General features: G+C 38.9%; 1 protein-coding gene and 2 long non-coding RNA genes across 3 annotated transcripts; 1 reads left to right on the top strand and 2 right to left on the bottom strand.

Annotated features, from left to right (window-relative positions):
* Positions 1–20,454: 20,454 nt before the first annotated feature.
* DMAC1 (distal membrane arm assembly component 1) lies at positions 20,455–21,873 on the bottom strand. Its single transcript, XM_081500652.1, has 2 exons — positions 21,576–21,873; positions 20,455–20,741 (listed from the first exon to the last, which is right to left on the bottom strand). Exons 1-2 carry the CDS (start codon positions 21,847–21,849, stop codon positions 20,677–20,679), a joined length of 339 nt encoding a protein of 112 aa, XP_081356778.1. The 5' UTR covers positions 21,850–21,873; the 3' UTR covers positions 20,455–20,676.
* A 52-nt stretch (positions 21,874–21,925) lies between these two features.
* On the top strand, positions 21,926–68,884 carry LOC145510166 (uncharacterized). Its single transcript, XR_014056845.1, has 3 exons — positions 21,926–22,053; positions 39,974–40,084; positions 64,772–68,884. It is a non-coding gene; the product is annotated as an uncharacterized LOC145510166 (long non-coding RNA).
* Positions 41,060–54,415, bottom strand: LOC145510175 (uncharacterized). Its single transcript, XR_014056855.1, has 3 exons — positions 54,251–54,415; positions 52,695–52,780; positions 41,060–41,622 (listed from the first exon to the last, which is right to left on the bottom strand). It is a non-coding gene; the product is annotated as an uncharacterized LOC145510175 (long non-coding RNA).
* Positions 68,885–72,089: the final 3,205 nt, after the last annotated feature.

Raw genomic sequence — 72,089 nt, 5'->3', positions numbered from 1 at the left:
TTTCCCAGCATCAGGGTCTTTTCCAATGAGTCAGTTCTTTGCATCAAATGGCCAAAGTATTGGAGCTTCAGTTTCAGCATCAGTCCTTACAGTGAATATTCAGGACTGATTTCCTTTAAGATTGATTGGTTTGAACTCCTTGCAGTCCAAGGGACTCTCAAGAGCCTTCTCCAACACCAGACTTCTTTATGGTCCAACTCTCACATCCATTCATGACTACTGGAAAAACCATAGTAGCTTTGACTACATGGACCTTTCTCAGCAAGATAATATCTCTGCTTTTTAATATGCTGTCTAGGTTTGTCACAGCCTTTCTTTCAAGTAGTAAGCGTCTTTTAATTACATGGCTGCAGTCACCATCTGCAGTGATTTTGGAGCCCAAGAAAATAAAGTCTGTCACTCTATCCATTGTTTCCCCATCTATTTGCCATGAAATGATGGGACCAGATGCCATGACCTGGCATAGTTTTTTGAATGTTGAGTATTAAGCCAACTTTTTCACTTTCCTCTTTCACTTTCATCAAGAGATTCTTTAGTTCGTCTTCACTTTCTGCCATAAGGGTGGAGTCATCTGCATATCTGAGGTTATTGATAATTCTCCTTGCAGTCTTGATTTCAGCTTGTGCTTCATCCAGCCCGGCATTTCGCATGATGTACTCTGCATATACGTTAAATAAGCAGGGTAACAATATACAGCCTTGATGTACTCCTTTCCCAATTTGGAACCGGTTCATTGTTTCATTACTGGCTCTAACTGTCGCCTCTTGACCTGCATACAGATTTCTCAGGAGGCAGATCACGTGGTCTGATATTCCCATCTCTTTAAGAATTTTCCATAGTTTTTTATTGTGATCCATACAGTCAAAGGTTTTAGTGTGATCAATGAAGCGGAAGTAGATATTTTTCTGGAATTTTCTTTTTCGATGATCCAATGGATGTTGGCAATTTGGTCTCTTGTTCCTCTGCCTGTTCTAAATCCTACTTGAACATCTGGAAATTCTCAGTTCATGTACTGTTGAAGCCTGGCTTAGGGAATTTTGGGCATTACTTTGCTAGCATGTGAAATGAGTGCAGTTGTGTGATAGCTTCAACATTCTTTGGCATTGCCTTTCTTTGGGATTGGAATGAAAACTGACCATTTTCAGTTCTGTGGCCACTGCTGAGTTTTCCAAATTTGCTGGCATATTGAATACAGCACTTGTACAGCATCATCTTTTAGGATTTGAAATAGCTCAGCGGGATTTCCATCACTTCGACTAGTTTTGTTCATAGTGATGCTTCCTAAGGCCCACTTGACTTTACATTTCAAGATGCCTGGCTCTAGGTGAGTGATCACAGCATTGTGATTATCTGGGTCATTAAGATCTTTTTTGTATAGTTCTTCTGTGTATTCTTGCCACCTCTTCTTAATATCTTCTGCTTCTGTTAGGTGCATACCATTTCTGTGCCCATCTTTGCATGAAGTTTTCCCTTGGTATCTCTAATTTTATTGAAGATATCTCTAATATTTGCCATTCTATTGCTTTCCTCTATTTCTTTGCATTGTTCATTTAGGAAGGCTTTCTTATGTCTCCTTGCTATTCTTGGAACTCTGCATTCAGATGGGTATGTCTTTCCTTTTGTCTTACTTTTCACAAACACCCAATCACTTCAATGGTAGGAGTAACATGAGTCACTGACCACAGTCTCACTTCAAATGAAAACTGCCAAAGGGACGCACTTTGCTTCAATCCTAAAGCGGAGATGTGTTCAAAAAGTTAACAGAGGGAGGTAGAGAGGGAAGAAGGAAGGCAGGAATGAAATTAGAAGGTAGAGAAGAAATCCTCCAAATCTCTCAAAGAACAATTGCAACTAGCCATTAAAGTTAATTGGAACAAAGTGTCAGAAACAGAACTTTGAAAATTTCATTGATGTTTACTCTAAAACCTACTTTCCCCAAAGCTTCTGTGTGTTGCATTATTTGGTTTTACTTCTAGGACTTGTGCTCAAAGCAGCAGATGTGGGAGCAAAAATGAAATAAGTAGGACTTCTGTATTCTGGAGTAAATTGCTTTCCACTGCATTAGTGAGAGAGAACAGATTGTAACTAGGATAAGAGCCGTGTAAATAATTTTAAGTGTGCAACAGCACACAGCATCGATTTAAATGACCTGGTAACTCGGCACCATCCCAGGCAATTATTCCCTAAGCAGGATTTATGTCATGTGTTGTCAAAAAGCAGTCCAAACCTTGGACCCAGATACACATCTAGATATATGTTTAGAAGTTGCTCTTCTTAACTGGAAAAGACTTTTGGATTGCTTTGTTATTAAATGCAGGAAGACCATTTTCTCTTTCTTGTTCCTTAAATTTAATATGGAAATAGTCTGCCTTTCCCCTGTCTTATAAATATTTTGAAGATACACATGCAGGTTTGATTTGAAAAATATCTGAAAGGATGACAGCATTTGTCACTATGAATGAAGGTTTTAAAGTCTTACACTTTTATTTCTAATGATATACTTCATATACATCTAAAACTATTCCTGGGCTTTTAGGGAAACTGCAGAAGAAATTAAAATATTTTAGTACCCCCACCCCAGTTGCATTTCTTTCTGGGAGGCAGCAGCAAGTCTTGGAATCACATAAAGCACCACATGTTAATGTCATAGCCTCAGATTGTCTGGGTAAATGCCAAGAAGCACATCACAGTTAGTAATGAACCTTCCATTGACAACTCAGTCAGCCTTTGACTTCACATTTTATGGCTCCCCACTCTGCCTGACATTATATTTCAGGCCTACAGTTGGAATGTTGAGCACAGCGGTTTGTACATTCTAATCTCAGGTGCTCAGAGGCGTTGGTGGATTTTTCTTTTCAGTTTGCAGCAAAATGCCTCATGAACCTGAAGTTTAAACTTGGCTATAATTTTGGCAACAGAGCTGCCAATCAAGAGCTGAAGTAACCCTTTCATTTGCTATCCTTTCCTCTCACTTATAACTTGCCAAAGCTGAGCCGGATCGCTAGGACTCAGGTGGTATTCTGAGTTAATGTACAGAACCTGTACGTGTAGAAGATATCATGTATAGGATATAGAATGCTGGGTTCTAAAGCTGGTCTCTGTAGCCTTTCCAACTGTTGTTGCTGCTGCTTGCCGTTACTTAACACCCCCACCTTTGTTTATCCATCTCATAAGCAAGGCTCCTTCAAACTCTCTCCATCTTAGTTTGTTTATTGTGATGAGATAAATTTATTTCTCTCTCTCATTCTTCCTCCTTCGTGGGAATCAAACACATTAAAATTAGGAAAGTAAAAGGAGGAGTTAGTAGTGCAGATTAAATGAGGAAAGAAACAGAAACTCGAGCTGTGCAAAGATAAGATTTATTTTGGCAGTATAAAACTATTTACTGTCTAACAGATCCTCCACTTGAAGCTTCCCAAGTACTGCTCCCTATGTACACCCTTGTGCACAAATGGTTGTTAACTTGGTCCAGAGACTTGAGAAGAAGAGGAAGGCCCTCAGACAGAAATGCAGAGGGATCCAATAGACCTTCCTTGGCCTTGCCGAAGAGGTCTGCTTTCCTAGTGATTCTGAGGGTAAAAGTTGGAGGCAATGTACAAGGAACAATTAGAACATCTATATTCTCTGTGAGTACTTGACTGCAAGTAAGGGTTTTAAAAATGAACTGTACTGTCCCTCTTATCCATCCAAAGAGCAATACTGGGGTTACTCTAAATTAACTCCAAGCTTCCTCATGTTGAATGGAAGCCCAAAAAGGTTTGCCACCATGAACGTTATGAAAGAGCTCTGTCTTTCTCTGTACCTTAAACATGCAGACTGATTTCTGCATGAAATTATTTCATTATTTCAGTCAATGCATTCAGTAAATGAAGCTCAGATAATGTATGATTTGTCAGCACCCATAGGACGTGTTGGAACAGGTCATCAAAATCAGATTGTTCATCTGACTATAATACACTGCATAGCACCTACAAATGAGGACCTCAAACAATAATTTGGGGATGTTCTTGCCTATATGGCTGCTTGTGTAAAGCTCTTTGGAGATAAGAAGATTTGCCCTAGGTCTCTGGATCTCACCAGGCTCTTGATTTGCTTAATTTAGCAAAATCAGATACTTTACACCCATTGCATTAGCCATACGCATTTGTTTTCCATAGACATGTAAATTCTAGGGAATGAGAAGTTTAATCAGAAGGAAATTTGAGAGCAAATCCAAAACAGTAGAGATGCTGTTTGGTCCAGCTCATTGCTTCCTACGCTACAGTTTTCTATCACAGTTGTTTTTCTGTGCATAACAAATCAAGATCATAAACCAAAAAATAAAGCAAGGAATCATGGGTTTTCAAAGCTAGCGGAGATTTTATAGATCATCCTATTGAAAGCTAAAGAAACAGGCCCAGAGACTGCATACTTCCACTCACTGACAATTTTTCATTTACCTTTTACTAAGTACGTGGCACTGATCTAGTTACTGGAAATACCAAGTTGTAAAGAAAACACTCTTAAGTTTCTGTCCTCATGGCATTTACATTCAATTGAGGAGTGAAGAAGTGTGGGTGTGGGTTTGAGCAGAAAGAATGTCAGAGGGTAATGGGTGCTAGGAACAGAAACAGATTTCAGGAAAGAAACTGAGCAGTAAGATTAGAAGTGGAAGCTCTTTTGGATCTGATGGAAAACACTGAGGCAGTTTGAACAAACACCTGATTGATGCAAGGGACAAGCTCCTTGACTGTTTTAGGGGAGGAGTTCCAGGCAGAGAGAACAGTAAGTGCAGAAAGGCTGTAATGTGTGTTTGAGAGAGAGTGAGAATGTGTCTGGAACTCTGTGAGCGAGAAGGATGTGTGAGATGAGATCACACGCTTCCAGGGTTCAGTCGTGTAAATAAAGCCTTGAACGCCAAGATAAGAAACTTAGCATCTATTCTAAGTGTGATAGGACAAGATCAGTGATGGTTGGGTTTCAGGAAAGAGAGTGACATGATCCCATTTACTTTTGAACTGAGCATACTGTCTGCTATGTGGAATAAAACAGTAGTGTGTACAAGGCAGGAAGCAATAAAACCAGTTAGAGGATTGTAACAGTCCAGGCAACAGCTGGGCATGATTGAAATCAAGTGACAGGTGGTCTGATTTTAGGAATATTCTGAAGACAGAACTAATAGGATTTCCTGAGGGGTTGGGTATGTTGAAAAAATAAACAGGCATATGAAAAATTTACAAGTTTGCTTGAACAAAAATAAATTTGAATTGGGCAACGCCAAACAGAAAGTGGTTAGGAGCACTCCTGGACAGAAGCCAGGGGGAAGATGTCCGTGAAGAAAGCAGGGAGCAAAGAACACAAGTTACCTGATTGGCTATAGCATAAAGACTAGTGGGCTGTTTATGGTCGGCTGTTTGTGTCTTTAGTGTTTTGATTTCATAACCTCGAGGCATTTACTGGTTTAGATTTTGATTTGCTAACTAGGTTGCCAAGATCATAGAGCCACCTCAGTCTAATTAATGGCCTCTTTGTTTAATTAATGTAATAGGTTTGGAGTGTAAAAGAAAGGGAAGTGTCAAAGATGATTCCTAGGCTTTTGATGAGAACACCTGGGAGGATGGAGATGCCACTTTTTAAATGGGACAAAGAGAAGAAGTAGATTTGGAATGGGGACAGAGAAATTAAGAGTCTCTTGATTATGATTTTGGATGGGTTAAATTCAAGACAAGTATTAGTCACACAAACAGCAATGTCAGGAGGCAGTGGAATAGATGAGTCTGCAGGTCAGGGAGATTTGGGGTCTAGAGATATAAATTGTGACTGAGCATGGTGAAAATTTGAGAATCATTATCATTGGCTTATTTAAGATCCCCCTTGGCAGATCTGAGACCTGAAGCCTAAACTTCTGCCTTCTTCTTTGTTCCATATCTGACTGTATCTAGATGGCTTATTAAAACAGACTTGGCAGAAGTCAGCATGTTATTTGAGTATTGTTTTAATTTAATATATATATATATATATATACACACACCTTACATGTAATATATTGTGTATATATAAATGTATTATACACATATAAAATGCATTCAAGGAAATAAAGGCTAAATTCAGTAAGAGAAAATCCTGGCTATATTAATAAAAGAGACCTTATAGTAATCTTTAAAACTCAGCAGTGTTTTCTGAACTGTAAAAGTGTGCATGTGTGCTCAGTTGCTCAGTAGTGTCCAACTCTCTGCAATCCCAGGGAATGCAACTCGCCAGGCTCCTCTGTCCATGGGATTGTCCCCAGGCAAGAATACTGGTTGCCATGTCCTCCTCCAGGATCAAACCAGAGTCTCTTGCATTGGCAGGTAGACATTTTACCACTGAGCCACCTGAAAAGCCCTGAACTATAAAAGAAAAGCCCTTAACTAGGCACGGTGTTGAATCTGCAGTTCAAACAGCGTATCAGCCAGAGTGCCTTAGCTAACTTGAACCCTGGGGGATAGTTGAGTTTTCGAGAACTCAATATTAACTGTTCTCAATTTCACATGTGGCTTTATAGAGTAAGCAAAATGTCACTAAAGTACACCTGGAATATATAGTAACTCATGAGCCCAGGTGGGATGTTCCATTTGACTCCAGTTGTTAGAGGAGGAGTGGCTATGTGCCAAATAGCTGGGATGCTGAATAGGATCCTCCTGTATTTCAAGTGGCAGGTCAGAGGAAAAGGGAGAGGGATCATAGAACAGCATGCAAACTACTGTGGAGAAGGAAGGACTACACCTGATGGTATATCTTCTGATTCAAAGAATTCAGAGCTAAAAGTCTTATTTAACAAGATTGTCTACAGGCTCACCTAGTTTTACTGTACTTCAGATACTCCATTATTTTATAAACTGAGTTTTTGTGGCATCCCTGCAGCAAGCAAATCTATAGGCATTATTTTTCCAACAGTATTTGCTCACTTTTATCTCTCTGTCACATTTTGGTAATTCTGCAATATTTCAAACTTTTTCATGATTATATTTGTTATGCTGATCTGTGACTAGTGATCCTTGAAGTTACTATTGCAAAAAGATGACTATTTGCTGAAGGCTCAGATAATGGTTAGTAATTTTTAGCAATAAAGTATTATTTAATTATGGTATGTACATTTTTTGACATAATGCTATTGTACATTTAATGGACTACAGTGTAGTATAAACATAACTTTTATGTACAGTGGCAAACCAAAAAATTCATATACTCTACTGCAGTGATCTGGAACCAAACTCACAATATCTCTGAGGTATGCCTGTATTAGAAACCAAGTTTCAAGAAATCATGATAATTATTTGAGGATCACTATTACAATGGCATTTTTGAAGAGTTAAATTGTTGGCAAAGGAGAATGTCTAATGTTGCGCAGAAATGGGATAACTTGGGAGATCCTGTTTTTAGGATGCATAATAGCACTACTAGACGGACAAATTCCTTTCCTGAGTTGCATTGCCTATTTTTTAAAATATTTATTTATTTATTTATTTATTTTCAGCTGCATTGGGTCTTCCAGGCTTTACTCTAGTTGTGGCAAGCAGGGGCTACTTCTCTAGTTGTGCTGTATGGGCTTCTCATTGCAGTGGCTTCTCTTGTTGAAGTACAGGCTCTAGGGTGTGCAGGCTTCAATAGCTGTGGCATGTAGGCTCAGTAGTTGTGGTGTGCAGGCTTAGTTGCTCCATGGCATGTTCGATCTTCCAGGAATAGGGATCAAACCCATGTCTCCTGCATTGGCAGGTGGTTTCTGAGTCACTAGGGAAGCCCCATGCACTATTTTTGAAAAATTACAACTGGAGGAAAGACTGAGGTAATACTGAGAGGGTAGTATATCTAGTTTCAAACACTTATACATAGTCATTTATTTTATTTGATCTACATGAGAAAGCTGTGAGATGAGCAAGACAGATAAGAACGTCCCTATTTTCCAGATGAGACAGCGACACAGTCACTAAGTGATGGAGAAAGCACTCAATGCAGGGGAATCATTTACCGCTCATAGCAAGCAAAAGCATGTCAGTCCCCCAACCAACTTGGTGAAATAAGCATCAAGCGTCCCAGGAAGCCGAAGGTGCTGTCAATTGCCCTCCTCCCCCTCAGCCATGGATATATTTAACCAGAGTGATAATAAAACAAACCGGCAGTTGGCACCCTCGTAGAGCCAGCTCTGGGGCCCCCTCAGAAGAAAACTTTTTTTCTGGATAGATCTCATCATTTCTTTTTTATTTTTCATTTGCTGTTTATTTTAAAGTTTAGTTTAAAGGAAACATTTTAAAATTTTAAAAAATTGGGGTGAACTGAACCAGATTGCAGGCACAAACCTGCCTTGAGAAACAGGCAAGTTTAAAAAAGAAAATTTTTTAATTTTGCCTTTTTGATATCTGCACGATGTGATCCCAAACACCCGTTCCCTCAGACACTCTGTAGCAGGCTCTTCCCCACATCCAGACCCTGAGTCCTCAGTCACCTGGCAAGAGGAGTGGGAACTCGTTATTTATACTGTTAAATATTTATACGCTTATACTATTAAAAACAGAATATGCTAATAAAAATAATATTGTTGTTGTTCATTCGTTAGGTCATATCTGATTCTTTCCAAATCCATGGACTGCAGCACCCCCGACTTCCCTGTCCTTCAATATCTCCCAGTTCCTCAAATTCCTGTCCTTTGGGTCGATGATGCCATGCAGTCATCTTGTACTCTGTCACCCCCTTCTCCTCCTGTCCTCAATTTTACCAACATCAGGGTCTTTTCCAATGAGTTGGCTCTATGCATCAGGTGGCCAGAGTATTGGAGCTTCAGCTTCAGCATCAGTCCTTCTAATGAAAAGTCAGGGTTGATTTCCTTGAGGATTGACTGGTTTGATCTCTTTGCTGTCCAGGGGACTCTCAAGAGTCTTCTCTAGCACCACAGTTCAAAAGCATCAATTCTTCAGTGCTTAGCTTTCTTTATGGTCCAACTCTCACATCCATGCATGACTACTGGAAAAACCATCTAGCTTTGACTAGATGGACCTCTGTCGGCACAGTGATGTCTCTGCTTATTGGCAATCATTTATTGACATCCTAGTACATCACAGTCACTAATACACAGTCCCCACAGAAGCTGGGGGATATGACTATTCACATTTTAAAATCAGGAAGTGGCTTATCTAGGGACAGACAGGTTTCAACTGGCTGGTTCTAAAACAAACCTTTCATCTGCATTGCCCTCGTGCCCCTGAACCTCAGGCTTCCAAAGACAGGGTCGCTGCACTTACATCTGAGGGAGACAGATTGAATTTCCATTGCTTTAAAGGCAGAAGCTAAATTGGTTCCTACCAGAATGACAGCTGGATAAGAACAGACACATCTCCTTGAATTCTTAGAGAGTCAGCAGGGAGGTGGATCCTGCAAAAGTTCCAAAGACCTGAACTCACATGATCCATCTGCTTCTTACTGGTGGCTGCACTGTCCCTCAACTCCCAAAACTGCCTCCTTTACTTCATCTGTAGAATAGGAACTCTGGGAGATGCACTGCCCATTCTCTTGCCTTGCTGTAGACCCAAGTGTGTAAGTGAATGAAGGAAAGTGCTTGTCCATTGAAAATCTCCCTGCATGTGGGATTACATGTGGGAAACAATGGGAAAAAATGGAAACAGCGAGAGACTTTATTTTGCGGGGCTCCAAAATCACTGCAGATGGTGACTGTAGCCATGAAATTAAAAGACGCTTGCTCCTTGAAAGAAAAGCTATGACCAACCTAGACAGCATATTAAAAAGCAGTGACGTTATTTTGCCAACAAAGGTCTGTCTAGTCAAAGCTATGGTTTTTTCCAGTAGTCATGAATGGATGTGAGAGTTGAACTATAAAGAAATCTGAGCTCCGAAGAGTTGATGCTTTTGAACTGTGGTGCCGAAGAAGACTCTTGAGAGTCCCTTGGACTGTAAGGAGATCCAACCAGTCAATCCTAAAGGAAATCAGTCCTGAATATTCATTGGAAGGACTGATGGTGAAGCTGAAACTCCAATACTTTGGTCGGCTGATGTGAAGAACCAACTCATTGGAAAAGACCCTGATGCTGGGAAAGATTGAAGGTGGTAGGAGAAGGGGATGACAGAGGATGAGATGGTTGGATGGCATCACCGATGCTCTGGACATGAGTTTGAGTAGGCTCCAGGAGTTGGTGATGGACAGGGAAGCCTGGTGTGCTGCAATCCACGGGTTTGCAAAGAGTCAAACACGACTGAGCAACTGAACTGAGCTGAACTGATGTGGGATTACTGTGATTTTTTTATTTTTCTCATTTAAAAAGGAATGTTTTGAGAATTTTTGGTATCTCTATAGTCAGCTACGGTAAAACCTGCTCAACGTGTTTACTTACCACTCCCTCCTAGTAACTATGCAGCAAAGGAAACTAATCAATTTGTGAGGCAGAAGCCGCAGACAAAGGATCACATTTTCACTAAATCATGGGGCGGGGCTGATTCTGCTGGTGCTGCCAACATGTGCCAAATGTGTCTCTCAGCTTGCTCTCTTGGTAACAGGTGTTCACACGGTGGCAAGGATGGAGAGCAGGCCTCCCCGCACTTTGCCTGTCTTTCACTTGTCAAGAGTTTTGACAGGCTTTTTGCAGTTCTCTGTCACAGAGCTCCAAGCATCACTGCACAGCACGCAGCTTAAAGCAGCCCTGAGTCAGGAACTCGGAGAATCCCCCCTTAGAGGTTCTGTTTAATGTGGGCAGCCCTTCTTCTTGGCATGTGTCTGCTTCATTCATTCTCCTGGTGGGCAGCACACAGGTCCAAATTTGTTCCACTGGTGACGGGGCTTTGCTCTGGGAAGCATATCAGACTAGATTTCTGTGCCAGTTTAAGGAGATCTAAAATATCCCTTTTCCTTGCTCTCATGTATCCAATCTATAACATTTCCTTATATCACAGTCACTTGTTAAAGTGTCTGTCTCTCCTAGTCGACTCTCAGCTTTCTTTGATCAGGGACCCTGCAGTATTCCTGGCATACCTAGCAGTGCCTGACATGTAACAAAGACTAATAAGTATGTATCAGACTGAATCTTAATACGGTGCATCCAAGGAACCTGAAAATGGTAATTCCCCTGAGGGAAATGAGCCAGATTTCTTCTAATTATCAAAACTGTTTTGGCGATAACTGCCAAAATCTTCGGCTTTCACCAATACTGGCTCCTAGTCCCAGGCTTAATGGCTATTTCTATAGTTGGTCATTATAATGTTGAAATCACCAATTAGGTTTTATTGTGTCCATTCAGCTTCATATATAGGGTAGCCATTATTAAAAAATACATATTTGTGTGTGTGTGTGTGAGTCACTCAGTCATGTGTGACTGTTTCCAACCCCATGGACTGTAGCCTGCCAGGCTCCTCTGTCTATGGAATGCTCCAGGCAAGAATATTGGAGTGGGTTGCCATTTCATTTTCTAGGGACTCTTTAAGATCCAGGGATCGAACCTGGTTATCCTGCAATGCAGACGGATTCTTTACTGTCTGAGCCACCAGAGAAGTCCATATATATATATATATATATATATATATATATATATAGTTTTGTACCTCTAGGTACAGGACAGAATGTGCATTTTTTATTGGTCTCCTTTGCCTACTCACTGATGGCATGTTTTCTTTTGCTAAAATTTGTTGTTATTCTAGACACAGTCTGCATAATATAACATGTTTAATTTAATTCACATCACTAAATTAGTATTATGCAGGGTGAAACTGAAGGAGGGATTTTCCTATTTGGGTTCTTGGGAAATAGAAAGGAACTACACATACACAGACATCACCATCACTGACAACCTCCATCGTTCCTTGACTTCCCATATTTCTATTGAACCCCTGGGTAGTTATACAGGCTAGGAGAGGGTAATCACATTTCATGCTTGGGTGTGAGCTGATCACAAGGGGGTCAGGAAGGACCTCTCCCCTCCCCGGTGGAACTGTTTGGTTGGCCAGGTGCACTAATTGGGGTGAAGAGTTAATAAATTCCTGTGAAGCATCAGGCATTTGCAGCTTCAAAAATCTACGCAGTGAACTTGCAGGAGCAATGGTTTGGTCTTTCTGCAGCAGATTCACAGGATCACTGAACAGAGTGCTGCTGCAATTTTCTCTTGGTTTTGCACTCCTTTATCTTTGTCCTTTGGAATCAAAGAATACATCTCTTTCTTTATGCAAAGAGAGAACTTTAATGCTGAAAGGGAGTTTATAAATTATCTAGTCTAATCTGAATTTACGGAGAGTAACGTTTATGGTCTAAAAGGTTAAGTCAATTTTTCAAGAGCATAGTAGGAGCTGATGACAGAACTGAGCTTAGAACCTGACTGTTCAGATGTTCCTTCCACTACTTTACAGCTGAGATCTGTTCTACACACATCAGTCAGGTTCAGCTACACTGGTGGTGGTTTATTCGCTAAGTTGTGTCCAACTCTTGGCGACTCCATGGACTATAGCCCATCAGGCTCCTCTGTCCATGGGGTTTTCCAGGCAAGAATACTGAAGTTGGTTGCCATTTCCTTCTCAAGGGGATCTTCCCCACTCAGGGATTGAACCTGGGTCTTCTGCATTGCAGGCGGATTCTATACCAGCTGAGCTACCAAGGAAGCCCTGTCAACTACACTGGTGATTCTTAAATGTAAACGTTCATTTGAATCACCCAGAGAGCATATTAAATTACAGATTGGTGGGCTCCAACTCCAGAGTTCTTGAGTCAGTAGTAGGTCTGGCTTGGGGATAAGAATCTGCATTTCTAATGAGTTCTCAGGGAATGCTGATGCTGCTGGGCCAGGGATCATACTTGAGGTAAGAAGCACTGAAATACACTAAAGCTGTCAAATACAACAGATGTTTTTCTTTCCTTACTGATTTGTTCAGCCCTTTATTCACTTATTCATCAGATATTTATTGAACACCAACTGAGTGTCTGGCATGTTTGCTGCTGTGGTTGGGAATTAGAAACATGAAGGTTAAAAAAAAGGCATAATCCTCTTCTTGAAGAGTTCACAATTGGTAGAAAGGGACAAATGCATAAATAATTACTGAGCAGTATTTTAAGTACAGTGATAGAAGTCTGCCCAAAGTGTAACAGTTGCACAACCCTAAAAGTAATGACAGCATAGGGACTTTTCATGGAAGGCTTTACCAGAGAGGTGACATTTGGGCTGGGCTTTGAAAGACAAGCAGGATTTCTTCACAAAAGGAATATTATAGGCTGAAGGGATAGAACATGCAAAGGCACGGAGAATGGCATTTTTAGGAGGAGCTGGCTAAAGTGACAGGAACATGGAAGGGAGGGGCTGTGGTACAAAATTCAGAGAGTGGAAATAAAATAAAAATGGCAAGTTATGGCGGGTGAAATAACGAAAGGCATTCCATACAATGCCATTCATTTTGTGTGTAGCAGAAATGCTGAAGGGTTTTAAGGGGAAACATTGTATGACTACACTAGCTATAGTGTGGAGGGCAGATGAGAAGGGTTTCCAGAAAGCAAGGAGAAATTAAAAATCTACTATGGTAATCTACATGAGAAATGATAATAGCTGATCCAAAACAATAGCAATGGAAGTGGATAGGAAAGAGCTGTAAGGAGTTAAAATAATCAGGACTTATGAAAAGAAGAGAAAAATGACAAAGATACTCATAAATAATTCCACAATCTCTAGCTTCGCTGATAGTTGGAAATGCTATTGATGGAGACAGAAAAAAGAAGAGCACAAATAGGCGAGAGATAAGTTCATTTGGGCAAGTTGGGACTCGCGTCTGTAGAAAGACAGGATGCTCTACTGTTCCTTGGAAATAGAGTCTGAGGTTCAGGAGAATGGTCCAAGATCAGGAGAGAGATTGAAGTAAAGTTGGGGAAGAGATAAGAAGAATTTCTTGTCCTGGATTATCATAGAAATTGCTGTCAGAATGACAAGTAATATAACCTCAATTTTAAAGAAGAGGAAAAACAAGAGATTAATGATACATGTTAAACTAAAGGATAACAAGGAAAAAAATGGAAAATCAGAATTTAAAATTTCTAATTCCACTAACTGAACATTTTTAGAATGTATGCTAAGAAAAAGACTGTAGCAACATGCATTCTCTATTGGGAGACCTGGGTTCAATCCCTAGGTTTGGAAGATCCCCTGGAGAAGGGAACGTCTACCCACTCCAGTATTCTGGCCCAGAGAATTCCATGGACTGTATAGTCCATGGGGTTACAAAGAGTCGGACACAACTGAATGACTTTCACTTTCTCTTAGCCAAGCTACTACTGGTACATCACTTGAGGTGTTGGGGAAATTCTTACCTGCTTTGGGCCTCAACCATCTCATCTGTAAAACAGGACTGCTGAGAGAGGAGTAAATGATCCCTGTAAAGTATTTAGCTTGCATAATGCTTGGCACATAAAAAGGGTGCTGTAATTTTTTTTTTGATAGATTTAACAGTGGAACAGTTTTACTAGAAAACAAAATATAGATTATCAAAGGAAACCACCAATAAAAGAACAAGTGAAGACTGTAACTATAAAGACAAATGCTATTCAGATGGTCCCTTCTTGCTCTTCCTAAGTGCCCAGAATGGGGATGTCTGTTTGGTCCAGTGTGCCACCTACTTTTGTTACTAAACTCAGGCTTTGTTGCTCGCTTCTCAGAAACCAGTAACTGAGGGGAAAGTGTCAGTAGAAAGGAAAGGTGCTTTATTCATAAAAGCTGGCAATTTGGGGAGAAGGCAGACTCATGTCTGGAGACCAACTCTGAAGATTCTGTTCAGCCATGGTAATTTTCAAAGGGAAAAAGGAGAAACAACCTCATTTAATTGTTAAGGTAGGAGGTCAGATTCTTCATCATTTCTCCATTGTGTGCAGGCTTGCTGATTGCTCTTGACCTTCTTGGATGCTCTCTTGCCTGCTTGGTCAGCCTGCAAATTTGCTAAGGGGGAAAGCTGGGGATAGAGAGTTAGTCATTTTTTAACTACTTAATTTTTCATTCTTACTCCTTTTAATCCAGGAAAGGATTCAACAGGTTAGGCAGGACATTTTGTATATTCAGTAGAGCAGAAGACAGGAGTTAGATTAAATGTTATCAACTGACATCATTTTTATAATTAACGTTTTGGAGAAGCAGAAATAGGCTAACAGGAAAGGGGCAAAAGAGCTGCTTACAGATCCCCACTTGTCAGACATCATTCTGAGACTAGAGGTGAAGGTCCATCTTCTGTAACTTCTTTATTTGTTGTTGTTGACATTGTTGTTCATTTGTTCAGTTGCTAAGTTGTATTCTACTTTTTGTAACCCCATGGACTGCAACTTTATGCTGACATAGGGTGCTATATGTCACCCTATGTCAGAGTAGAAGATACTGACATGGTTTTGTAGCATCTGTTTGGTGACAGTTTTAGTTGCCTACTTACATTTGTGGGCAGAGCAAGCTACAATTATTCTAATTCTCACAAAGATATAGATTATTATGAGCAAGAGTGTTAATACCATTTTTCATCAGACACTGAGTCTATGACTCTCTTGTCATTAACTGCTTGAGCCTGCTCTTTTGTGACTCTGGGAGGCTTCAACTTTTCTACAAATAAGAAGCAGGGGACATAGAGGGCCTTTGTTCTTGGGGGGAGGGGGCCATGGGGTTCTGCTCAGTTCCACTATGACTATGATACCACAAACACTTCTGATTCCTTGTATTCAAACTTCTGATTCCTTGTATTCATTGCCTATGCTGTGTAACAGATTATCACAAACTTGACAACTTAAATTTATTATCTCATTTCACAGCATAACTAGATACTCTGCTTAGGGTCTCACTGGGCTGAAACCAAGGTTTGGCTGGGGTTGGAGTTCTTCGTTCTCACAGGGCCCTCTTCTAAGCTCATAGGTGGTCGGCAGGATTCATTTCTTTCCAGTTGCAGAAGTGAGAGAGGGCTTCATTTCCCTTTGAGTTGTTAGTCATTCCTAGTCACGTGACCTCCACAGGAAATTCTCACTATGGATGTTTGTTTTCTTCCAGCCTCCAACTCACTCCTCATGCCTGGACTCCCCCTCATGCTTTTAATCTGTTTTCTCAGGTCTCTGACCTCTGGACCAAGATATAATGGGCTCATGTGATTTAGCGAATCTGGATAATCTCCTTATCTTCAGATCAAATTGATCTAGAACCTTAATTACATCTGCAAATTTCCTTCACAGCCATACCTAGAACGATGTTTGAATAACTAGAAGGTCTATGTATACCCAGGGGTTGGGAGCCTTGGGGGGGTCCATCTGAAGAATTCTGTCAACCACACTCCTGAAGTCTCTGCAAATTCAGGACTGAGCAGTGCTTTTAGTGGCCTTGTTGCATTTAACATTCACCCTTCTGGCCAGTTCTCTACATTTACATTTGAATGACAAGTTGTTGAATAGCTCAAAGGCCAAGAGACAGGCATTTAGAAGAGTGACAAATTTTTTTCCCCATGCTCTTAGGATACCTCTGAATGATGTGTAATTATAGGTCTCTCACCTCTCTTTGCCCCTGATACCTAAATAATCACTGGGTCAAGGCAAGGATTTATCTGTCATTTAAAAGAAAGAAAAAAAAAAAAAGGAGCTTTCAACTCAAAACTGCTTACTATTCCTCACTTCAAGATTTGAGAAGTGTTGGTTTCATCAACGTCCTGGCAATAAATCAGCTGAGGCCAAGCCTGGTTTGAGGGGGTTCTTGAACATAAGCTTGCCCTGAACATATATTTAATTTTGGAGCAATATATTTCATGTTGTCAAATCAAGTGGCATCATACAAGAGGCCCCTAATTCAGACACAGTCAGGCTGAGAAATGAGTAATAAAAAAGGAGCAAGGGGCAAATGCTAGTTGAGGGTGGGAGTGATGCACAAATCACAGCTGAAAGGTTTAACCTCTAAGGCTGACAGCAACAGCTGTCTCTGCAATGGCTTCTGTCAGGTGAAACTCCAGAACTTCTTAGGTTGATCTGCATTTGGCATACAGCAGTGCTGCAAGCAACAGCTGTCCATTAATTGACCTAGGAAGAAAAGAGACCCCTATTTCTCTCCCAATACACAAGATCCTAAGGATCAGTCTATATTCAGGTCCTTTAATATGTTCAGACATGTTGTTAGCTGTTCACTGGTTTCTAGACTAGTCAGTGCAATACACGAAATAAGAGAAAGTATAGTCATTTCTTGATCATCTGGAGACATCAAAGTTTACACCATGTAAAGTTTGTCCAAATAGGTATTTTAGACACCATGAAAAATATCAGTGTTGACACGTTTTGATCTATGTTCCAAGGAAAACTCTAAGTGCATTTTTAAATTGCCTGTTTTTGTACTTTCTTCCTTTCTTTGTGAAAGGTAATTATAAACTCTCATTTCCATGCTGCAAAGATTCTAAAGCCCGTCATAATTAATCTGGTATTCTTAAATTGTTGTTATTGTTTACTTGCTAAGTTATATCCACTCTTCACAACCCAATGGACTGTAGCCTGCCAGGCCCCTCTGTCCATAGGATTTCCCAGGCAAGAATACTGGATTGGGTTGCCATTTCCTTCTCCAAGGAAACTTCCCGATCCAGGGATTGAACCCATGTCTCCTGCATTGGTAGGCAGATTCCTCACTGTTAAGTCAATCAGGGATCCTTTGATTCTTGAGCCTCTTTGTCCTGCTCACTCAAGGAAAGAGAAGATAATATAGGGGCACTAAATGCACTTCATCCCCGAGGAAAGAGAAGGTAATACAGGGACACTAAATGCACTTCCTACTTTGCGGAACTAAGGCAACGTCTCTTTCTCTCGGAAGATTCATCCCTAAAACAAACCATGGCCTCTAATTTAGTACTGACAGAAATGAAAGCAAATTTCAGAATACACTTCAAAAGAAAAACAAAATGAAACAATTTTAACTACAAATTCTAACTAACCTATTTTAGGGAGGGCATGGAGGGAGATTATCCCTAACTGCCTTTAGACATGCAGAACAGTACTTTGCTCACACCTAGTTAAGTGAGTCCCAGTTCAGTTCAGTTGCTCAGTCGTGTCCAACTTTGCAACCCCATGGACTGCAGCACTCCAGGCTTCCCTGTCCATCACCAACACCCAGAGCTTGTTCAAACTCATGTCCATCAAGTCGGTGATGCCATCAAACCATCTCATCCTCTGTCTTCCCCTTCTCCTCCTGCCTTCAATCTTTCCCAGCATCAGAGTCTTTTCCAATGAGTTGGTTCTTCGCATCAGCCAGCCATATTGGAGTTTCAGCTTCAACATCAGTCCTTCCAATGAATATTCAGGACTGATTTCCTTTAGGATTGACTGGTTGGATCTCCTTACAGTCCAAGGGACTCGCAAGAGTCTTCTCCAACACCACAGTTCAAAAGCATCAATTCTTCAGTGCTCAGCTTTCTTTACAGTCCAACTCTCACATCCATACATGACTACTGGAAAAACCATAGCTTTGACTAGACAGACGTTTGTTGGCAAAGTAATGTCTCTGCTTTTTCATATGCTGTCTAGGTTGGTCACAGCTTTTCTTCCAAGGAGCATCTTTTAATTTCATGGCAGTACTCACCGTCTGCAGTGATATTTGAGGCCCTAAAAATAAAGTCTGTCACTGTTTTCCATTGTTTCCCCATTTATTTGCCATAAAGTGATGGGACCGGATGCCATGATCTTAATTTTCTGAATGTTGAGTTTTAAGTCAACTTTTTCACTCTCCTCTTTCACTTTCATCAAGAGGCTCTTTAGTTCTTCTTCACTTTCTGCCCTAAGGGTGATGTCATCTGCGTATCTGAGGTTGATATTTCTCCCGGCAATCTTGATTCCAGCTTATGCTTCATCCAGCCCAGTGTTTCTCATGATGTACTCTGCATATAAGTTAAATAAGCAGGGTGACAACATAGAGCCTTGACATACTCCTTTCTCGATTTGGAATCAGTCTGCCAAACATAATTTGGCAGTATACTTTGAGCAAGTTTATTTGGAAAAAGCTTTCATTTGGTTAAAGATTCATACTGCTATGAATTCTGAGGAACATGCTAAAATTATAATATATACATTTAAGAGTTATGTTATGTATCCAGGAAATCAAGCCAAGATGAGCAAATTGTAATTTGGTTTTAAAACTAAGAAAATGTTAGGACTGAAGCTTTCCTTCAACAGAATGGCTTACCTTTTAAAGCAGGTAGTAACTTGTCTTCATAGGTATTTTAGTGGATGATCATGTGTCATGGGGGGCTTCCCTGGTGACTCAGTGGTAAAGAATCCGCCTGCCAGTGCAGAAGAATGTGGGTTCAATCCCTGGTTTGGGAAGATCCCCTGGAGAAGGAAAAAGCAAACTGCTCCAGTATTGTTGCCTGGGAAATCCCATGGACAAAGAAGCCTGGTGGGCTACAGTCAGAGTCAGACATGGCTTAGCGAATGAGCATGCACATGTGTCATGGGTCCTCAAGGAAGTCCCCTCTTTGGGTCCTCTCTGGTCTCTTCTAACTTAAAACTTCCGTATTTACTAACATCACATAACTGAATTTAATATTTCACTTAAATATTTTATGTTGAAAAACCTTCTCAGTTGGATAGATATATATAATCACTCGTGCCATGAACTCTAGTGTAGACAATGCAAGAGACGTACTGTCATTTGTGAGGCTTAATAGACTTGTACACTTATATACAATATCAAAAAAATAGCCCTAAAGGTATCTACTTTTTCAACCCACCATCCAAAATGTAGACATTGCAATTGGCAGTTGAGTTGAAGAGTATTTGTCTGCTCTGAAAAAATAGCTACACACAACTTTAGAAACCATAGTATTGTAGAAAAAAATTTAAAAACCTAGTAGGAAGCAGACTTCTCTCAGGCATAAAGTGTCTAATTTTCAGTCTTTATCTCAAAAGCAACTCAGTTTCATCACAGAAGCTTTTCCAGTGCTTGTGAGAAAAGAACAAAATACACACACACACACACAAAAAAAAACTGCAAAAGATTTTGAATTTCTCACAAGTATTTTGGTACTTAAGCTTTTTCTTTTATGCTGATGTTTATGCTTATCCAGTTGTTTCATAAAGGTAATTCTTGCTTCCTGGGAACAATCGTAGTTCTGAAAGACAAGAACAAGTCCAAACACTATTGCTGAATGACTCTGGGCATATCACTAGAACTCTGTTTTTTAATGTTCACTTACTACCAATGACATAACCTCCTCAGAGTAGCTGGTAAACTCTCAAAGGTTCATGGATCTGACAATGCTTTGGGAAGTATGAGCAGTATGCAAATACATGTTTTATGTACTTCTGTGTATTATATGATACCTATCTAGGATAGTAGGTGCTGACCCAATTACAGGAGAAGTGTGATAAAAAGAACTATTGAGAATAACTTTAGCTAACTTTCCCATTTGGTTTATTACTTCCTCTCTCTCTATATATATTTACAATTATACCCTCCTTCCTCAAATAAGGCACAGAACCTCTTCTCTTCTCTCAGGGATTTATTGGCCACTGTGGAACCAGCGAAAGAAGGCCTTAAACAGTCATGGCCCATGAATGACAATCCATGTTTGTCTTTTCAGTCATGTAGTATCTGCAGGACTGAAGTCTGTCAATGTCCATATTTCTGTCCAGAACATCTATAAGTGCCATGCTTGTTCTGTGCGTCATGGGGATGTGGAGAGACGACAAATTCACTGGTGGTACTTTCATCCAGTGCGGAAGGCCTTCCCTTTGGGGTCTGACAGGATGACCACACCCCAGCAAGCAATGCCTAGGGGGAAAATAAACAAAACAGTACTTTATGTGCTATGAAAGTACCAAGTGCTTTGATATATGTCAGTCCTAATCCTTGAAGATTTTTTATAGAAGAGTAAAGCTCAGGAAAGAAAAGTTGGGAGAAAAAAATTCTGTTACTTTCCCTATGCAAAAAAGTAATTGATCTAAGCAATCTAGTTAAGAAGATAAGAGATATGAAAAATTAAAATTCTATTCACTCAATCGGTCTAAAGAGCTAAAAGAATCACTACATTTTACCAGAAGACATCTTGACCATCACTTAGTATCCTTACAAATAATAACTGTGGGGTCATAATATGCAGAAGACCTCATATGTGGGCTTTGAACCCATGTCTAGAGTTTACCTTCAAAGCCAAAGGTCAAGTGCCCTCACTCAAGCTTTCTCCACAACCTAGAAAAGGTGACACATAAACCCGGGATCAAAGACTGGCTGTGTGTCACATCCTGGATGTCTGACCACAAACATATTTACTTCTGTATGTCTGGGTTTGTTCAACAGGAAAATGGGACTACTATGCTCATACTTATTTCTAATAGCTCTCAATAGGATTAAAAAGATTGAGGCTAGAGTTCTCAAAAAAAAAAAAAAAAAAAATATATATATATATATATAGTGTTATTTAAGAAAAAAACAAAGCAAAAAAAATATCCCAACAACTACTTCCTCCTGCCCCTCGCGTATTACTGGAAGGGATGCCTGCCGCCAGGTAACCAACCCCGGTGCCTCGCCCCCCCTACTCCTGCCCCACCCCACGTGTGATCTCCTCCTCCCTCTCCCTCAGCCCAAGGGTGGTGCCCAGACTCTCACTGATGCCGAAGATCATCTGCGCAATAGTCCCAGGACCCGGGGGATATCCCAGCTTCATGGGCTTCCGCGCCATCCAGTACACATATCCGCCTGCCCCTATCAGCCCCGACCCGGAGAGCACGCGACAGCTCCAGCAGTTATTAAATAGAGGGGCTTGCGCTGGAGAGGCTGGCGCTCTGGGTGCAGTGACCTGTGCGGGCTTAGCGGTGGACGTGGCCTCAGGAGGCGCAACGAACTTGACCGGCTCAAGGGGCTGTGAAACGAAAGAACCCATGTTAAGGAAATCAGCCTCAGCCCCAAGTCGGGTCCCACGAACTGACGTAAAAGATGTGCCCGGAAGTAGCGCCGGCGCACTGCACCGGAAGCTGCCTGAGGGCTACTGGTAACTGTAGTTTCTTTTGGCCCTGGGAGGGAAAGGAATGAGGAGGGGCCTGCTGTCCTGGTGTGGTATGTGGCTAAAACCTTGGCCATTCCAGAGGCATGTTTTTGTTGTTGTTTTTTAATCCCTCCCAGTCCTTTTAAGAATTTAGCCAACTCCCTAAATGCCTTAAAGTCTAAGTCTCCATAGAGGAGAAGTCTGCGTTTCTCAGTATCCTGTCTAATAGGAAAGATGAGGCCTCGGGTGTGTCACTTCAGGTGACTGCAAGTGTTTGACTTAAAAAGAATTAGGTAGTGTATGCCTAACTTTATGCTGGACACTTTGCTAAGCGATTATCTGCAGTATGACATTCAGTATTCTCAACCCAACACTGTTATTAGTTTCCCAATATGTGACAAAACTGTTTGGTAACATAGCCGTGATTGACCCAGTGTCTGTGAGGAGATAGAATCAGATTTCTTAAATGCTACAAAATGTGAAGGGACAACATAGATATAAGACAGTTATTCAAAACGGGTTTGAATAACCTCCATAAATAATTTAAATTTCTCTTCAGCATTTTTCATCTCATCTTTCCTTCAGGGAGGGTTGGGCACATATTTCTTGTGCTGGATTGTTTGCAGAGGATTACTATTAAGAAAAAAAGACATTTAGAGTTCAGAGGCTGTTTTTGATAGAAGAGATTGCCAAAAGCAGGATTAACTTCAGGTTTGAATTTTTCTGATATACAGTGGCTTAAAAAATTAACATGATAAAAAAGAAAATTCACTATTCCTTTTTCTAAAACAGGATGTGATTTTGGGAAGGCTAGAAAAAAAGGCAAAAATAAAAATATGGTTAAATAGAAGAAAATAAAGTAGTGAGAATGCTACTTTGTGTGTGTGTGTGTGTGTGTGTTAGTTGCTCAGTCATGTGCAACTCTTTGTGACCCCATGGACTGTAGGCAGCCAGGCTTCTCTGTCCATGCAATTCTCCAGGTAAGAGTACTAGAGTGGATTGCCATTTCCTTCTTCAGAGGATCTTCCTGATCAAGGAAATGAACTCAGATCTCCTGCCTTGCAGGCAGATTCTTTACCCTCTGAGCCACCATGGACATAGAAAGACATAAAAACAGATAGATATTTAACAAAAGGGAAGGGTCTTTGAAATTAAGTAGCAGATAACCTAGTATTCTCTTTCTCTCCCTGGGGTCACAAAGAGAATACTAGGTTATCTGCTACTTAATTTCAAAGACCCTCCCCTTTTGTTAAATATTTGTAGGTCTTTCTGTCTATCTATGTGTATGTGTTGAATAGTTGAAAAACAAAGGTTTCAGAAATTTTGGATCTGTACCTGGTTCTGTCACTATGAGTCAGGCATATGGCATGGAAAACATTACTCTCTCCACCTTGTAGTTACCTCATGTTTGAGACTTGAAATAGGTGATATATAATTTCTTTCCTAACTTCAAAATTCTCTTATTTATTAGTAATCTCTCTTTAGTTAGCATAGTATTAAGTGCTGTACCAAATGAATTAACAGTAGTTTATTTACTCTTGCCTGGAAAATCCTATGGACAGAGGAGCCTGGTAGGCTGCAGTCCATGGGTTCGCTAAGGGTCGGACACAACTGAGCGACTTCACTTTCACTTTTCACTTTCATGCATTGGAGAAGGAAATGGCAACCCACTCCAGTGTTCTTGCCTGGAGACTCCCAGGGACGGGGGAGCCTGGTGGGCTGCCGTCTGTGGGGTCACACAGAGTCGGACACGACTGAAGTGACTTAGCAGTAGCATTTAGAAATCCATAGTTTATGGCTGCTGCTTCTTGCTATGCTCCAATAAAACATTCTATAGTACACTTAAATTCTCCTTATATATGTGGAAAATCATTATTTAGCAATGGTTACCAAACATTTTGATTACAATCCTCTGGATTAAAAAAGACAGAGCCCACAATAGAATTTATGTATGCCTGTTTATGATTTATAAGATATATATTAATGTGTTACTTTATGGGCTTTACTGGTGGCTCAGTGGTAAAGAATCTGCCTGCAAAGCAGGAGCTGGAAGAGCTGTGGGTTCGCTCCCTGGGGTGGGAAGATACCCTGGAGGAGGACATGGCAGTCCAATCCAGTGTTCTTGCCTGGAGAATCCCCATGGACAGAGGAGCCTGAAGGCTGCAGTTCACAGGGTCTCACAAAGTCAGACATGACTGAAATGACTTAGCACAGCACAGCACATGCTACTTTGTAGACTGTGCATGCATGCTAAGTCGCTTCAGTTGTGTCTGACTCTTTGCCACCCTGTGGACTGTAGCTTGCCAGGCTCCTCTGCCCATGGGATTCTCCTGGTAAGAATACTGGAGTGGGTTGCCGTGTCTTTCTCCAGGGGATGTGCCCAACCCAGGGTTCGAACCTGTGTTCCTGTAGTTCCTGCATTGCAGACAGATTCTTTATACCTGAGCTACCAGCCAGAGAAGCTCTTATATACTATCAGTTCAGTTCAGTCGCTCAGTCGTGTCCGACTCTTTGCGACCCCATGAATTGCAGCACGCCAGGCCTCTCTGTCCATCACCAACTCCTGGAGTCTACCCAAACCCATGTTCATCGAGTTGGTGATGCCATCCAACCATCTCATCCTCTGTCGTCCCCTTCTCCTCCCGCCCCCAATCCTACCTAGCATTAGGGTCTTTTCCAATGAGTCAACCCTTCTCATGAGGTGGCCAAAGTATTGGATTTCAGCTTCAACATCAGACCTTCCAATGAACACCCAGGATTGATCTCTTTTAGGACGGATTGATTGGATCTCCTTGCAGTCCAAGGGACTCTCAAGAGTCCTCTCCAACACCACAATTCAAAAGCATCAATTCTGCGGCGCTCAGCTTTCTTCACCGTCCAACTCTCACATCCATACATGACCACTGGAAAAACCATAGCCTTGACTAGACAGACTTTTGTTGGCAAAGTAATGTCTCTGCTTTTTAATATGCTATCTAGGTTGGCCATAACCTTCCTTCCAAGGAGTAAGCGTCTTTTAATTTCATGGCTGCAATCATCATCAGCAGTGATTCTGGAGCCCCCAAAATAAAGTCTGACACTGTTTCCACTGTTTCCCTATCTATTTCCCATGGAGTGATGGGACCAGATGCCATGATCTTAGTTTTCTGAACATTGAGCTTTAAGCCAACTTTTTCACTCTCCTCTTTCACCTTCATCAAGAGGCTCTTTAGTTCTTCTTCACTCTCTGCCATAAGGGTGGTGTCATCCGCATATCTGAGGTTATTGATATTTCTCCCGGCAATGTTGATTCCGGCTTGTGTTTCTTCCAGCCCAGCGTTTCTCATGATGTACTCTGCATATAAGTTAAATAAGCAGGGTGACAATATACAGCCTTGACGTACTCCTTTTCCTATTTGGAACCAGTCTATTGTTACATGCCCAGTTCTAACTGTTGCTTCCTGACCTGCATACAGGTTTCTCAAGAGACAGGTCAGATGGTCTGGTATTCCCATCTCTTTCAGAATTTTCCACAGTTTATTGCGATCCACACAGTCAAAGGCTTTGGCATAGTCAATAAAGCAGAAATAGATGTTTTTCTGGAACTCTCTTGCTTTTTCGATGATCCAGCGAATATTGGCAATTTGATCTCTGGTTCCTCTGCCTTCTCTAAAACCAGCTTGAACATCTGGAAGTTCACAGTTCACGTATTGCTGAAGCCTGGTGTGGAGAATTTTGAGCATTACTTTACTAGCATGTGAGATGAGTGCAATTGTGCGGTAGTTTGAGCATTCTTTGGCATTGCCTTTCTTTGGGATTGAAATGAAAACTGATGTTTTCCAGTCCTGTGGCCACTGCTGAGATTTCCAAATTTGCTGGCATATCGAGTGCAGCACTTTCACAGCATCACCTTTGAGGATTTGAAATAGCTCCACTGGAATTCCATCACCTCCACTGGCTTTGTTCGTAGTGATGCTTTCTAAGGCCCACTTGACTGCACATTCCAGGATGTCTGGCTCTAGGTGAGTGATCACACCATCGTGATTATCTGTGTCGTGAAGATCTTTTTTGTACAGTTCTTCTGTGTATTCCTGCCACCTCTTCTTAATATCTTCTGCCTCTGTTAGGTCCATACCATTTCTGTCCTTTATCGAGCCTATCTTTGCATGAAATGTTCCTTTGGTATCTCTAATTTTCTTGAAGTGATCTCTAGTCTTTCCCAATCTGTTGTTTTCCTCTATTTCTTTGCACTGATCGCTTATATACTATAAAGTAGTATATTAATATATAATTTATAAATCATAAATAGGTATACATAAATTCTGAGAAAAGAAGCCAGGTGAAAGGCAAGGAAGAAAGAGAAAATACACCAAAATGAATGGAGAGTTTCAGAGAACAGCAAGGAGAGATAAGAAAGCCTTCTTAAGTGAACAACGCAAAGAAATAGAGGAAAACAATAGAATGGGAATGACTAGAAATCCCTTCAAGAAAATTGGAGATATGAAGGGAACATTACATGGAAGGATGGGCACAATAAAGGACAGAACGGCAAGGGCCTAACAGAATCAGAAGAGATTAAGAAGTGCTAAGAATACCCAGAAGTGCTGTACAAAAAATTTCTTAATGACCCAGGTAATCACAGTGGTGTGGTCACTTACCTAGAGCCAGACATCCTGGAGTGTGAAGTCAAGTGGAGAAGCATGACTGTAAACAAAGCTAATGGAGGTGATGAAATTTCAACTGAGCTATTTAAAATCCTAGAAGATGATGCTGTTAAAGTGCTGCATGCAATAAGTCAGCATATTTGGAAAATTCAGCAATGGCTACAAGATTGGAAATTGTTAGTTTTCATTCTAATACCAAAGAAGGGCAATGCTAAAGAATGTTCAAACTACTTTGCAGTTGCACTCAGTTCACATGCTAGTACGCTTATGCTCATTATCCTTCAAGGTAGGCTTCAACAGTTCATGAACTGAAAACATCATTATGTCCAAGCTGGACTTATAAAAAGCAATGGAACCAGAGAGCAAATTGCCAACATTTGTTTGATCTTAGAGAAAGCTTAGGAATTCCATAAAAACATCAACTTCTGCTTCACTGACTATGTTAAAGCTTTTGACTGTGTGGATCACAACACACTGTGGAAAATTCTCAAAGAGGTAGGAATACCAGACTGCCTTACCTGCCTCCAGAGAAATCTATATGCAGGTCAAGAAGCAACAGTTAGAACCAGACATGGAACAACCAACTGGTTCCAAATTGGGAAAGGAGTACGCCAAGGCTGTATATTGTCACCATGCTTTTTTAACTTATATGCAGAGTATATCATGCAAAATGCCAGGCTGGATGAGTCATTAGCTGGAATCAAGATTTCCAGGAGTAATATCAACAACCTGAAATATGCAGATAACACCACCCTAATGGGAGAAAGCAGAGAGGAACTAGAGAGCCTTTTGATGAAGGTGAAAGAGCAGAGTGAAAAAGCTGGCTTAAAACTCAACGTGCAAAAAATGAAGATCATAGCATCTGGTTCTATCACTTAATGGCAAATGGAAGGGGAAAAAGTGGAAGCCATGACAGAGTGTATTTTCTTGGGCTCCAAAATTATGGTGACTGTAACCATGAAATTAAAAGATGATTGCTCCTTGGAAGGAAAGCTATGACAAACATAGACAGCTTATTAAAAAGAAGAGACATCACTTTGCTGACAGAGGTCCATACAGTCAAAATTATGATTTTTTCAGTAGTCATGTATGGATATGAGAGTTGGACAATAAGACTGAGTGCTTAAGAATTGATGCTTTCAAATTGTGATGCTGGAGGAGACTCTTGAGAGTCCATTGGACTGCAGGGAGATCAAACCAGTCAATCCTAAAGGATATCAACCCTGAATATTCATTGGAAGGACTGACACGGAAGCACGAATGCTTTGGCCACTTGGTGCAAAGGAGCCAACTCATTGGGAAAGACCCTGGTGCTGGGAAAGATTGAAGGCAAAAGAAGTGGACGACTGAGGATGAGATGATTAGATAGCCTCTCCAGCTCAGTGAACATGGATTTGGGCAAACTCTGGGAGGTAGTAAAGGACAGGGAAGTGAGGCATGGTGCAGTCCATGGGGTCACATAGAGTCAGACAAAACTTAGCGACATACTTAACAGAAATCAAAATTTTAATATTTTATCTTATCCCAATAGATGGCATTGTGCAGCTCTGTGGATATCATGGTTATTCAACGTTTGACGCTACTAATTATATTTTATCTAAAAGCTTACCTCTTTAGTGTGCTTATCAGAATAAGAATGTTGGAGAGGACATCTTTAATTCTCCAAACAATATTATTAGAATGGCCTATTACAGATTTTGCAAATAACAAGCAAGTTTTTATTTTAACCAGTGTTTTTTTTTTTTTTTTTTTAAAGAACCTTCCAAAAGATGTGTTTGCTCTCTTCTGGTAGCCTATGTCCTCTCCTACAGATTTCAAACATGCAGAAGGCATTAAAAAGTACTTACTATTAATAAAAAGTATCCTTCACACTTCACTTCACTCTCATCAACAAAGTCAGTCGCATCAGTTTTTGTGTGTCTTTTCAAAGATGTCTGTGTGTTCTTCTCCTCCAGTTGTTTTGAAGATCATTCTCTTAACAGTCAGTGAGTAAAGGGCTTCTTCATTCTTTTGTTTGGCTTCATAGGATTCGATTGTATGAATGGAATGAATACTTATATATTGACATTAATAGACATTTAGGCTGCTTCTATTCTTTCACTATTACATATCAGTTCAGTTCAGTTCAGTCGCTAAGTGGTGTCCGACTCTTTGTGACCCCATGAACTGCAGCACGCCAGGCCTCCCTGTCCATCACCAACTCCTGGAGTTTACCCAAACTCATGTCCATTGAGTGGGTCATGCCATCCAACCATCTCATCCTCTGTCACCCCCTTCTCCTCCTGCCCTCAATCTTTCCCAGCATAGGGTCTTTTCCACTGAGTCAGCTCTTCGCATCAGGTGGCCACAGTATTGGAGTTTCAGGTTCAACATCAGTTTTTCCAATGAACACCCAGGACTGATCTCCTTTAGGATGGACTGGTTGGCTCTCTTTGCAGTCCAAGGGACTCTCAAGAGTCTTCTCCAACACCACAGTTCAAAAGCATCAATTATTTGGCACTCAGCTTTCTTTATAGTCCAACTCTCACATTCATACATGACTACTGGAAAAACCATAGTCTTGAATAGATGGACCTTTGTTGGCAAAGTAATGTCTCTGCTTTTTAATATGCTATCTAGGTTGGTCATAGCTTTCCTTCCAAGGAGCAAGTGTCTTTTAATTTCATGGCTGCAATCACCATCTGCAGTGATTTTGGAGCCCAGAAAATAAAGTCAGCCACTGTTTCCACTGTTTCCCCATCTATTTCCCATGAAGTGATGGGACTGGATGCCATGATCTTAGTTTTCTAAATGTTGAGTTTTAAGCCATCTTTTTCACTCTCCTCTTTCACTTTCATCAAGAGGCTCTTTAGTTCTTCTTCACTTTCTGCCATAAGGGTGGTGTCATCTGCATATCTGAGTTTATTGATATTTCTCCCAGCAATCTTGATTCCAGCTCGTGCTTCCTCCAGCCCAGGGTTTCTCATGTTGTACTCTGCATAGAAGTTAAATAAGCAGGGTGACAATATACAGCCTTGACGTACTCCTTTTCCTATTTGGAACCAGTCTGTTGTTCCATGTCCAGTTCTAACTGTTGCTTCCTGACCTGCATACAGGTTTCTCAAGAGGCAGGTCAGGTGGTCTGGTATTCCCATCTCTTTCAGAATTTTCCACAGTTTATTGTGATGCACACAGTCAAAGGCTTTGGCATAGTCAATAAAGCAGAGATAGATGTTTTTCTCGAACTCTCTTGCTTTTTCGATAATCCATCGGATTTTGGCAATTTGATCTCTGGTTCCTCTGCCTTTTCTAAAACCAGTTTAAACATCTGGAAGTTCATGGTTCATGTATTTCTGAAGCCTGGCTTGGAGAATTTTGAGCATTACTCTACTAGCGTGTGAGTTTAGTGCAATTGTGCGGTAGTTTGAGCATTCTTTGGCATTGCCTTTCTTTGGTTTTGGAATGAAAACTGACCTTTTCCATTCCTGTGGCCACTGCTGAGTTTTCCAAATTTGCTGGCATATTGAGTGCAGCACTTTAAAAGCATCATCTTTCAGGATTTGAAATAGCTCAACTGAAATTCCATCACCTCCATTAGCTTTGTTCGTAATGATGCTTCCTAAGACCCACTTGACTTCACATTCCAGGATGTCTGGCTCTAGGTGAGTGATCACACCATCATGATTATCTGGGTTGTGAAGATCTTTTTTGTGCAGTTCTTCTGTGTATTCTTGCCTCCTCTTCTTAATATCTTCTGCTTCTGTTAGGTCCATACAATTTCTGTCCTTTATTGAGCCCATCTTTGCATGAAATATTCCCTTGGTATCTCTAATTTTCTTGAAAGTATCTCTAGTCTTTCCCATTCTATTGTTTTCCTCTATTTCTTTGCATTGATCGCTGAGGAAGGCTTTCTTATCTCTCCTTGCTGGCCATCGCCAATGGAGTTTCATTACAGACATCTCACATTAGACATAACGATAAATAGCCTCGTGCATACATCATATCACAAATATATACATCTTAGAATATACTTTAAAAGGGTACAGTATTTATATGCTTGATGAACATTAAGAAGTTATACTAGTTTACACTCTCACCAACAAGTAAGAGAAAACCTGTTTCCCTACCCAGTTTCCCCAAAGTATTGAATTATTGAACTTCAATCTCCATCAATCTGATAGGTTAAAATTGTTTAATTTTCTTTTTATGAGTGAACCTCTTTATGTATATTGAAGGACCATGCATATATCCTTTTTTGTGAACTGTCAATAGTTTTTGTCCATTTTTCTCATTGGATTGTATTTTTCTCATTGATTTCTAGAAACTCTTTTAATTAATGACGTTAACCTTTTGTCTGTGATTTAAATTCACATATTTTTTCTCCCAGTTTGATATTTGCCTTTTCAATTTGCTTGTTTACTTTTTACCATGTACATTTTTTAAACCTGTAATTGAGTTTATCATTTTTACTTTTATAGCTTCTGAATTCCTGTCAAATAGAAAGGCCTTCCATTTTCTATGGTTTCCCCTGGTATTTTGTTCTTTTTTAAAAAAGTAATTAAAAATTTAAGACATTTGGAATTTATCCTATTTACTAGTTGTCAGGAATGAAACCAGATTTTCTTTTTTGTTTTCCTTTTCTTTTTTCAGACCCATTTTTCTCAACACTGTTCATTAATAATCTACCTTTCCCCCACCTATTTGAAATGCCGCCTTTTGTAAAATGCCATATGTGAACTTCATAATCCATTCTATGATTTCTCTGTTTATCCATGTGCTAGTGTCACACTGTTGTAATTACTGAAGCTCTGTAATGGATTAATGCTTGGAGACTGGTCCCTCTCTATTACTCTTCTATTGCAGACTACTCTTGGCTAGTTTTACTTGTTTATTTTCTCACATGAACTTTTGACTCAGCTTGATTATTCTGACAAAGTGATGCTGACATCTTTATTAGACTAGTGTGAAAATTGTAGCTTACTTTAGAGAGAAATGATATTTATATGATGTTGAGTCACCCTGTCTAAGGACAAGGAATGATTTTTCTTTTGTCCATATCTTATTTTGTGTTCCTCTGTATCATTTTAAAGTCTTTTTCATAATGATCACACACATATTCTGAAATATTTAATGTTTTGTGGTGTTTTTGAAAATAAAGGATTTTTCCTTTTGTTGTGTCTTCTAACTGGCTGTTGTTTGACTGTAAGAAGGCTATTAATTTCCATGCATCCTAATATTGAAATAACAGTGACTTCTGTTGAACCTTTGAAATGTGGTTGCTAGTTGTGTGTGTGTGTGTGTGTGTGTGTGTGTGTGTGTAATCCTTGTTGATTTTAGAGATCACTTTTATACCCACTTCATAAAAATAATTCAGAAACTTTCTTTTTATGTACTCTAAAAGACATAAAATGCCATTGGAATTATCTGCTGTCTAAAAGTTTTGTTAGCATTTTCCTGTGAATTGTCTAATCCAGGCACCTTATTATTTTGGGGGGTGGGGAGTGGAGGGGGAGATTCTTTGATTTTGTTTTCTTTTTTGTATTTTGAAAATCGTTAAAATTTCTCCTGTTAATAGTTTTGATAAATAAACTTGATTCTGGCATTATTATCTACTTCATCCCAATTTTGAAGTTTATTTGCATTGAGAAGAGTAGTCCCTTACAATTCCTTTAATTTTTTTAATAAGTTTTTTGTAGCCTGTAAATACTATATTTTATATAAAAGCAAAAAAAGATCTTTGCAGATGTGGTTAATTAAGGTTCTTGAAATGGAGTGATTATGCTTGGGTTATCTGGGTAGGTCCTAAATGCAATCACACGTGTCCTTATAAGTAATATGAAGAGGGAGATTACACAATGGAAGAGAAGGAAGTATGACCACAGAAGCAGAGACTGGAGTGATAAAACCACAAGTCAAGGAATGCTGGCATCCCCCAGAAATTAGCTGTAAGAAGCAAGAGACAAGTTTCCCTTAGAGAGCTCTTAAAGAAGCAAACCCTACCAATACCTTGATTACAGTCCATTGATAACTGATTTCAGGCTCTGATCTTGACACTGTAAGAGAATAACTTTCTGTTGTCCTAAGCCACTAAGTTCAGTATAGCAGCCACAGGAAACTAATGAATGCATTCGATAAAACCTTTGTTCCAAAGTCTGCACTCTGAAGAACCTAGGTTAAGGCAGCAAAGTATAACCACTTGGGATAGTACTTTCTTTTCTTAAGGTTCTTCTATTACGCTACTATTTTCTGATATTGAATATCAGAGAATTCTGAGACCAGGGCAATTTATTCTCTGTTGTAAGTAACTAAATGTTTTTGTCTAGATGCCCAAATGGTTTTCATTTTTCTTTTCCTTTTTCACCTTCCTTTCTTCCTTTCCTTCTTAAAGTTGTTGAAGTCCAATAACATCTTATAAATAACATATTTATAACATAAATAACATATATATCTTTGTGGACTATTCTAGCTTAGTTTTCCAGGTGTTAACCATATATATATACATATTCTTATCTTTATTCCAAGAATATTTATCTGAATTACATCACTTTTAAAGCACAATTATTTTATTGTTTTCTTATAATCAAACATTGCCAATGGGCATTACTTCCACTATACATTATTAAAGACAAAAGGATAAGTCATTGGATATTTTTAAATAATGCACTATACAACAAAGAAGTTAAACTTACAAAATAACTTGATTAATTATGTAAACTGATAATTAAGAAAAGAGCAAAACTAATCATTTACGTCTTTCCTCATAAATAGAAATCTAGAGGATTCTTTTTGTCGTAATGTTTTCTTTATGTTGAAGTTGCATAGGGTGTGGTACATATAGTTTCATCTAGAAGGGTATACAATTTATACACCTCATATGAATTAATAAAATTCATTTTAAAAAATGAATACAAAGAGCCCTATGCTTTCATATTAAAATTTGCTGTTGAACTAGTTTTTATAGCATAGATTATTACATAAAACATTTTTATACATCTGTAACCTTGAAAACAGACATGTAAGTGTTTCTTGGACTAGAACTCTCAGTAGCCATTTGGATTATAATAAGAAAAATCGAACCTCTCCATTTATTGTCTACCAAATCTTAAAATCTTTAGCTTGTGTCAAAAAGTCAAATTTGCTACATATTTCAGTTTCCTAAGTCTTGGGTCTGCCTTTTCTCCTGAAGTCCTGACAGTTTATGCACTTATAGGGAATATCCTTGGCACAGTGGCTTTCTGTGTGTTGTTGTTCTTGTTGTTATTAATGTCTGTGAGCTATATGATTTCTCCTCTTTTCCTCCTCTATCATACTCTTCTACTTTACTTCATTGAAGTTCACTCAGAACATTCTGAAGAATATTCCTCTAAGAGAAGAAATTTTAGAGGTGGAAAATTAGAGTAAGACTGAGTATTGGTATGTCCTTGGCTTTCCCTATGTTTGCCACCAACTTCTGCCAGATTGGTGATGTTGAAGTTTTAAATGTGATGACAAGCTCCATAACTCTGATTTGTTTTTAAAAGAAAGTCAACATCTACCTATGACTCCTTTTTTATTAGAACTTTTTGAAGACTCTCCTTTTCAGCTTTTCATTGTTTATTTTCTTTCATTTTTTTCATTATTAGCCTCAAGGAACTCCACATGCCTCCTTGGTTTTTATTTTTTCCACATCCCTTTTTAGAAATACAGTTTTGGTTATATAATCATTTATAAGTTTTTAATAATCTTTTTGAACTTTGCTCCTTATACATAGCTCTGTTACCTTGTTCTGTTGCTGATTTTAAAAAAATAGATCCCGCAGAAATAGAGCTCCCCTAAATTTCTGCAGGTATGTCTCTGTGGTGGGCCTCCATTTCTAGAAAAGAAAAGGACCTGCACTTTTAACTTCTATAGCAGAGGGTTGGAGATACCCAAAGATGAGGAGCAACATTCTTGTCCATATTCTGCTGGACTTCATACCTTCAAATACTTTTCTTTTTCCACCTCTCCAGAATGAGCAATAACTGCTTTGTGCAACAATCCATTTGCAGTTCCAGTGATGAATGGACATGGTCAGTGACCATGTCAGCCCATAGATTCAGAAAGATATATGTCTGCCTTTTTGTGACAAGAAATAGCCTCTCCCTATTTCCTTGCAGCTAACAGTCTGTTCTTTTACTTTGTTGATGAGTATATTTGAGGTACTCTGCATTACTTCTACAGACCTTGGGATGGGCAGTGACAGAGAGCTATGGCTGCAGCATTAGCACATGGAGGAGAATAGCTGTGAGCTGCTGTAATCCCTCACCTGTGCTCTGGGGGCCTGGAGTGGGCTCAGCAGGCCTTCTTGCTGTGCATGCTGCATGCTCAGTTGTAAGCGACTCTTCCAGACCCAGGGATTGAACCCAAGCCTTTTGCATCTCGTGCACTGGCAGGTGGATTCTTTACTCTTGTGCCACCTAGGAAGACACCTTCCTCATGCTATACTGTTGTCAAAATGGATCTGCCTTTTAAATATTTGTTCTATTTTTTCTTTTTTTATTTAAAAATCCCAGTTATATACCCTGTTGTATCTCTTTTTATTTTCTTACAAATCTTTTTCATTCACTTTCTTAGTTATTTTAGGTTTTCTCCTTAATATGTTTGTAACAGTGTCTGTTCTCCCTATATTCCTCTACTTTATCCTTCAAAATTTGATGGTTTATTTTTTTTCCCACTGGTTTTCTTGAGCTCTGACAACTTAAATTTTATCTTCTCCTTCTGTTTAGTTATCTTGTAAGTTCTTATATTTGTGTTTTGAGCTCTTCCTTCATTGAATCGCTTGGTTCTTAAGTTTTTAAAATTTAAGGAGAGAGATTTGGTCATAATTTTTACATGCTCCATGACAGAATTCTTTGGATGTTATTATGAATCTAACATTTATTTTTTTCTCATATCTTACAATCCTTTCCGTTTTCCTTACCATATATTTGAATATCTTGATTTTGTTCCCTTGTTTATTAAGTATCTCTGAAAAAGTGAGTTTTATCAGCCATTAGGAGCAAGTTTACATTAGCACAGAGCCAGAATTAATTCTAGGCCAGTTGGAATTATTAGGGAGTTTTATGTAATTTTAGTCTGCTTTTCTCCTCAATGAATGGAATAGGCAGCTATGATTTTTTGTTTGTTTATTTGCTTGTTTTGCTTTGTTTTATTTTTAATCAAGCTTTTATTCTTCTCTACTGCCTAGAGACAGTGCCTTTGGTGGAATTCCCTGTTCAACGCTACCTTCTTTACTTCAAGGGACAAACTAGTTCTAGGGAGCTAGGGGTTAGGTTTTGCATCTCAAGGTGTGCCCTTATCATTCAAAATTATGCTTTTCTGACTCATTCTGGTACCTGAAGCTATAATTCCCTCACTGTGATGTCTCTTCTTTCCAATACACCCTGTATGATCACCACTGCTTTAGTGACTGTGTGTGTGCTTATTGCAGTGGAGCCTCATCAGCCTTGGTCCTTGGTCATTATAATGAGCAGAATGTACCTCTTGATTTGTTTTGTATATGTAGATTAAGAGAGAAATTAAAAAATATATATATATATTATATCTCTGAGGTTTGAGGTTGTTTGTTACTGCAGCATCACTTGGCCTATTTTGACTAATATACTCAGTTCACAACTGTTACCCTAGAGGGCAATTGGAAATAATAAGAGGCACTTTTGGTTGTCATAATGGCAGTATCCAGGGGCCAGGGATACTTAATCTCTAGTATTGCTTACAACAGCATTATGCAATAATGATTGCTTTGCTGAAATGTCAGCGGTTTCCCCAGTGAAAAAATGCAGTAAATGGCTTGCGAAGTATGGATAAAGTGCCTTTCTAAAATGCGTGCCTATTATTAAAACCTGTCTAAATTTGGCATTTAGGGAGGTCTTTTATTTTAAGTAATTCAGATAATTTCAAATTTATTTATCTATATACTTATTATTTCCTAAATATAATACCCAGGAGTGGATTGTTAGAATTTATTAAATTTGTATCATTCCCATATTGTTATTAATATCTGGTAAATATCTGTGGATTTCATTAGAGTGAAATATCTTCATGAGTCCATGAGTCCATGTTTGACAAAGTGCTTTTCATGTTATGAGTGCACATTAGTAAAATGTGGGTTCCCCTTTTGTTTTCTGTAGTTTGAACTGACAAGAGACTTGGAAAATAAACAATTGAAAAAGACATTCCCTAAAGGTAGCCATCAAGTGTAATAAGACTCAAGTCAAATGGCCCAGCTGTCACTGTAAAATACAGCCTATTGACTTCCTTCTCACTAGGGAAAAGCACTGCTTGCTACTTACCACAGACAGCATGGAGAGAAAGTATCACCCTACGAATGGCAGGAGGGCATGTCCCTTATGTAGCTGAGAGAAAGGCACAAAACAAATCTGGTTACATACGTCCCTAGTAGGTAACCACACATTTTTATAAGGGGTGAGGGTGGGTTGCATAATTGTTGTATTTTACTGTCAGAATTAACAGCTCCACAGTTAAAATATAACTGGATTACCAGCAACATTTTTTAAAATAAATATATATTAAAAAGTAAAAAAGATCATTAAAGATCAGCTAGGTGCAAACTCCTAGTGGTGAGAAGTAAAGGGGGCAGCTTACACAAAGATGAGCAGAATAGAGCCTGCCTTCTTGGCATCTGGAGTCTTATCTGGAAGCTAAGCATTTTTGTTATTCAGTGCTCATTTGTGTCCGACTCTTTGCAACCCAATGGACTGCAGCATGCCAGGCTTCCCTGTCCTTCACTATTTCCCAAAGTTTGCTCAATCTCATGTCCATTGAATAGTGATGCAATCCAACCATCTCAACTCTGTTGCCCTCTTCTCCTCCTGCCTTCAATCTTTCTCAGCATCAGGGTCTTTTCCAGTGAGTCAGATCTTTGCATCAGGTGGTCAAAGTATTAGAGCTTCAGCATCAGTCCTTCCAAAGAATATTCAGCATTGAGTTCCTTTAGGATTGAATGGTTTGATTTCTTTGCAGTCCAAGGGACTCTCAAGAATCTTCTCCAGCACCACAGTTGGAAAACTACAGTTCTTTGGTGCTCAGCCTTCTTTATGGTCCAACTCTCACATCCATACATGACTACTGGAAAAACCATAGCTTTGACTAGACGGACCTTTGTTGGTAAAGTAATGTCTCTGCTTTTTAATATGTTGTCTAGGTTTGTAATAGCTTTTCTTCTAAGAAGCAAGTGTCTTTCAATTTCATGGCTGCAGTCACCATCTGCAGTGATTTTTGGAGCTCAAGAAAATAAAGCCTATCACTGTTTCCATTTTTTCCCCCATCTATTTTCTCTGAAGTGATAGGACCAGATGCTCTGATCTTAGCCTTTTGAATGTTGAGTTTTAAGCCAGCTTTTTCACTCTTCTCTTTCACTTTCATCAAGAGGCTCTTTAGTTTCTCTTTGTTTCTGCCATTAGGGTGGTATCATCTGCATATCTGAGTTTATTGATATTTCTCCCAGCAATCTTGATTGTCACTTGAGCTTCATCCAGCCCTGCATTTCACCTGATGTATTCTGCATATAAGTTAAATAAGCAAGGTGACAATATACATCCTTGACATACTCCTTTCCCAATTTGGAACCAGTCCATTGTTCCATGTCTGGTTCCAGCTGTTGCTTCTTGACCTGCATACAGATTTATCAGGAAGCAGGTGAGGTGGTCTGGCTATTCCCATCTCTTTAAGAATTTTCCACAGTTTCTTGTGATACACACAGTCCAACATTTTAGCGTAGTCAATGAAGCAGAAATAGGTGTTTTTCTGGAATTCCTTTGCTTTCTCTGTAATCCAGTGAATGTTGGCAATGTGATCTCTGGTTCCTCTGTCTTTTCTAAATCCAGCTTGTACATCTGAAAGTTCTTGAGGTTCACGTACTGTTGAAGCCTAGCTTGAATGTTTTTTTGAGCATTACCTTGCTAGTATGTGAAATTAATGCAATTATATGGTAGTTTGAACATTCTTTGGCATTGCCCTTCTTTGAAATTGAAATGAAAACTGACCTTTTCCAGTCCTGTGGCCACTGCAGAGTTTTCCAAATTTGCTGATATATTGAGTGTAGCACTTTGACAGCATCATCTTTTAGGATTTGAAATAGCTCAGCTGAAATTCTATCATCTCCACTAGCTTTGTTGGTAGTAATGCTTCCTAAGGCCCATGACTTCACACTCCAGAATGTCTAGCTTTAATAGTGTTTATCATTAAGATCTTTTTTGTACAGTTCTTCTGTGTATTCTTTCCACCTCTTCTTAATTTATTCTGCTTCTGTTAGTTCCTTACTGTTTCTGTCCTTTGTCATGTCCATTCTTGCATGAAATGTTCCCTTGGTATCTCCAATTTTCTTGAAGAGATCTCTATATATGTATAAACAAATGTAATATCAATAAGCTGTGATAAATGTTATAACAGAGGTAGTAAGAAAATTTAGTGAGAAGTTAGGAAGAAAGATTTTAATTGAAAGGAGGCATATGAGTTAAATCTAGGAGGAAAAATGTTTGAAGCTGAACCTTAAAAGAAGCCTACTGTGTGTACTGCTGAATAATATGTAAATATCACTGACCTCATTGTCTTAGGGTTTGGTTAAGAGATGTAATAACTAACATCAGTAAAATGTTTTACAGTTAAGTAGTGCTATTACAGATATTATTCTTATGGGTATATTAATATTAAAAGATGATTTATACAATTAGAACCTGAAATATAGGCTTTTAAATGATTTAACCTAGAGTATTCTAAAAATGATTACAATAATTTACCACTGAGTCCACAGCTTATGATTCTGTGTGTGTGTGTGTGTAAAATATGTTCATGTCTTAGAAAAAGGCAGCTAGTATGCACTGTAGATGCCCACATTACTTCAATCTACCAATACTGACTCTTTGCAGTACCTCATTCAACCAGAATAAAAAATGAAAACATCATTCAAACTGATGTTTGAGTAAATTCTATTCTTATAAGTGCATCCCCTCTTATAGCTTGGTACTAATGCTTGCATTCATCGAATTCAAGGAGTTGTATGTGAACTATTAAGCACAGACAACTTGGGTTGTATGTGTCTGTGTTTCCTTTGGTCTGGATACTGGTATTGATTAGATGAGGAATAAATAGTGTGGCCTTTCTTCAGGAAGTAACACTTCATAATGTCTTAAATCTTTTTAACTTAGAAGTGTCTGATGTATATACACAGCTGAGGAGGAAACACTGTTAAAGTACATGTCAGTGAGCCCAGACCTTGAGAGCTGTGAGCAAAAAATGATTTAATTATTTCAGTTCTTCCCATAACACTTATTCACTTCAACAGGATGCCAGTCTACTCCCTTGCTCCTTATTACTGTCATGAGAAAGGAACTCATATTGATCCCCCTTGTAATCTTTTTTAGGCCTGGTGGGTGTTGCATGGTTGAACATCTGGGAATGCTGTTCTTTGCTGTCCAGTGAATCAGCAGAAGAGGAGATGGGTCCCAGGTGTCCTGCAGCAACTGCATCTCAAGGTTTGCTGACACTAATCCACACGGCATTGTACTGTCAAGTTAGATGGCTCTGGGTTTGCTGTTGATGTGAAACACACATAGCCCAAGGGAGATAACTTCTTGTGATAACAATGAAGTTTTCTTGGAATTTTAATTTATTCCAGAATTTCCTTCCAGAGAGCATATCCTGGTAGTTTACTGTGGTTAGTATGAAGAGTGAAGTGGCAGAAGAGAAAGAGGATGAGGTGATAATAGAAATGAAAACATCTGTGCTATTTTCCAGATTGTACACCATCTAATTTAATATAACACTACAGTGACAAAACTACTATTATCCCCATTTTATAGATAAGGAAATTGAGGTCTGGTAGGGTTAAGTAGTTTGTCATTGTTGTTTAGTTGCTAAGTTGTGCCCAATTCTTTGCATCCCATGGACTATAGCCTCCCAGGCTCCTCTGTCCATGGTATTTCCCAGGCAAGAATACTGGAGTGGGTTGCCATTTCCTTCTCTAGTCATGACCTAGGGATCGGACCCACATCTCTTGCAATGGCAGGTGAATTCTTTACCGCTGAACCACCAGGGAAGCCCCTAAATAGTTTGGCTCAAGGTAAGTTGCTATTAGGTGATAAAGATGAAAAAAGTACTAATTGGCCAGACAGTCTGGATATGCTCTACTGAATTAGTGGATTCAATCCTCATAACAACCTGTCTGGCAGAGACCAACACTGGTCCCTTTTTTTTAAACAAGAATAAGAATCCAGATACTAGATTCATTTAGTATAAGTGACTAGACTTGAATCTAGGTTTTCAGACTCCAGAACCCAGTCTGTACTGTGGTGCAGTCATGTGGTATCTTCTGACTGGAAGTTGATATTTCTCTCCACATACCATGCTGAGAATGCATCCATCTTTAGAGCATTTTGCACACTGCCTCACACATTAAAAAAAAAAAAAATTGTAATTGAAAGCTACTATAAATGTGTGACTAGCAAGTCTATATTTGCCTATTACTTTTATTATAAAGATTTCTGAAGATTTTACAACTGTCATCAGAATCATCAAATGCTGCATCCCACTAAGCTTTTATCTACATAAGGCGTATTTTCAGGTTGTGGCTGGAAAGACTGAAATTCCATGACAAATGTGACTTTTCTAGATTGATAAGGTGTCACTGGCAAGTCGGCCTGACAATCCACAGCAGCAAGGAAAGTTCTCATTGGCTTGATTAGATGCTACTCTTTACTGGCCATAAGTCCTTTGAGCTCACAATGTCATTTAAAAAATGTCTTGAAGTTTTCCAAGTTTTTTCAGTGCATTCTTCTGTTTGTGCCTCACAACAACATCCCTGGGTGACAATCGTTATTCTTGTTTTACAAATAAAGAAACTGAGAGCTAGAGTCAGAGGTTAAGATTCAATTCACACAATGAGGAAATGGAGGAACCAAAGTCCAGAGCAGCTTTCCTGACTCAAAGGTCAATGCTTGTCTCACTAGTCACTGCCACCTCACATTTTTGTTTAGATTTCTGTCTCCTTATATTCGTTATGAGCCACCAGAATCTGAAAATACAAATGTAATAAACTGTCACAGTGGGTAGCTTTATAAAATGCATGAACCAAAAAGGAAATTTGATGGGCCTAACAGTGAGATCTTAAAAAGTGCTCTCAGCAAACATTCATCCAACACCAATTTATTTAGTCCCTACTTTGTCCATGACATCATGTTAAATTATGTGAGCTATATAAAGAAGCAGGGGCTAGGTGTATATGTGTTGTGTTTAGTTGTTCAGTTGTGTCCTACTCTTTGTGACCCTTTGGACTGTAGACCTCCAGGCTCCTCAAAAAGCCTTCAACTCAACACATTTTTAGATGTACAACAGTTTATAGGAATCATGTCATGGTAATTGTATACATGTCTTATTTCACCAGTAGAACTAAAATCAAATTGATGATGGTACCTGGGTCTTATTTATCTTTAAATTTCACATAATGCCTGGCTCAGTATCATTCCTGCTGAATAAATGAATGAATGAATAACAGTGTAGAGTCAGGACCCCTCCTGTCTAGGCGCTTGTGACCTACATGGAAAGAAATGAAACTAAATTAAGTACAGGACAAGACTGATATATGACCAAAGGGTAGAGAGATGAGAAGCATGATTTCTCATTGAGATGATCAGGGAAAGCTTCACGGAAGAGGCACTTGTTGAATAAGAGGTAAATAATAAGGACTTGTGCTATCCTTTTTTAGAGCAATATTGGATAGACTAGCTTAGTGAAAACAATAAGTGGGAGATTTAAATCTTCTAGCACCCTATAGGGAGAAGGCAATGGCACCCTACTCCAGTACTCTTGCCTGGAAAATCGCATGGGTGGAGGAGCTTGGTAGGCTGCAGTCCATGGGGTCGCGAAGAGTCAGACACAACTGAATGACTTCACTTTCACTTTTCACTTTCATGCATTGGAGAAGGAAATGGCAACCCACTCCAGTGTTCTTGCCTGGAGAATCCCAGGGATGGGGGAGCCTGGTGGGCTTCCATCTATGGGGTCGCACAGAGTCGGACACAACTGAAGTGACTTAGCAGCAGCACCCTATAGATAGGCAGAGTGGACCTATAAAACATTTTTGTTGAATGAATGATGATTAAATCTTTCCAACAAAAATTTTAATGTATTAACTTTTAAAAATGAAATGCTGTTGAGATGTCTTGGTGTTACTTGAAGTCAGTTAGGTAAAAAAAAATGTCAAAACACTGTGATCAAGGATCTTGTCATCTTCAGTTTAGCCCTTCTAGAAATCACGGAAATACCTTACAGAGTGCTTTACTCTTACAGAGATTTAATAAACCTATACAATTCAGAAAAATATTTTAGATGTATAATCAAAGAATGAAACAGATATCTTTGAGAGGTTGTCTCATTTCCTTGAGAAGGAGAATGCCAAGCCAAAACTCTTTAGTTACATCCTCATTCCTACTTACTCCATATAATTTTAACATCTTTTGGCAGCCTGGTAATAAAAACTAGGATATGAAAATTCCTGCTTAATTCTGAGTCTAGGTTACACTCTAGTCTCCACATTTATCATTTGGTTTTATTTCATTTCACAGAAAATCACTTGCAGCGCCTCCTAGGTTACTCTCAGAGCTAGGACTTTTACACCAGCAATAAAAAGAAGCATCATTTACCATAAGGCATTTTTTCCATTTGATGGCAATGACTCATGGTGCTTTCTTTTACTCAGAAGTAAAATAATAATGCTTCTATTTGAAATGTAAGGATTTTTTTATGTTTTCTAAATTTTGCCTGGAGTTGTAATGATCAAAAGAATAAATAAGACCTTAAAGCATTAATTATGGAGATGGGATTTCAGTTCGTTTTTATTACAACAGTAATAAACACATTTAGTTGACCTTCCAAATACTGTGCTTTTATCTGAATCCTTTTAAAACATTTTGAAGAACAGTGTAAAGAAAAATGTCAACAATGTTAATATTGCTAGTATAAATTATTTAATGTTTTTGGTAATCGCATTTCATGCCCTATATAAATTCCCATGAGGAGAAGCCCCATTTGAACTTTTGTTGTTCTGTCGCTCACTCATGTCCAACTCTTTGCAACCCCATGGACTGCAGCATGCCAGCTTCCCTGTCCTTCATCATCTCCTGGAGTTTGCCTAAACTCATGTCCATTGAGTCGGTGATGCTACCCAACCATCTCATCCTCTGTTATCCCCTTCTCCTCCTGCCATCAATCTTTCCCAACATCAGGATCTTTTCCAGTGAGTCAGCTCTTTGTATCAGGTGGCCAAAGTATTGGAGCTTCAGCTTCAACATCAGTCCTTCCAATGAATATTCAGGTTTGATTTCCTTTAGGATTGACTGGTTTGTTCTCCTTGCAGTCCAAGGAACTCTCGAGAGTCTTCTCCAGCACCACAGTTAGAAGGCATCATTTCCGCAATGTTCAGCCGTTTTTATTGTCTAGGTCTCACATCCGTACATGACTATTGGAAAAACCATAGCTTTGACTAGATGGACCTTGGTTGGTAAAGTAATGTCTCTGTTTTTTAATATGCTGGCTGGGTTTGTCTTTGCTTTTCTTCCAAGGAGCAAGTGTCTTTTAAATTTCATGGCTGCAGTCACCATCCGCAGTGATTTTAGAGCCTAGGAAAATAAAGTCTCTCACTGTTTCCATTGTTTCTCCATCTATTTGCCATGATGTGATGGGACTGGATGCCAGATCTTCATTTTTTGAATGTTGAGTTTTAAGCCAGCTTTTTCTCTCTCCTATTTCACTTTCATCAAGAGGCTCTTTAGTTCTTCTTCACTTTCTGCCATTAGGGTGGTATCATCTGAATTATCTGAGTTTACTGATATTTCTCCCTGCAGTCTTGATTCCAGGTTGTGCCTCATTCAGCCTGGCATTTCACATGATGTTCTCTGAATGTATGTTAAATAAGCAGAGTGACAATATACAGCCTTGGCGTACTCCTTTCCCAATTTGGAACCAGTCCGTTCCATGTCTGGTTCTAACTGTTGCTTCTTGACCTGCATACAGGTTTCTCAGGGGGAAAGTAAGGTGGCCTGGAATTGCCATCTCTTTAAGAATTTTCTACAGTTTGTTGTGATCTACACAGTCAAAGGCTTTAACATAGTCAATGAAGCAGAAGTAGATATTTTTCTGGAATTCTCTTGTTTTTTTATGTGATCCAGCAGATGTTGGCAATTTGATCTCTGGTCCCTCTGCCTTTTCTAAATCTAGGTTGTACATCTGGAAGTTCTTGGTTCACATACTGAACTGGATGACTACATATGTTTAGTAAAGTCCAAATAATTTGAAATTTTGACTTACGAAATCATGATGAACACTTTTCAAAAAATAGCTTTCTAAATTAATTATCTAGGACTGTGAGGTGAATCATGTCTCTTGAAAATGTATATTATACATTTTTGGAAACTTTGTATATATGGTAGTGTTTGAAAATTTCTATGTGATGGAGTATAAGCCTTTTATATTTTACTCAGAACTTTGTAAAGTTCAGAGATTTGAATTGTCACCCATCTTCTCTTAGAACTCTATGTCACAGTTCTGTATATTTATAGTAATTATGACTGTATAAGTACTTTGGTTTGAAATTTTAAAAAGTAAAAGAGAATGTTGGAATAGTTGAAATTAAACATATATCATAAGCAATAGGAAAAAAAAAGACTTTAAAAAACATCAAAACATAATCTAGAGGAAAGAAAGATATTCATTCATGGATGGAAGCCCCAAATTGAATATATTTCAAAAAATGTGAAGTTCCTTCCACAAGGCAAAGGTTTTTAGACCTTGGTATTTAGGGGATCTCTTTGGGAGCCAGTTAAAAGCAGAATTTCTGGGCCCCATTCCCAAAAGAGGCCGCATCTTTTAAATATCTAAAACAGCAGAGGGGTACATGAGGAAAGTGTAAGATAGATTAAAAGAGATGGAAAAACCTGTTAATAATGATGGCTATGGCCCTTATTGTAATTGTGGTGATGGCTTTCAGGTGTGTATATAAGTCAAAACATCAAATTGTACATTTTAATTAGGTACTGTTTAGCATATGTTAGTTATACAGTAGTTGCATGTTAGTTATATTGTGAATCTGGGGCTTCACAAGTGGTGCTAGTTGTAAAGAATCTGCCTGCTGATGCAGAAGACACAGAGATGTGGGTTTGATCTCTGGGTTGACAAGATGCCCTGGAGTAGGAAACAGCAACCTGCTCCTGTATCCTTTCCTGGAGAATTGCATGGACAGAGGAGTGTAGTGGACTTCAGCCCATGGGGCCACAAAGAGTCAGACATGACTGAGCAACTAAGCACTGCCACTGTACTGCAGTTATGAGAACTATAGAGTCTTGTCTTTGACTTCTAGGCCTCTCTGGTGACTGTCGTCACATAGAAGTTATAGCCTCTTTCACACTGCCCAAGTTGTTTGGATTTTAATGACAAAGGTATGCAATAATGGTGGGGATCAAAGTCAGCAATCTTACAGGACTTCTATTGTGAGATTTCTAAGCAGGTGACCATATATGAGTGAGGAAAATGGCTGATTCTTAGGATTTATAAAAATTCTGTAGATTGGCTAGCAATTACATGGGCTAAAAAATCTCAGGGTAGGAGAAAATTGACCTTACCAAGAAAGATGCTGGCATGGAGCCACTTGAATATTAAAAGATTTGTAACTCAACTGGACAGTGGAAAGTACACTTACTGAAGACATCAGTTCAGTCACTCAGTCATGTCTGACTCTTTGCTACCCCATGGACTGCAGCACTCCAGTCTTCCCTGTCCATCACCAATTCCCAGGGCTTGCTCAAACTCATGTCCATTGAGTCAGTGATGCCATCCAACCATCTCATCCTCTGTTGTCTCCTTCTCCTGCCTTCAGTCTTTCCCAGCATCAACGTCTTTGCCAATAACTCAGTTCTTTGTATCAGGTGGCCAAAGTTTTGGAGCTTCACCGTCAATCCTTCCAATGAATGAATATTCAGGATTGAGTTCCTTTATGATTGACTGGTTTGATTTCCTTGCAGTCCAAGGGATTCTCAAGAGCTTGCTCCAGTACCACAGTTCAAAAGCATCAATTCTTCGATGCTCAGCTTTCTTTATGATCCAATTCTCACGTCCATACATGACTACTGGAAAAACCATAGCTTTGAATATATGGATCTTTGTCAGCAAACTAATGACTGAAGACATACATGGAGGAAAGTTTCAATAATTGCTTAGTCTTGCTTCTTTATACAGATAAACAAGTGGAGTCAGTATTGATTGTGAATTTTACCTGAAGTCACAAACACAACGTAATTGAACTAAAGGGGGAAAAAAAAACTCAGTTTTTCAGTTCTCAGTTGTATACTTTTTGAACTAACTTACCAAATGCAGGGTTTTTTTTTTTCCCCCTTTTTGACTCTGAAGAAATGAACTTCAAACTGGACATAGCAGAACAAGCATGGTTAAGGAATATTTGAAATTTGAGCAAGATCAAATGTGGGAGAGAACTTAGCTTGCTATAAACTAGTATATTTTTTAAGTCATGAAGTTATACATTAAGATCCTGAAAGATCTTGCAAATGTAAATGCAGAATCATAGTTTGAGGGTAAGGCTTAATGAACAACAGTTATTTTAAAAAGGGAAATTGGAAAAAAATAAGCTTCTGTAAAGGCTAACAGATCCGCTCTGTTATCCATGCTATCTCCCATTTATAGATGGACAATATTTAGTTAGGTGGCTGTTTCAATTCTCAAATAAATCTAACCATAATCCAAATTTCCTAGGATAAGTAAGTGTTGTAGGATCAGTCTAAAGAAGATCATAGTAGGTTCTTTTAAGAACATGAGCAATAACTGAAAGAGGTGAGCTGAAGCCTGGAGTAAAAAACATTGGTTGTGAATAATTTAATAAGCATCTTCATATACAAAGGCTATAAAAGAGCTGTACTTATTCTCCCTCAGGCTGTACTTTAGGAAACGGGTTTAAACTCTGAATGAAATTGGCAGGGAGAGGAATATTGCTAGCCATTGGAATATGTAGATATGTTTCTAAAAAGATACCTTCTTACTTATATAAGACTCTAGCTCAAGTTCTACATCTTCAGGAAGATATTTTCTCTGACTTCCATAGACCATATTTATTTGATCTTTCTCTGAACTTCTGTAGTCCTGAGAGTCAGTAGGTCAATATCATGCAGGTTATTTCATAATTAATTCAGTTTTACTTGTGTCAACCAAATTAGATATTAGATCAATCAAGTTAGATATTATAGGAGATGCGTATATGAAAAGATAATAGGATTATCATCTTCAGGTCATCTGGAAAAGGCTTCATTTTTCTGGAAGTTTAGTTAGAGTTTATGAGGAAGAGAAGAATCTTCAATTAGAATTTCAGGACGCTACATAGAAGGCCAGAAAGGAAGCAATGGTAGACTATCAGTTCAGTTCAGTTAAGTCACTCAGTCGTGTCCGATTCTTTGTGACCCCATGAATCGGAGCATGCCAGGCCTCCCTGTCCATCACCAACTCCTAGAGTCCACCCAAACCCATGTCCATCGAGTCGGTGATGCCATGCAACCATCTCATCCTCTGTCATCCCCTTCTCCTCCTGCCCCAAATCCTTCCCAGCATCAGGGTCCTTTCCAATGAGTCAACTCTTCGCATGAGGTGGCCAAAGTATTGGAGATTCAGCTTCAACATCAGTCCTTCCAATGAACACCTAAGACTGATCTCCTTTAGGATGGACTGGTTGGGTCTTCTTGCAGTCCAAGGGACTCTCAAGAGTCTTCTCCAACACCACAGTTCAAAAGCATCAATTCTGCGGCTCTCAGCTTTCTTCACCGTCCAACTCTCACATCCATACATGACCACTAGAAAAACCATAGCCTTGACTAGACAGAACTTTGTTGGCAAAGTAATGTCTCTGCTTTTAAATATGCTGTCTAGGTTTGTCATAACCTTCCTTCCAAGGAGTAAGAGTCTTTTAATTTCACGGCTGCAATCACCATAAGCAGTGATTTTGGAGCCCCAAAAAATAAAGTCTGACACTGTTTCCACTGTTTCCCCATCTATCTCCCATGAAGTGATGGGACCAGATGCCATGATCTTAGTTTTCTGAACGTTGAGCTTTAAGCCAACTTTTTCACTCTCCTCTTTCACCTTCATCAAGAGGCTCTTTAGTTCTTCACTTTCTGCCATAAGGGTGGTGTCATCTGCATATCTGAGGTTATTGATATTTCTCCTGGCATTCTTGATTCCAGCTTGTGTTTCTTCCAGCCCAGCATTTCTCATGATGTACTCTGCATATAACTTAAATAAGCAGGGTGACAATATACAGCCTTCACGTACTTCTTTTCCTATTGGGAACCAGTGTGTTGTTCCATGTCCAGTTCTAACTGTTTCTTCTTGACCTGCATACAGGTTTCTCAAGAGACAGGTCAGATGGTCTGGTATTCCTATCTGTTTCAGAATTTTCCACAGTTGATTGTGATCCACACAGTCAAAGGCTTTGGCATAGTCAATAAAGCAGAAATAGATGTTTTTCTGGAACTCTCTTGCTTTTTCGATGACCCAGCAGATATTGGCAATTTGATCTCTGGTTCCTCTGCCTTTTCTAAAACCAGCTTGAACATCTGGAAGTTCATGGTTCACATATTGCTTAAGCCTGGTGTGGAGAATTTTGAGCATTACTTTACTAGCGTGTGAGATGAGTGCAATTGTGCAGTAGTTTGAGCATTCTTTGGTATTGCCTTTCTTAGGGACTGGAATGAAAACTGACCTTTTCCAGTCCTGTGGCCACTGCTGAGTTTTCCAAATTTGCTGGCATATCGAGGGCAGCACTTTCACAGCATCATCTTTGAGGATTTGAAATAGCTCCACTGGAATTCCATCACCTCCACTAGCTTTGTTTGAAGTGATGCTTTCTAAGGCCCACTTGAATTCACATTCCAGGATGTCTGGCTCTAGGTGAGTGATCACACCATCGTGATTGTCTGGGTCGTGAAGATCTTTTTTGTACAATTCTTCTGTGTATCCTTTCCACCTCTTCTTAATATCTTCTGCTTCTGTTAGGTCCATTTCTGTCCTTTATCGAGCCTATCTTTGCATGAAATGTTCCCTTGGTATCTCTAATTTTCTTGAAGAGATTTCTAGTCTTTCCCAATCTTTTGTTTTCCTCTATTTCTTTGCACTGATCACTGAGGAAGGCTTTCTTATCTCTCCTTGCTATTCTTTAGAACTCTGCATTCAGATAGGAATATCTTTCCTTTTCTCCTTTGCTTTTCACTTCTCTTCTCTTCCCAGCTATCTGTAAGGCCTCCTCAGACAGCCATTTTGCTTTTTTCATTTCTTTTCCTTGGGGATTGTCTTGATCGCTGTCTCCTGTACAGTGTCACGAACCTCTGTCCATAGTTCATCAGGCACTCTGTCTATCAGATCTAGTCCCTTAAATCTATTTGTCACTTCCACTGTATACTCATAAGGGATTTGATCTAGGTCATACCTGAATGGGTGGTGGTTTTCCCTACTTTCTTCAATTTAAGTCTGAATTTGGCAATAAGCAGTTCATGATCTGAGCCACAGTCTGCTCCCGGTCTTGTTTTTGCTGACTGTATAGAGCTTCTCCATCTTTGGCTGCAAAGAATATAATCAATCTGATTTCAGTGTTGACCATCTGGTGATGTCCACGTGTAGAGTCTTCTCTTGTGTTGTTGGAAGAGGGTGTTTGCTATGACCAGTTTGTTCTCTTGGCAAAACTCTATTAGCCTTTGCCCTGCTTCATTCTGTGCTCCAAGATACTCAAGATAAGCCAAATATTCATCAGCTGATGAAATAATAAACAAATAAAATGTGGTCTATCCATACAATGGAATATTATTCAGCTATAAAAAGGAATGAAGTACTGATACTTGCTACAACGTGGATGAACTTTAAAAACCTAACACTAAGTAATGGAACACATTCACAAAAGATCATATATTATTAATATATGACTCCATTTATATTAAATGTCCAGAATAGACAAATGTGTAGAGATGTAAAGTAGGTTAGTGCTTGTGTTTAGGGTTAGTACTTATGTTTAGGGTTAGTGGGAGGAAGAAGAATGTGGAGACTTGTGGGGGTAATAGCTAAAGTGTTGTTCAGTCACCAAGTCATGTCTGACTCTTTGCGACCCCATGAAGTGCAGCATGGTGGGATTCCTTGTCCCTTACCATCTCCTGGAGTTTGCTCAAACTCATGTCAGTTGTGTCGGTGATGCCATCCAACCATCTCATCCTCTGTCATCTCTTTCTTTTCCTGCCTTCTTTTCTAGCATCAGGATCTTTTCCAATGAGTCAGCTCTTTGCATCAGGTGGCAAAATATTGGAGCCTCAGCTTCCAGCATCAGTCCTTCCAATGAATATTTAGGACTGATTTCCTTTATGATTGACTGGTTTGATCTCCTTTCTGTCCAAGGGACTCTCAAGAGTCTTCTCCAAAAATCAAAAGTATCAGTTTTTTGGCATTCAATCTTATGGCCCAACTCTCACATCCATACATGACTACTGGGAAAACTATAGCTTTGACTATATGAAACTTTGTTGGCAAAGTGATGTCTCTGCTTTTTATTACGCTGTCTAGGTTTGTCATAGCTTTTCTTCCAAGTAGCAAATGTCTTTTTAATTTCATGGCTGCAGTCACCATTCACAGTGATTTTGGTGCCGAAGAAAATAAAGTCTGTCACTATTTCCATGTTTTCCCTTCTATTTGCCATGAAGTGATGGGAACAGATGCCATGATCTTAGTTTTTTTAATACTGAGTGTTAAGCCAACGTTTTCACTCTCCTTTTTCACCGTCATCAAAGGCTCTTTAATTCTTCTTCACTTTCTGCCATTAGGGTGGTGATGGAAATGTTCTAAAACTGATTGCGGTGATGGTTGTAGAAATCTGTGAATATACCAAAAACACTGTATAATTTAAGAGGGTGGATTTTATGATATGTGAATTAAATCTCAGTAATTGCCAAAGAATTGATGCTTTTGAACTGTGGTGTTGGAAAAGACTCTTGAGAGTCCCTTGGACTGCAAGGAGAACAAACCAGTCAATCCTAAAGGAAATCAACCCTCAATATTCATTGGAAAGACTGATGCTGAAGCTGAAACTCCAATACTTTGGCCATCTGATGTGAAGAGCTGACTGACTCATGGGATAAGACCCTGATGCTGGGAAATATTGAAGGCAGGAGGAGAAGGGGACGACAGAGGATGAGATAGTTGGATGGCATCACCGACTCGATGGACATGAGTTTGAGCAAGCTGCAGGAGTTGGTGATGGACAGGGATGCCTGGCGTGCTGCATTCCATGGTGTTGCAAAGAATCAGATATGACTGAGTGACTGAACTGAATGCTGTTATCCAAAATAAGCAAACAGTAAAAGAATTCACATAACTCTGTAAATTCTAATCTGAGTTGTAATTATGAATATGCACCAGCAATATATTTTATCTTTAATTTTTTTCTCTACCTCTGTACACTGAGAATATCTAAAAGTAATGACCATCCAACAACAAGGACTGCTTTTCTGATATCCAAATTATGGGCTTTATCACTTACATTAAAACAAACTTGTGTTTTGTTTTGGAGACATGGCTCATTTTAGATATGGGACAAAAAGAAATGTACAAAGTGAGCCTGAAATATTCTATAGTATTGGAAAGAAAGGTAACAAAACTTTTGGGTCATATCAAAGAACCTCAGAAGGCAACCTGAATAAGCTTCTACTGGTCAAAGATGAAATAATTTGATCATTAATTAAGACAAAAACTATGGTGGATACATCAAATATGCTTAGTTTCATGGGTTTATAATGGTATTAAAAATAACTCATTGATGACATTTTTTGAAATCTTCAAAAGAGAAAGAATCAAGTACTTGTCCTCATTTTTATATAATTGTGCTTCAGTAACCAAGTAATTAGTGAAGGAACATTTCCCTTGTAAAAGGATTCTAGCTAATAAATGGAAAAGAAATGACAAATGTCACTATTTTGCCACCCCTCCAATAGATTAACAGGTCTAAGAAATAATCATCAGTAGTTGATAACATCTAAAAGAAAGACAACATGTATAACTTACCTTCGTCGAAGTATGCAATATTATCCACAAGATATCTTCCCAGAAAAAAAAAAAAAATCTGAATCTGATCAAGCATCTTGATTTCCCTACAATTTATAGGAAATATAGGGGACAAAGGAACTCAATAAATGACATCACTGGTATGCAGTTAGCATGATATATTTTAGAAAACTCTGCAGGATAAAGGATCAAGTATCTTTAACAAGAACAAATGCAAGAAATAAAAGCAAGAAGGTTTTAAAAGACATACCAGTTATTTCAATGTCTGGACCTTCTGAATCTTGATTTAATGATTCATCTGTTTTTAAAATTTATAAGACAGTCAAGTATATGTGAACATAGTCTGGATGTTTGATGATCTTAAGTAATAATTTATTACATGTGATTATATTTTCTTCTTTCTAGAAGGAGTCTCCTGTTTTAGAGATACATGCCAAAATATCTCTGTGATATGATATGTGGGATTTACTTAAAAATAATTGAGGGAGGAGTGGGTAAATTATAGTAGAACAAGCTTGTCATGGATTAATATGTTGTTGAAATTATAATAGGTGGTGAAATGGGCACATTTTGTTTATAGTACTGTTGCCACAACTTGTAGTCACGTTTGAAACTTCAGTAATAAAAATTTAAAATAAAATTTGCAAAAATAAATAATGAATGTTTTTAGTTCCCATGCTTAGATGTAATTTGAGGAAAAGAAAATAAAGAAACAATCTTTAGCAGCTCTTATGATTATCTGATAGAGCCATCATTATATTTCAGTTCTACTGGGCAACAGGTTTAAATCACTAAGCTCAACTCAGCCTAACCAAGGATATAGCCAAACTAATGAATTAGTAATTCAGAGTCACAACTGTTTGTGTTTATTTGCTTGAAATATTCAATTCATTTCCCATGGGTGATAAGGATTTTGCTTGTAGGTAACAGCAGGCAGTGGATGTTTCAGCATCAGTGAAATTCTATTTAAAAAATTAACTGGAAAGGGGAAAGACTGACTGACTTCATGAAAAACCAAATAAAGGAAAATGAGAATACAGATTTAGTGGAATATGAAATAGTACAAAAAAAAGAAGAAATGCTCTATTATCAGTTGTAAAAGAATGTAGGCTGACTAAGAAATAAGGCAGAGTTTTCATGGATGTAAAAAAAGCGTATGTATTTAGGAAATGAATAAACTTATCTAATGTTTAGGTAGCAGTTTTATAGAAGTATAATTTAAAAGATTGATATTGATTTATTTCTCCAAGTCCAGGTAATGTTTTGTGATTATGTTATTGGCTTTTAGTATTTTGATTATATTGAATTATTTTTAAGTAAGAAAATACTGCTTTTGTTATTGATGTAATACCATTAATTGATGTTTTGAAAACTCAGAAATCTCAAGTACTTATGTCTTAAGATATACCATAGATGATCATTTTCAAATCAACAAAATCTGTTAAAACTCTTCAGAATATATTCTTTCCTTGTTTAAAACATTTCCTGGTTGTAGTTTCATGGTGGTTACTCCCATTTCCTAGGCTGTTAATGGGGCTTAGCACCTTTTGTCATACCTGCTAGTCATGAATATTTCATCACAGTCACTTTGGGCTTCTCTCTGCTTTATTTATGTGGCAGGCAGAATTCCGAGATTGTTCCTAAGATTCCTAGAGTTCATGCCTTGAATAATCCACTCCCCTTGAGTGTGGGTGGAAATTGTGACTATGATGAAGCAGTAGCTCCCTTCATTAAGTTAAATGACACAACAAAGGTGATGGTCACTCACATGATTACCTTATGTCACATATATTACTGTCACAGCAGACAGGAGGGAGATGCTTCTGTTGGCTTTGAAATGAGCTGCCATACTGTGATATGGCCATATGAGGTATTACCATATGTTACTATAACCCAAGGGCAGCCTCTGGGAGCTAAGAGTCAACAGCTAGCAAGAAAATTGTGGTCTATGTCCTACAAAAACAAGGAAGTGAATCCTTCCAACAGTGTGAATGAACTACACCTTGATTTCAGCCTTGTGAGACAGTGAGCAAGGAGCCCAGGCCCAGCTATGCTCTGCCTAGATCTCTAACCTAAAGAGTTATGAGGTAATAAATGAGTATTGTTTTAAATCACTAAGTTTGTGGTAATTTTACAGCAATAAAAATGGGTACAGTTAATTCATGTCCTCTTAGAATGAGGGTTATGTGGTGGGGATGATGGAACATTACGGGACGTGGAGAATGGTGTGGTTATTAGGTTACATGGGTGCAGGAAGAAAAGAGGAAGGAGGTTCCTAGGCCCAATTCCAGTTGTTCCCTGGAGCCCAGCTTCCTACATTTGCTCATGAATAGATTCCTTCCACTGTAGTTCTCTTATTTTTCCTCCAGGAAAAATTTGAGGCTGACCATTTTGTAAAGATTCTTGAAGAATTTTCTTGTGAATTGGGAGACCCAAGTTTGATCCCTAGGTTGGAAAGATCCCCTGGAGGAGAAAATAGCAACTCTCCCCAGTATTCTCGCCTGGGAAATCCCATGGATAGCGAACATGGTGGGCTACAGTCCGTGGGGTTGCAAAGAGTTGGACATGACTGAGTGACTAACACTTTCACTTTTCATTTCTTGTGTGCATGTGCATGCATGCTCAGTCACATTAGTAGCCCGCCAGGCTCTTCTGTCTGTGAGGATTCTCCAGGCAAGAATACTGGATGGGTTGCAATGCTTTCCTTCAGGGGATCTGCCCAACCCAGGATTGAACCCGAGTCTCTTATATATCCTTACTGTAAGTAATTTAACCATACCCTTCTACTCTCTGTGGTGCTGGACCCTAGTTTTCATTCTAAAGGCTTTGCTTTTAACTACAAAGTAAAGTGTGATTGATAATTACCCACTTGGTTGAATAATCTTTGTCTGATAAATATTTTGTTGTGTATCTGTATTTTTCCATATTACCACAAATATGATTTAGATATGACATTATAGGAAATAAATAAAAATCTAGTGTTGTCTTTTTGGTTTCAATGTTGTAATCACTAGAGACATCTACTGATACATCTTACTATAAGAGAATAAAAGAGCTTGTTTTATTTCAATTCATTTATTTAATGAAAAAGTATTTAGTACTTACTGCAGCATGTCAGACACAATGGACGGACATTAAAATGAATAAGAATTTAGTATCTGCTTAGGACAGTAACTAGCAACAAGAAAGAATGTAACTGCATTGGCCCTCAGTTTCAATTTCACTGTGTATCAACTTGAGCACTGACATATCTCCAACTGGCTTCAGGTTCTTGTATCAAGTGATGGGGATGGTAGATGATCAAAGTGTCTGTCTAAAATGTGATAGTGATGAGTCATCAGGGACATCAGCAGGAAACCTAGACTGAATTAAGATGCAACTCTAATAGACCTTCATGGGGGGGTAGAATTGAAACTGCAATATTGAATTTCATTAACAGTTGATGAATTGTAAATTTAAATAAGGTTTTTATGCCTATCATATTGTAAAAAAATAAAAAGGTTGTTTATATCCAGTGTTGGAGAATATTTTGGGAAATAAGTACTCTCAAATACAGTGAGGAAGAGGGTGATTTGACAATGTCTATCAAAATTTTACCTGTGTATACCCTTTGACTCAGCAATTCCACTTCTGGGAATGCATCCTATAAAAATACTTAAACACTTATTTCCAAGGATATTTATTGCAGTGTTGGTTATAATACCTCCCAAACTGAAAAGAATATGAATGTCCATCAGTATGAAATTGGCTAAATGTAGTACACTAATATAGTAGAGTATTGTTGTTCAGTCTGTAGGTCGTGTCCAGCTCTTTGTGACTCGATGGACAGTGGCATCCCAGGCTTTGCTCTCCTTCACCATTTTCTGGAACTTGCTCAAACTCATGTGCATTGAGTCGGTGATGCCATCCAACCATCTCGTCCTCTGTCATCCCTTTCTCCTGCCTTCAATCTTTCCCAGCATTGAGGTCTTTTCTAATGAGTCAGTTCATCACATCAGGTGGCCAAAGTATTGGAGTTTCAGCTTCAACATCAGTCTTTCCAATGAATATTGAGGGTTGATTTCCTTTAGGATTGAGTGCTTTGATCTCCTTTCAGTCCAAGCGACTCCCAAGAGTCTTCTCCAACACCACAGTTCAAAAGCATCAATTCTTTGGTGCTCAGCCTTCTTTGTGGTCCAACTCTCACATCCATACGTGACTACTGGAAAAACCACAGCATGACTATATGGACCTTGGTCAGCTAAGTAATGTCTCTGGTTTTTAATATGCTGTCTAGATTTGTCATAATTTTCTTTCATGGAGCAAGTGTCTTTTAATTTTATGGCTGCAGTCACCATCTGCAGTGGTTTTGGAGCCCAAGAAAATAAAGTCTCTCCCTGTTTCCATTGTTACCCATCTATTTGCCATGAAGTGATGGGAACGGATGCCATGATCTTCGTTTTTTGAATGTTGAGTTTTAAGCCAGCTTTTTCATTCTTATCTTTCACCTTCATCAAGAGGCTCTTTAGTTCCTCTTTGCTTTCTGTGCTAAGGGTGGTATCATCTGCATACCTGAGGTTATTGATATTTCTCCCCACAATCTTGATTCCAGCTTGTGCTTCATCCAGCCTGGCATTTCACATGATGTAGTCTGCATATAAGTTAAATAAGCAGGGTGACAATATACAGCCTTGGCGTATCCCTTTCCCAATTTGGAACCAGTCTGTTATTCCATGTCCGGTTCTAACTGTTGGTTGTTGACATGCATACAGATTTCTCAGGAGGTAGGTAAGGTGGTCTGATATTCCCATCTCTTGAAGAATTTTCCACAGTTTGTTGTGATCCACACAGTTAAAGGCTTTAGCATACTCAATGAAGCAGAAGTGGATGGTTATCTGTAATTCTCTTGCTTTTTCTATAATCCAACAAATGTTGGCAATTTGATCTTTGGTTCCTCTGACTTTTCAAAATCCAGCTTGAACATTCTGGAATTCTAGCTTAGAGAATTTTGAGCATTACTTTGCTAGCATATGAAATGGGCGCAACTGTGTGGTAGTTTGAACATTGTTTGGCCTCGCCCTTCTTTGGTATTGGAATAAAAACTGAACTTTTCCAGTCCTCTGGCCACTGCTGAGTTTTCCAAATTTGCTGATATATTGAGAGCAGCACTTTCATAGCATCATCTTTTAGAATTTGAAATAGGTCAGCTGGAATTCCATCACCTCCACTAGCTTTATTCGTAGTGATGCTTTCTAAGGCCCACTTAACCTTGCACTGCAAGATGTCTGGCTCTAGGTGAGTGATCATACCATAATGGTTATCTGGGTCATGAAGATATTTTTTGTATAATTCTTCTGTGTATTCTTGCCACCTTTTCTTAATATCTTCAGCTTCTGTTAGTTCCATACCATTTCTGTCCTTTATTGTTCCCATGTTTGCATGAGATGTTCCCTTGGTATCTCTAATTTTCTTGAAGAGATCTCTAGTCTTTCCCATTCTATAATTTCCCTCTATTTCTTTGCATTGTTCACTTAGAAAGGCTTTCTTATCATAGTGTTGTCAAAAAGAACTAAGTGTATCTATATGTTTTGACATGAAAATGTGTCTATGACATATTGTTTATTGAAGAAAGCAAATTGTAGAGTTTATGATTCCATTTATCCATTATCCATTTATATAAAGAAATTATATATATGGCACCCCACTCCAGTACTCTTGCCTGGAAAATCCCATGGACGGCGAAGCCTGGTAGGCTGCAGTCCATGGGGTCGCTAAGAGTCGGACACGACTGAGCGACTTCACTTTCACTTTTCACTTTCATGTATTGTAGAAGGAAATGACAACCCACTCCAGTGTTCTTACCTGGAGAATCCCAGGGATGGGGGAGCCTAGTGGGCTGCCATCTATGGGGTCGCACAGAGTTGGACACGACTGAAGTGACTTAGTAGTAGTAGTAGTAATATGTATATATTTGCTGCATATGCAATGTATAATATATATGTAAATTTATATAATATACCATATACATATTTATATGCAAGTGGGTATATGTTGGAGAAGGAAATGGCAACTCACTCCACTATTCTTGCCTGGGAAATCTCAGAGATGGAGGAGCCTGGTGGGCTACAAACCATGAGGTTGCAGAGTTGGACATGACTGAGTGACTGAGCATGCATGCACTGGTAGCTGTTATACACAGAAGAGTCTAGAGTAATACACACTAAATTACTAATACTATTCACCTTCAAGAAGTAGAGTAAGATTAGGAGGGTTGGCTTCCACTTTTATATCTATAATGTTTGAAAAATTTCCAAGAAATATATATTATTTTACTACAAAAATTCCTTTGTTGTTGTTTAGTTGCTGAGTGATGTTCGACTCTTTTGCAACCCCATGGACTGTAGCCTGCTGAGCTCCTCTGCTCCATGGGATTCCCCCTGTAAGAATGCTGGAGTGGGTTGCCATTTCCTTCTCCAAGGGATCTTCCTGATCCAGGGATAGAACCCATATCTGCTGCATTGGCTGGCAGATTCTTTACCACTGAGCGACTTGGGAAAACCAAAAGATCCTTAGGCAAGTTTTTAATATATACACAAGAATATAAATATGAAACTATGAACTTGCTTATAGGGGAGATCAGACTAGAGCTTAGACCCTTTACAAACATGAATGAAAATTTAGAGCTGAGTAAGGGCTAGGATACTAGGATGGCATCTGTACCAGCTGTAAGGCCACTATGAAGAGAGCCACTTATATTTAAGAAGCCTGAAAAATGTTTGGAGTAATATCACTGGAAAGGGGAAAAGATTCAACACACTAAGGTTGGGAGCAGGAAAAGAAGGTCTACAGTGGACTATTCCTAAGATTCAAGTGCAGACAGCTGAGGAGAGAGTTAAACCTCTTGAGGGGGGTTGATGCTTTACTGAACTCAGATGTAAGGACAGTTGTTATCTCCCATTACAGTAGGTGCCCTTGATCTCAACTTCTGCCCTAGAAAGCAAAGGTGGCTTCAGAGATCAGCAAATCCCAGCTGCTGAATCAGAAATTATCTCAAATCAAACTTATTCATGAAATTTGTAAAGATGTGGCCCTGTGGGGCATGTTTGTGAGAAAGCAAGTGGCAGTTTGTTTGGCTAGATTGAAGCATGGAATGGAACCAGTTTACATCTATTCCCAGTTGTTTATATTTATTGGAAAGAATCCTGGACCCAGAGTCAGAAAATCTGGCTGGGCTTCTAGCCTTGTGCAGTTAATGACTAATTCTATGGCCTTGGGTAAATTATTTAATTTCTCTGATGCCAATGTCCTCATTAGTAAAACAGGACTTTTAATAATACATATTTTATTAAATAAGCTACTAAATAGTAAAGTGTTCGGCATAGTGCCTGACACATCATAAATCTCACAAAATGGTAACTAGTATTAATTTTTGAATATTCACCATGTAACAAGTTGTATGGAAACACTTTTATATTATTTTATTTAACCACCACAAAACCCTTAAGGTTGACACTGTGTATTTGACACTTTATAGATAAGGAAACTGAAGTTAGTTAAACTAAAGTGCCTTGCCGCAAACTAGTAAATGGCTGAGTTGAAAGTCAAACACTGGCCTTTAGCTATTAGAGTGTACCATTTGTTCCTTTTTTTTCTTTCATATTAGAAAGCAGCGTCTCAAATTATTTTAAATCACAGAGTGTTATCAGTGAGGGGTAAGAAACAGAAGAAGCAATAAAAGTAAATTAATCGGTCTTAAAATACAGTAATGTGGGTAAAGCTATTTAATTATAATTATGATCTTCAAAGGTAGAAATAAAGACAGAGTCTTTCATTAGTCCTTATCAGTATCTATTACAAAGTTTTGGGCAACTTTCATTTCATTTTAGCAAAATTTATTTACATCTCCAGAAATCTGTCTCATACGTACCAGTTTCTTATAACTAAAGGATATTGTAGAATCTGCAAAATATTATACCCTTTGCTTTTTCTTGGGAATTGAGAGTAAGAGGATTGGGGAAGCAGTTTCAAATATATTTCTTTGCTTTGGTGGAAAATGAGTTTTTGAATTGTGCCAAATACTATAGTTATGATCTAACTATGCTTATATAGAGGAAATTTTTATTTCCCTTAAAAAAAAAAAAGATATTGAGGAAAGAAAATGTTCCTATTTCACTCTAACTATAAATCTCTTCCCACGGAGATTTGTTCTCACCTAATACACCCTTTTAGGAAATGACACTGGCAAGGGGGGGCTTCCCTCGTAGCTCAGTTGGTAAAGAATCTGCCTGCAATGCAGGAGACCCGGGTTCAATTCTTGGTTTGGGAATAGCCCCTGGAGAAGGAAATGGCAACCCACTCCACTATTCTTGCCTGGAGAATCCTGTGGACAGAGGAGCCCGTCAGGCTATAGTACATGGGGTTGCAAGAGTGGAGACAACTTACGACTAAACCACAACCACTGTATATAATTTGTGGGAACACTGGGAACCACCATTGCTTCCTTGCTCCTCTGTCATTCAGATCTACCCATTAGTGGAGTAAGAGGGGGAAAAAGAGGAGAGAAAAAAAGAAGAGGATCAAGAGGTCAGAGAAGGTGAAGAAATGAGTTTGTTCTTCCTGGGAAAATTATGGAGGGATCACAATTAGTCTTGAAAACTATGGTACTGTTACCTTCTGTATGCTGGGACACTGGAATCTCAGAAAAGATGCTTTATTCCTGGTAAGAACATTTTACTCGCAGACTCTGTTTTTCCTAGAATATAGGCAAAGACATTTGGAGAAATACTCAATTATAGCAGAACTTTTTGCTGTGGTTTTCCAACAAGCAGAATCACTGCAGTAGCCTCTTTGTGCCTCTCAGTTATAGATCATTCTTATAGTTTTGCCACCACCAAATGAAATTGTGGGTACTTGATGCTAACAGTTGTCATGATGGCTGAATCTATGGTTTGACAAAAATATCTTACAACTTCATACATAAGTACGAACCAGATGGAGAGTTTACTATGCCAAGAAGATAGATAATATCTGGAGAACTCAAGTTGGCTGTTTCAAATCCCCTAGCTTGATTTGTTTATTAAGCATCTATTTTATACTAATAGTTGAAGTTACAAAAATGACTAAAGCATGGACCTTTGTCTTAGGAACATAAAGTGCCATGAGAAAAAGACATTCATTTGAATATTGACTTTCAATCGTGTCATAATAGGATTTGTATAAACATCAGAGGTACATAGACAAAGGGGAGAAAACAAAGTGTTCTTGGGACTAAGTTGATACTGAGTAGTAGACAAAACTACAGAGAAGTGATTGTCCAGACTGTGAAGATCTGTAGTTTCACACTACTGGCAGCCTAACAAGCCAGCCTAACAAGCCAGCCTACTGTAGTTTCAAGGATGCAAGCAGGAAATACAAGACTCCTGTCTTAGAGACAAAGAACTTTATTATTCATGGCACTGGAAGCATCATGAGCTTCAGGTTGGCATTGGTTCCCTTTTTTGCCCACCTCTCACAGAGGTGAGGCAGAAGTTCCAGAAATGCAGCACGTGCAATGAGTTTGTGTGATAACTGAGGAACCGCAAGATTTTATTGTTGTTCAGTCACTCAGTTGTGTCTGACTCTTTGTGACCCCACCGACAGCAGCATGCCAGGCCTCCCTGTCCCTCATCATCTCCCAAAGTTTGCCCAAGTTCATGTCCATTGCATCAGTGATGCCATCCAGCCATCTTATCCTCTGAAGCCTTGTTCTCCTTCTGCCCTCAATCTTTCTCAGCATCAGGTACTTTTCCAATGAATCAGCTGTTGGCATCAAATGCCAAAATACTGGAGTTTCAGCTTGAGCATCAGTCCTTCCAAGGAGTATTCAGGGTTGATTTCCCTTAAGATTAGCCCCCAAGATTAAGAAACCTAAATCTTTCACAGCAGGCTGCAAATAGACCCACCCAACCTCTGTCCCAGGGGAGATGTTACCTCTCTTAATACGGGACAGTAAACAAACCTGCCATTTCCTCCACAAGGAGGAACTCTTTATCTTTCAAGGCTCTTTGCTGTTTGAAGATAGTCTGGAACAAAATCTTCCTCTGTGTGCAAAAATGTGTGAAATTATGAGAGATCCATGGAGACTTGTCTCCTAACAATATCCACCACTTGTTTCTACCCCATCTTGGCCTCTGAGGAATTTTCCAATGTGTACATATACTCAATCTGAGAAGAGCTACTTGTTGGCTAATGTTTCTCTTGCCTCTTAAAGTAGGGTCATAGCCTTAGAGAGGATCTTGGGAAAAGAAAGAGCAAGACTATATACCATCCTGATAAGAGACAGTGGAAGTAAATCATGGCTGTGAGGACATCTGGAGAACCTGGGGTGGAGAGAAGTCCATCGTGTGGTGTAGTGCCTGGCCTATTGCTCTAGATGCATATGTAAAATATGGAGGTGGAGGTTCGATTGTTTATTTCACCTGAGTTGTCCTAGGATTGCACATCTGCTGCACTTCCTTTTGTCTGTTGGAGTTTTTCCAATGACAAATGGCCAGACGTCAAACTTTCTGTCACTTATCTGCCAACACCAGCCCTCCTTTCTCAGTGAGATGACAAGGCTGCTACTGCTGTTGCTGCTGCTGTGTCACTGATAGGTATTTTGCCAGCCATGTGAAAGGTTGTATGACAGTGTGGTGAGCCCAAGCTAATCATTCCTTCCAGTCCTGAATGCTAACTGCCTAGCACATGTCATTCACAAGCAGAAAGTGATGAGGTGTCTAGTAAAAATCACCAGGTTCTGAATTCTCTTTCATCTTAAAAAATTAAAAAAAAAAAAAAAATTCAGATATCCAACATGGTTCTTAAGCTCTTTAATACTTACTTAGATATTTTTTAAACACTGTTATTTACCAGACTCTTTTGTTTCCTTGCTCCAGCTTGCCCTCTCTTATCCTTCCTTTTATTTTTCTCTTTGTATTCTCAAACCTGCAGATGTTCACGAGTTACCTTCAGAAAGTGGCAGATACCCTTCTGAAATAAAGAGCCACTATGCCTGTCTTCACATTCCAAGTGGCAGACAGCCTAAGATTCCCTTTGCAGGCACCACTATCTGTCTGCTTTGGTACATGGTGGCAGACGTTCGAAATATAACGAATAAAAAAGCCTGTAGAAATCAAATTGTACTTGTGAAACAAAATGACAATAAAAACAATTCCCCAATCTTTCAAATGTCAGGCAGCTCAGTTACAGTTTTCTAGTTGGCGCTCACAACCAGCTCTGCCTTGATTGCAATTCCTTTTGGCTCTGGCCAAAAAACACCTTCTATATAGAAAATGGCTTAATTATAATAACATTACCTGACACTACCCCCAATAAAATACAAAAGCAGGATGAAAAGATTTGCAAGATACAAGCTGTAGTGAAGTAAATGGCTCTTTGTTGGTGATAGGTGGGTCAAAGGCTGTACTTTTTTGGCCTCTTGTCAAAATTCACAATTTTTATGAATGCACATATACATCATTACTATTAACTACTCTCACATTAAAAGAAAAAGATCTCTTTTCACACTCTACCCAATATTAGTGAGTGAGTGATAGTTGCTCAGTCATGCCTGACTCTTTGCAACCAAATATTAAAGCCATCATATTTAGAGTAGTGCGAAGGTAGTGTATCATTGCAGTTCCCTTTCACAATGGCTGCATACACAGGTTGGAAATCTGGTGTGCTGTGGTTTAAATTCCAGTTCTTCTATTCAGGGGCTTAATGTGAACTTGGAACAGTTGTTTAACCTCTCTAAGCCTTGATTACATCATATGTAATGTGGAAGTAAAAATAGCAATATCATTGTATAGTTGTGAAGAGTAAGTGAAATAAATCATGTGTAGTATGAGAGAGAAGACTGCTAGCTGACTACCAAAACTCATTCTCCTCTTTTTTAGGCCCAATACTAGACCTTGTTTTCTGTCTTCTCTTGTGATTAGGCCTGGTCCTATGACTAAATTCTTTCCAATGGAATGTAAACAGAAGTAATATGTGCCACTTCCAGGCCTAGGCCTTAGGGCATTGTGCCTGTTGTACTGTTGTGCCTGTTGTCTCCATGTTCTCTTTATTCTTTCTTCCAGGTAGAACCAGGACATAGTGACATGTTTGTGTTTTGTCCATGAAGATGGAAAGATCCTAGACTCTAGATACTGGTAAGATACCATATCTTATTATTATTTTTTTTTATCCCTGGATCCCTTATTGGTTCTTGGAGCAGGTACCTACCCTGGACATCTTGTTTGAGCTATTGCATTTTTGAATATCCTTGATAGAGCACTATACTTGTTAGCCTAACTAGGTATATAGTCTGTGTCAGCTAAAAAATATAGCCACAACCTGGAAGTAAAGGGTTATTTTATTTGATGGAAATGTTTAGGACTCCAAGCCTGGGAGACAGCATCTCAGTAACTCTGAGAAAACTGCTCCAAGGAGGCAGGGGAGAAGTCAAGCTATATACAAGTTTGCAACAAAGGGAGCAGGCAGTCTGAACATCGAAGGTCAGGTATCAAGTTAGGGAATTTATCATTCTATGTATGGGAAGATGCAAGCCTCTGAGCTCACTGAATTCATTCCTTTCATATGCATCTCAGCTATCTGGGGCCAATCCTGTTTTCTTGTTGACCTTGCTTCTTGCATTCCCCCAGCTCCTCAGCTATCACCATGGGGGGTGGCAGCATCCCCTGAATCACAGTTTTGGGAACCCTCATTCACATTTGGAGGCCAGAAATCACTGATGGCTGTGACGTTTCTTATTTATTTATATGGCAGGAGAAATTTTCATTTCATATCTGAGATCCAGCTAGTTATGCTGCTCAAAAGCCAGAGGTATTTTATCAGTTCCCTTACCAGACTGTTGTTTCTTTAAAGGAAGTGTTCATGTTTTAATGTTCTTTGTATCCTCTTCAGTGTTTAGCACAGGGCCCTGTGCAAAGCAAATTTGTTACAGTTCTTTATTGAATAAATGCAGCTCCTGAGATTGAATCATAGTTCATAATATTCAGAGTTTAAAATCCTAGTTGTCATGAATTCTTTTACTTTTCCCTTCATGTCTGACCTTTGTGGTTTTCCTACTTCACATACAGGCTATTTAAAGGCTGTAATTAATAATTTTTTATGATTCAGTTGTGGTAAACATGAGGTTGTGCTTGACAGCAGGATGTGCCATGATCTGACATGATAAATCCTTCTTTAAAATTTAATAAACCTTTAAGGAAACTAGTAATTCCTTCCTCTAGATGAACAGCTTGTATTATAGGTTACAATGACTATGGTTTGCTGGAGAAATTAAGCAGGTAGTAAAAATGCTCAGGAAAGTTGCCATGAATTTAAAAGTAATCACTCGTAATTTAGAGTTCATCATCCTTGAGCACTATTTCATGAGCTTGGTTTAGGTCATTATTAAGAATGTGCTTCTTCTTGCATTAGAAACTAGATAAAACAGAGATGATGGTTTATGACTGCTATCTAGTTGATGAGATATTAAAAGTTCACATCGTAGCTGGAACTCAAGAGGAAATATCTGAGAGAAACATGTCCTTTCTAGGTATTTCCATAGTGTGGCTTCTGGTCTGGATTGTAAATTGGCATGAAACCGTTACCATTTTTTATAACCACTTTATGTGCCTATATGTGCTTAAGATACAATTAACATGGATGATCTTGGTGAACTGGTAGTTAATTGGTTTTCAAACTTCAAATCACATAGGCCATGGATAACCCAATAGTAGGGAACTAGTTGGTTTCTACTTTCCTGAGGCAGATATCATCCTCTTCCCTGGCTGTTTGTCTTAGAAAAGTTTACTTTAGCAGCCATTTGAGTCTAAATTTCAATTTTGACACTTTCTAATATGTGTCCTTGGTAAAGTTACGTAGGCTTTTTGAAACTTAGCTTCTCAAAACACTAAAATAAAGATAATAATAGTAATTACCTCCTAGTGTTATTGTGAAGACTAAATGAGATAATGTATGTAAAACTTAATAGCAATGCCTGGAACTTAGAAATTACTCAAAAGGGTTAACACATTTTACTTATTCAGAGCAGTGGTTCAGACCAGGATCAACATCAACTAGGAACTTATTAGAAATGCAGATTCCTGTAACTCAACCTAGACATACTAAATCAGAAATTCTGAGAGTAAAGCCCAGCAGCAATATGTATTTTAACAAGCCCTCAAAGTAATTCTGATATGCTCTAAAGTTTAAGAACCACTTCCTTATGCAAATGGTTTAACATTCCTGGATTTCCATTTTCTGTTGCTCAGAAACTATCCCCTTCTTTTCAAAAGAACATCCTAGTTTTCCACTATGGAAGTCACTTCTTCCCTTTTCTGTCTTCATGGTTAAATGAGACTGATCTTTCTCTCAGTTTTAGGGTGGGATCTTTTCTAGCATTAAGCCAATTGGTGTATCCCATCCTCCAGACTACAGTTTTTACCTCAGGTATGAACATGTGATCTGATTTAGGTCAATCAAGTCATGTTTAGGAGTTTGACTGGAGTTTGAAAAGACAGAAGCTTTCCACCATTGGAGTTTTGAAGAGGAGGATGTAAACCTGGAGTTAATAGAGGAAAAGCATAAGCTCTCATAGAATAGGGCCAAAACAGAGAACTTCAGAGCCAAAAGATGGTAATTCTTGATGACATGGATAAAATCCTTAGCCCAGCCATGCCTGGAGTCTTCTGCTGGACTTTTCATACACACAAAAATTAGACCTCTTTCCACCTGTTACCATTTCTTGAACATGCATTCTTCTTAAAAGGAACAGGTTATATGTGCTTTGTAATAAGTTTGATTATAAACTATTTCATGAACTTTTTGTAAAGAGTAGACTAAATCAAATCTGTATGTAAAACTATTGTGTAAGTCTGTGTCATCTGAGAAAAAGACAGTAAAATAGGGTTATATATGTAAGAGGTTTATTAGAGGAATGACTGTAAGGGAAAGTGAGTAAGGAGAGAAGCGTAGCTGGGAAAGACCTCAGAACATAGTGCAGGCATGACCCTTGTGGAGGAGAGAGAGAAGGACAGAGGGATGGGTGGAACACTCTTAGACTGTAGCATAGTTCTACAAAAGCCCTTGAGCCAAAGTCCCCCACCAGAGGAGTTCCCATCTCTCCAGAAATGGACCCATCTCAGTAACCAGCCTTAATCATTGCTGTTAGTTAAGAGCAGCTCATGGGAACCGTGACCTCCATGAGAAAGTAGTGGTGGATTTCACAGTGCAGCAGCTGAGGCCTAGATCAGTCATTCTCCTCACAGACAAAGATCTGAGAAACGTCTTCATGATCATGAAAATGCCTTGGGCAGTATCTATAACTAGTAGTGCTTCACTAGCTTGTGACTCTTCCACCTAATCTATTCTTCTGAAAGAAAAAACCAAACATCCTTATTTGCATGCCTCTTCTGTTCTTTGTTCTAAGTATGAGTGCATCCTGGGTCTCTTTGAGCAGTCTCCTCTTCTAAATACTGTAGACTAAAAAAACAGAGCAAACTCTACTTGCCCAGTGGGGCAAAATGCCACTCAGATGATGCCTTTAATGCATAACTGCCAGGCATACTGATTTTGTCAATATTATACTTGGTTTAAAATCAGCATAGCTTAGCTGAGAACATAGGGCACTCCATCTCTCTTTTATTCTAATAGAGTATTATTTACAAACACCCTAACCCTAGTTTACTTTCCTCTAATTCTGGAGTTAATTGTTGTACATCAAGTTGAATGACTTTTAGGGGTAGAAAATACAGTTACAAATTCTTGGAAATCCACATGCAGCAAGATTCATCAGTCCATTTTTGTTCTTCCCTTTGGTTGAAGAGTTAGGATTAGTAGCATCCAGGTGAATCGTAAATATCTGAATTTTTTTAAACTCCATTAAATTTCTGAAGTTACATTAAGTGCTAAATGTGTAAGAATATTAATGTGTAAGGGAGGGCTTCCTCCAGTGACCCACCCTCAGTGACAAGAATATATCCCATAGCACATGTTCAGTTTTCAGTTCTCTGAGCCTTGGTTTTGAAACCTCTCTTTAAAAACTCTTGACAGTTGTAACAGTTTGAAAGTGAGGCAGTCCAGTTACCTTTTCTTGATTTTCTTTATAATCTTACTCATTTTTTAGAGTTTCTGAAAGACTCATTCAGTCTCACCTTGTCGATACTCAGATGCTCCAATCATGTTATAAATGACCCAACTCTGGCTGTGGTGAATGATAAAAGTTCCTGCACAATGAACTGGAATAAACTAACATTTAGGTGAAACTGAGGAGGGCAACATCGATATACAGCCCTAGAGGAGAGGGACTTGGGTATCCTAGACCAGGACACTAGCTAGTGTTGGAAATTGTGTTCCAAAGAACAGGAACTAAAGCAGGATTCAAACACGTGACAGTACTTGACTGCGAGAGTGATAGAGCCGAGCCAAGTCTGAGCCCATCAGGTTATGGTAAGCCAAGAAGCAACACTAATAGGTCCTGAAACAAGATGGAATAAGGGTTTCCAATAAGAGTTCACAGCAGAGTGGAGATAGGGTTTAGAGAGGCAGCAGGTGAGGGACAAGCAAGCAGGATCTAGGGGAGTTGCCATGACTAACTTAGGGTATCTTTAGCTTGTCATTTTATTAATTGATGAGTCTGTGGCACCTAAGTATTTGGGTTTCCTTAAAGGACCAGAGCCAGTTAGGTGTACGACAGAGGTGTTGCCCATATTAAGTTAAACCTTTAAGTCAAAATAGTGTGGGGACAAATTCAAATTTCATATCAACTTGTTAATTCCAAGAGTTTGGATCTGAGAGAATGGAATCAGGATACAGTTTTAAAGATCCTGGGCAGATACAGTTTTTGCTTTTTTCTTTATTGAAATTTTTGTTGTCTATCAAGGAGGATCATGTAAAAATTATTAAAGAGATTTCCAGCAAAATCTACTCTGAAGCTGGCACAGAGTGCTTGCTTTTGGCTTTTCCTAGGTAGTATAAGTGGTAAAAAGGAGTGGTTTAAGAGCATGAATCCTGGAGCTAATGCACCTCACTTTGAATTTTTGCTAACTATTAGCTATGCATGACTTTGAGAACATTTTCTAACCTCTTTGTGTCCCAGTTTCTGCATCTGAAAACTGAGAATAATAGCAATACCTATGCCAAAGAAATGTTGTGAGGATTGAATGAATGAATACATGTAAAGTTCTTAGAGTGTACCACATAGTCAGTGCTCATTAGTGTTAGCTATTGCTATTATTCATTTCTAGAAACTGGGACATTTTGAATAGAACATTCAAGGATTTTTAGCCATTTTAAAAACAGTGAATTCTTTCTTCAAATCAAAAATTTTATGGTAAACTCAACACATGATAGGTAAACATGATGCTTCTCCAGTTGGTGCAGGAGATGGTGAGCTCAGAGCCATACCCACTCAGTTCTCTGTGTGATTTCATGAGATTCAAGGGCATGAAGAGCACAGCTTGAAAACTGCTGAGCTAGAATTGTTCAGAGCCTACTTTCTAGGGGGGGCCATATTATTATCTATTTGTCTGGGTTCACTTTGGTTCCAGGGATGGAACCTACAATACCTGGGAGAGTGTTAATGGACATTTATGGATAGAGCTAGGACAGAATGAGACTCATTCGACACATGGCTATGCCTACATTCATGTTGTACTTGTGTGGCACAAATAATCACACACTGCATAGACTTGTTCCAAAACACAGTAGGAAGTTGGTACAGGAAAGAGACCTATATTTGTGTGAATACACAACACACACACACACACACACACACACACACACACATACATACATACATACATACACATATACAAGCTTATTAATAAGACTGTCATGTAGACAGTACAGGCTTAGGATAGGTTTTGGAGTGTATTTGTGAAATATTTCCCCAATTCATTCAGTCAAGAAATACTGAGAGCCTACTATGTGCCCTTTACTATTTTGGATACAGGTCTTATAGGAGTAAACCTAACAAAAATCTCTGCCCTCATGAAGCTCACCTTCTGGAATTATTGCAGTACATCTGTATCTTCTCAGCCCCTTAAATTGAGCAATTCTAGACTTGGGGAAGTTTCCTCCAGGTGTGGTTTAGATATTGATAGACTAGATAGAATCATAGACTAGTGCATTGGAATGAATCTTCAGAATATTATATCAAAATCCTTTATTTTACAAATGGAGACATAAAGGCAGACAGAATTTAAATGCTTTGCCTAAAGTTCACACTGAGGTGGTATACACCAAAACCCAGATCACCTGTTAAACATTTATACCATAGCACAATCAGCACCCTTTATCCAGCCTCATCCCTGTCTTCCGCAGCAGGTCTGCCAACCTGTCCTTATTTCCTTTTCTCATGGGTGGGTCTCAGAATCAGGTTCAGAATTCCTTGATGACAAAATATGGAATACTTAGATTAATCAAAACTTGGGTACTACCCAGTTTTCACTTTCTCACAGGCTGATTTTCAATCTCTCAAACTTTTATATCAGCACTTATCTCATGGCCATTCATTCTCCCTTAAAACAGGGCTTCTTTTACAATCTTTTCAGCCTTGCTTGAGTGCCATTTCAGTTTATTTGTCCAGTAACTAGCATGTACTTCCTATAGCCCATCTGCTATATTTTGGCTGATACATTAACTTGTTCACTTACCACTTCCATGAACACATACATATCTAATACATACTCCCTAAATACAGTTCACAGTTTATAAAATCTGTGTTTTGCCAACAAAATATCAAGATGTCAACTTTGGATTTGTCATTTATTCATAAAATATTAATAAAAAGCAAGAACTTTGTTGGGCACAGAGAATGCAAAGATGAAGAGGATTATTCTTTGCTCCCAAAGAATTCAGAGTCTAATAAGAAGAGACAAATAAATACATATTTATAATCTAATGTAATAAATGCTAAAGGAGCTACTGGAACACAAAGGAAAGAGAAACTAAAAATACAAGCAGGAAGATCTTCATGGAGGAGGAGTCACTGACTATGACTCAAGAGACTCAGTGGGATTGTCTAGGCAGAGGGGACGGGAGCAGGGAGACATTTCACTTAGAAAAGCATGTATATTCACATATGTTTGCAAAATGACATGGCATACTTGAGAAGCTGTGAGTTGTTCGGAGCTTTTTTTTTTTTTTTTAATTTAAGAACCTTGAGCCCTAAGGTAGTTAAAATGAAGACTGTAGATAAGACCTAATGGAGTTCACCAAAGATTTGGACTTTATTGCAGACGATGGAAAAGCTCAGAAGAAGTTCAAGCCAGTGAATGATGTATTTAGATCTGGAAATTGTGGCAAAAATGCCAGGCATTCAAGTGTGGAGCAGTAAAGAGACTAGATCCGTTGGGAAGCTATTGAATTAGAGTGAAGAGTATGTGTTAGACACAACAGAGTAAAGGT

Source organism: Giraffa tippelskirchi, chromosome 1 (genome assembly GCF_054371585.1).
Source record: "Giraffa tippelskirchi isolate mGirTip1 chromosome 1, T2T-mGirTip1v1.2.pri, whole genome shotgun sequence".
Lineage (NCBI taxonomy): Eukaryota > Metazoa > Chordata > Mammalia > Artiodactyla > Giraffidae > Giraffa > Giraffa tippelskirchi.
The sequence above is the reverse complement of the archived record's forward strand: the minus strand, read 5'-3'. Positions and strand labels throughout refer to the sequence as shown.

Bases quoted from the DNA above. Each gene is read 5' to 3' on its own strand.
- DMAC1 (XM_081500652.1), bottom strand. From the start codon at position 21,849: ATGGGTTCTTTCGTTTCACAGCCCCTTGAGCCGGTCAAGTTCGTTGCG. The intron at 20,742-21,575 runs GTGAGAGTCTGG...TTTTCCCCCTAG, and splicing joins GCAGATGATCTTCGGCATCA to GCATTGCTTGCTGGGGTGTG.